The sequence below is a fragment of the Cornus florida genome, unplaced genomic scaffold (assembly GCF_030987335.1).
Source record: "Cornus florida cultivar Cherokee Brave unplaced genomic scaffold, ASM3098733v1 CherokeeBrave_3.0.0_Hap2_Chr04, whole genome shotgun sequence".
Taxonomy (NCBI): domain Eukaryota; kingdom Viridiplantae; phylum Streptophyta; class Magnoliopsida; order Cornales; family Cornaceae; genus Cornus; species Cornus florida.
In genome coordinates this window covers 36,050,746-36,122,834 of record NW_026775574.1, presented here as the reverse complement: position 1 = coordinate 36,122,834, position 72,089 = coordinate 36,050,746, and the positions used below count along the sequence as shown (strand labels likewise).

The following is a 72,089-nucleotide window of genomic DNA, read 5'->3' as shown; positions in this document are numbered from 1 at the left end:
CGACAAACCGATTCTAACAGAGAGTTTTGGATCAAAGGATGAAGGTATTTTGGACGACCAAAACAAAAGGGTAAATCATTTCGGTCTACTGAAATAAAGAGTGATAGCCAACCTTAAACTATTTCAGACGACCGAAACACAATGGTGTTTCATTTCGGTCAATTGAACCTGCGCAAATTCAAATCTGAATGGCTATTTTGCCTTGAACCGTGTACACAACAGCTCTATTTTTGAATTAGCTGCAGAAACTCTATAAATAGAGTAAGGGAACTTCGGGATTTAATGTTGCTATACTTGAGAGACATTTTCTAGCATCATAAGAGCTTTTGTTTTTCATTCATATCATACTCTCTCATCCCATATCATTCATAGAGTATTGAGCTTCAATTTATTCATCTATACTCTAGTTGTGAGCTAATATTTGCATATCAATCTTTGAGAGATATATTTGTATGCAACAAATCTGATCTTCAATTTTTAAGGGCTGGTGTGGCCCAAGGAAGAAGAAGCAAGCTAGCTTCATATTTGTAAGGGTTAGTGTAACCCAAAGGAAGACTAAGAGAGGTTATCTCTTAGTAAGGAGAAGCAAGGAGTTGATTCTAATCAAGGTTTGCTCTCCACCCGTAAGGAGAGGCCATAGTGGATTAGGAAGTCTCAAGAGGGGTCTTGAGCCGAAGAATAAGAGTTTCCAAACCTCGCTAAAATCGTCGTATGAATGTTTGTAAATCTCTCTTCCTTTATCTCCTTTACATTTATGCCATTGATTGTTTATGCCTATATATTAATTATTACGTAATTGTTAGAAGGTTTTAGTAAAATCTATAAAATTGAAAATTGGTCATTGTTTGCCATAGACTCTATTCACCCTCCCCCCCCCCCCCCCTCTCTCTCTAGAGTCAATACTTGGACAACAAAAAGGACTATGCCTATCAAAACAAAAACCAACATCGATTTAGTCCGAACTGCACTTGTAGCTAGCCAGTATGGTAGCATGACAGTGCTATGCACCCGCCCCATGAAAAGTGCAATCCCAAAGGAATCATCCCGAACAACCAAGGAACCTAAGAGGTCCATAACCCCATCATGGCCCAAAACTAACAAATCCAGTACTACGGTAGCACCTAATGACTCACCTCATGAGAGCCTAAAAAAAAGGTGTTTCTCCACCTACCTCAAAACCAATGCTAGGTCGACAACAACCTATACTACCACAAAATTATGACTACAATCATCATCGACCTCAACCCGTGCCTTAATGACTAATCCCGCGTCATGTCAAATATGCAATACAGTTATGCATAAACAAATCCAATCTAGCATACATCATATATCATGCTTTTTACATTAGAATAAAATCATATTAATCCAACAGCATACCACATATAGCACATAAGTACATAAACATGTTATCAAACTAAAACATGTTATCATGAAGCATATAAACACATAGAGCATGGCAACACAAGCATGATATGCACCCAAAACCCGTCGTCCATGGTTTCAAACCTAAGCGCTCTAATACCACTTGTGATGGCCTAAGTTTTGCAACCCGGTGCGTCAGTGATGACCCAAAAGTTGACCAGAAAATGGATCTGAAATGCAGAAGTGAAAGATAAAACCAAAGTCTTTAGAGATATAAATCATCCCCAAGACACCAATGCGACCTTCCATGAAGTCACGGAACTCAAGGAAATAACTGGAAGCAAAAACTAAAATGAAAAGGTCAAATGGCACCCTATGGCACCAATGACAACCAAACGAATAAGATCTAGTTCAAGCTAGACCACATATACCATTAAATGGCTCAAACAAGATTCATGAAGTCGAGTGGAAACATACCAATTGGTATAAGCCTGAAAAAATAACAACCAAACAAAACCTACAAGGCAACTCCATTTCGGTCGGCCGAAATGGAGCTTCGTTCGGCCAAAGTGAGCCAGGAAAAGAAAAGAAATGTAACGACCCGGTCATTTTTCTTCCTTTCCTTTTTCTCAAATTTTCACGGAAATTTTTTTTTCGTTGATCTTTCTTTTCTGAGTTCGGTTTCTCATCACTTAGTGTCGTCTTGAGTGCTCAGAAATGGTTTCCGAGACTCTTTTCCTTGGATTGATGACTTCCTTTGAGGACCAACTCATTTTCACATTTTCACTTTTGTTACACTATTCACTTTTCGTCTTTTTCCCATTTGTCATTTTGTTGGTACAACCCCACTTTTCGTGTTCGGATTTGATTCCGGTTTGCATGCATCCACGATGTTTGGCATTTATATGGGGACACTTTGATGCCTTGGATGATGACATGTGGAGGGTGGAGATTAAACCACTTGTTGACCTAGGATAGGTGCACTTGTTGGCTTGGATGGTTGATAAGTGTAGGCATAGGATTGAGCCTACAATGGATGCTTGGATGAGTGAAAAGTGTATACTCCAAATTAAGTCTTGCAATTATTTTTGTGCTCCTTTGGAATTATGTTTTTAAAGAAGGGTTTTTGTGCAATTGACCTTAGATATGTGTGTTGACCATGGTGTAGGATCACATAGTGAGTGGAGCATTTCTATTTCCTCCACTCACACTTTTTCACATTGTGTCATTATCTTCCTCACCACAAACCCTAGCCTCCATGGATGGAGCGTGAAGCCTTAGGCCCTGACCTTGATTTTTAAAGGCCTTCCATTGATTTCAAGCTTGACCTTGGGAATACTTTTTGTTCCCCTCATCCTCCTCTTCATAACCCTAAAAGGGTTTACCATTTTGAGCTTGTTTACCTTGGATTCTAAAGAGACACTTCTCTAGTGAGGTACGGGGTGTTATAATTTATTTTCTAAGTGGCTTTACTTGTTTTTGTATAAAATATAAGTTGTATACATGTCTTTTATTAATTTGAGAAATTAATGATATATCATAACTTGCATATAACTCATTTTAGACTTCATATATGGCACGGCCATGACTTGATCTTTGATATATATTAAATTCGGATGATTTAAATGAGTTTTCAAATCTAGAGATTTAGTGAATTTAATTTGATTTAAATTCTAGTTAATTGTGTTTTGCTTGTATTCCATTTTAGACTTGATATATGGTATGAACATGACTTAGTGCTTGTTATATATTAATTTGGGGTCATTTGAAAAACTTTTGAAATCTAGAGATTTAATTAATTTAAATTAATTAAATTCTATTTGATGATATCTTGCTCATCTTGCACTTTTTACTTGATATATGTAATGACCATGCTATGTTGCTTAACATATATTAATTTGAGATTATTTGGAATTGATTTAAAATCTAGAGAATTTAGTTATTTTGTTTAATTAAATTCTATCTAATGGCTCCATGGATTTATTGGTGTTTTAGAAGTTGTTTCTATATTCAAATCGTGGACTTAGACTTGTTGTGTATTCACTTTGTTGTGTTTTGAGCATTGGATAACATTGTTGTTATATTTATATTCATGAAAACATGTTTTCTTTATGGAATACATTGTTGCCTTGTCTAGTGAATTGCACACTTTATAATTGACATTATATATGCCATTTTAGAATTTAAACTCCAAGGCATGGATTGTATAGTTTCAACCTACTTGCGCATGGAAGGTGATTTCATGCATTATATAAATTATGTATAAGTTGTGAACTTATTTGGTTTATTTTGGAGTCTTGGGACATTGTTACAAGTAACATGGCTAGAGTTTGGCTCTAGTGCGGGAGGTATGAGTTCTCCCCAATTCAATAGTGCGCACTAGGGTGTTCTTCCCAGCGGGTTAATACCCGGAATAACCATTGAGGTCCCGGCAGAATTCCAAGCTTAGATGTTCAAGTCTTCCACTATTTGATTTCACATTCAATTCCAAGTTAACAATCATGTTGTACTTGTGGTTTTGGCTATTGGCAAATTGATGTTGTTAAGTACATCTATGCTAAATTGTTATATTTAGTTGTTTTTTCACTTTAGATTTCAAGTTAATAACTTTGAAAATCTATATCTTGTTACTTTGTATAGCATGTTCTTATGTTGTTTGGAACTGCATGAAGGATGTGATTTATACTCTAAGGTAGCTTAGGATGCTCCCTGAGTCTCACATTTGACATAGACATTAGGTGGCATGATCCTTTTGAATTGTTTCACCTTAAGGTGATAATCTTGTAAAACGTTAGGTCTATGCATGCTCATCTCCTACGAGTAGCCTTATGTTGCTCACCCCAAAGTTACCGGGGATTTGTTCAGGTACAAAGACTTAGTTTGTGATGTTCATCATTGCTTGGATGATTGTGGACTTGAAGGCTTTAGTTCTTGTAAAGGTTGGCTTGAAATGCCATTTGTAGCCTTATTTGTCAAAATGTGTATTTTTGATTCCATATATGTAATGTGTACATGAGTACACTCTTTACAATGTATTTAACATGTATGAGATAAGGCCAGAGGCCAATGACATGTATTTTGTATCCTATTTAATTCTTGACTTCATGAAATTTTATGAAAGTATTGTAAAATGCCAAGTCATTGCTTCACCATGTTTGCATCGGGTGTGGGAATTCCATTTTGATTCTTTCATACATTAATCATGCATGAAGTGTGGCTAAGGGCCAAACAGTAATTTGAAACCATTTTATGATTTTAAGTTTCAAAATTTCCTTTTCATGATCATTTTTGCCTTTTTGGCCGTTGGGGGGTCGGATTCTGTATCGGCGGCATTTTTAAGCCATGGATCATTGTAGCGCATCTTAATAGGTAGGTTACGTATGTGTGCATGGTTGTTTCCGGGAAAAACTCTTTCGTCAGTGAAATGAGCCTCCCATGAACTCATTTCACATTTTTATTGAAAAATCTTGCTTAAGGGCATTTTAGGGATTTCCTTTAGGAAAAAATTCCATTCTTGACTCCGCCACATAGAAAACACGATTCTGGGGGAAGTTTCTTCACGACATTTTTCCGAAAAATGTCATCTTGATCTCGAAAACCGCGTTACAAACTCACTTTTCTGTTATTTCACTGTTTCTGCTGCATTTTTTGTGTTCTGGTGCAGTTGAACCTGTTTAAGAAGGTTGAACCGGTTCCAGATGTCAAAATTGGTCCAGTATGGACGTTCTGTCCATGTTGAACCGGTTCAAGTCCTCCAGAGATTTTAGTTTTGGACTTCCAACTTCAATCTGACGTAACTTCTTCGTTTCAACTCCGAATTGGTCTATTCTTTAGTCTAAATTGACCGCATTGAAATAAGATTTCCAATGGTACCAATTTTAGCTTCATATTCTTCTCCTATCTCAAGATATCCTCATTTTATTGACAGGGTATCGGATTTGGTTTGAACCAGGATAGGGTTCATCTGGGATTTCTCTTCCTTTGGCCTTGGGACTTCATGTGAAGTTACCAAAGGATGTTTTTGGATGTTTTTTATCTTATTTGACTTGTTGGAAGTCAAATTCCTTCCCCTTCAGGTAAAATGACCATTTTACCCTTGGTCCTTCTTTTGGTAGGGTTTTGATATTCTTGTTTTTGTTTTGCTTCCGCTGAGTCTTGAAATTCCTCAAAGGGTCATTCTTGTGTCTTAGGGATGATGTATATCACTAAGGTCTTGTTTTTGTTTTGCTTCCGCATTTTGAATCCACTTCGGGTCATCACGGGACACACTGGGTTGAAAAATCCAGGTTGCCACAGGTGGTATCAGAGCTCCTAGGTTTGATTGCCTTGGACGACGGGTTTTGGGTGCATATTATGCTTATGTTACCATGCTCTATGTGCTTATATGCTTCATGATAACATGTTTTGGTTTTATAACATGTTTATATGCCTATGTGTTATATGTGGCATGTCGTTGCTTAACATGATTTTATTCTAATGTAAAGAGCATGACATATGATGCATGCTAGATTAAATTTGTATATGCATAACTGTGTTGCATATTTGGCATGACACGGGATTGGTTATTAAGGCATGAGTTGAGGTTGGTGGTGATTATAGTCACAGTTTCGTGGTAGTGTAGGTTATTATCGACCTAGCATTGGTTTTGAGGTAGGTGGTGAGTCACCATTTGTTTAGGCTCTCGTAAGGTGAGTCATTTGGCGTTGCCATAGTGCTGGATTTGTTGGTTTTGGGCCATGATGTGGTTATGGACCTCTTAGGATCCTTAGTTGTTCGGGATGATTCCTCTGGGATTGCAATTTTTGTGGGTGGGTGCATGACACTGTCATGTTACCGTACTGGCTAGCTACAAGTGCAATTCAAATGGAATCATTGTTAGTTTTGTTTTGATAGGTGTTGTCCTTTTGATTGATGACGATGATGGTTATTTTGGGGATCAGTCGTAGTGATTAATTTGGTTGTTGTTGGTGTGGCTGTAGTTGTCATTTTCTTTGAGTTCTCTTTGCATGATGATGCTTTTGGGATCAAGTCGATTGATTGATGTTTTGGGTAGTGAGAGCATTGCATTGTTAGTGTCACTTATAGTGTCACCTCCAGATTTGAAGATGGATTGTTAGAGTCTTACCATTATGGTAAGGGCTCACGTTTGTTTTAAGACAGGTTGTTGTCGCCTTGGTTTTTGGAATCAGTTTATGGCTAAGACTAGTCTTTTCTTTTACCTAGACACTCTAGGACATGATGTTCATAGGGTTTATTGTTGCATCATTTTTATCTTCTGCAGTTTTGTTTACTACCATGTTAGTAGTATGATTCATGATATTGTGATGCATGAGTAGGTGGAAGTGTGTCCACATTACTTTCTTATTGTGTAACATTAGCATGCCTTCTTTATATGCTTAGAGATGCCATGTTGTTACTGTACTTTAGTGACATAATTTTGTGCTTACGTGGAGACGTGCTGCATGTACCCTTGATTTTATCTATGTGAGTAGATTTACCTTTTTGGTAGTTGCATTTCCTTGTTATTTGCATTACTTTCATGTTTAGTTTTCCCTTTTTGCTCCCTTTTCGTATCTGTCGTGTTGACATTTGTGGGAGAATAAGGTTTCTCTTCTTTTCTTGGTTCGAGTAAGGGACTTCACAAGGAGTGAGTCTCTTCTCTTCATTACATTGTGCACAGTTTTGGGGTTAGCTGGTTCGTGAGTATCACCATTGTTGTTTTAAGTCCTTGGTGAGGATTTGGTTGATTTTGGTCGACTTACTTCCATGTAGGGGGTGAAGTCTTTGACCTTGTCGTCTTTTGTTTTAGAGACAGAGCCGTGGTGTTGTCCTTCTTATGACTGATGGTTCCCTTTCTTTCGTGTCTTCCCTTGGGGAGTTTTGTCGTGGTTGTTGACGGGTTACAGTGCTTAGTGTGAGATCATTTTATGAGGACTTGTGTCCATTTGATTGAGGACTTGGTTGACTCGTTGTGTGAGTTTGGCGCTGTTTAAGGATGTCTTTTAGAGACTTGCTTTGGTTTTGGAGACCTAGATGTGGTTGACTCTTAGGAGGAGTTTTGAAGGATCGTCGTTGGATCTAGCTTGTTTGTGGAGTTTTCTCATCCTAGTTATGACTAGGCATAGTTTTGAGGAATCGTAGTTCCAGTGGTTGTTTATGGATGAAAATTGAGGAATTTTGATTTAGCTTGGTGATGCTAAGCACAGTTTTGGGAGATTCGTTTTGTGACCTTAGTTGTCAAGATTTTGATGTGTATGCCACTTGGTGGACTTATATTTTGAGGATTTAATTATCCATGATAGGAATGTGGATCTGATGTTTGATTATAGTGTGATCTTGTAGTTGATCTGTTTCAGGGAGATATGAAGGACTTTCGATGAAATGTCTTGTAGTGAGGTTCGTTTTGATTTCTGGAGGTTTCGATTTGCTTTTCAGGCTTTGGATTCTTAATTAATGTTGTTGGTAGTGGTACTTTGAGACGTTGCAGATGTTGGTTTTATGTTGGTGGTAGTGGTACTTTGAGACATTGCAGATGTTGGTTTTGTTATATTGAGGACTTAGGGCCTTAAGCATAATGGTGCCTATGACATTGTTGTCAGAGTTTAGGATTGGTCTGGATGGTCTGGAACGTCTTTGGACCATATTTCAACTCTCACAGATGCCTGGTTTCCACATAGCTTTTGGCCATGATCGTTTTGTAACATTGATGTCATTTGTATCGAGAGGTTTCATGGGTAGACCTAGTAGGGGGCAGGTTATGAACTAGTGCCTTATACTATCATGCTACCGTACAAAGTTGTGTGTTGTGGGCGAGTGCTAGTTGCCGTCGATGCTACCTTACTGACGAGAATGTGTGGGCGGGCACTAGACACTGTCATTGATACCACACATTTAAGTACGTCTTGGGCGGGTTCTGGTCGCTATTGGTACTGCCATGTCATCCTTGTTCGGTACCTTGATTTGATACGTGGATATTTTGGAGTTCTTTTGGTGGTTGTTTTTGGTTCCTTATGATGGTTAGTCATGAGGGACGCTTTCAATTGTTGTTTTCCGTTCCCTTGTTTGACCTTAGATTCTGTGTGTAAGTTCTGACTTGTTGTGTGGCCGCGTGGTCACTTTCCTTTTGAGAGGTTGTCCTGTCGTGAGCACGTGGGTGCGAATGACATTAGTTTGTACATTGTCCTTTAGTTTTAGGATTGCTTTTGTAGCATGTTGTGTGGGATACCCGGAGATGTACTCCGTAGTTACCCTGGTTTCGCCTTTTGTTTTGTTGGGGCTGGATTTCGGGGACGAAATCCTTTTAAGGTGGGAAGGTTGTAATGAGCCGATCATTTTTCTTCCTTTCCTTTTTCTCAGATTTTCTTGGATATTTTTTTTCCGTTGATCTTTCTTTTCTGAGTTCGGTTTCTCATCACTTAGTGTCATCTTGAGTGCTCGGGAATGGTTTCCGAGACTCTTTTCTTTGGATTGACGACTTCCTTTGAGGACCGAGTCATTTTCACATTTTCACTTTTGTGACACTATTCACTTTTCGTCTTTTTCCCGTTTGTCACTTTGTTGGCACAACCCCACTTTTTGTGTTCGGATTTGATTCCAGTTTTGCATGCATCCATGATATTTAAATTCCATGCTATGTGTATTTTTACTTTTGTAGAAAAGTATACTAGTTACGTACTTTCTTCCTTAGGGGTGTGGATACACACTTCTTTGGAATTTTTCTTTCTTTTGGGGTCATTAGTGTAATTATGTAAAATAATCATTTTTCGTCTTAGGGACCATTTTACAATTTAATTTGGAAGATATTTTCAAAAAGGACCTTTTTGCAATTTTCAAAAGTGTGACAAGTGTCACACTCTCATTGGTCCACATGTTGGCATTTGTGTGGGGACACTTTAATGCCTTGGATGATGACATGTGGAGGGTGGAGATTCAACCACTTATTGACCTAGGATAGGTGCACTTGTTGGCTTGGATGGTTGACAAGTGTAGGCTTAGGATTGAGCCTACAATGGATGCTTGGATGAGTGACAAGTGTATGCTCCAAATTAAGTCTTGCAATTATTTTTGGGCTACTTTGGAATTATGTTGTTAAAGAAGGGTTTTTGTACAATTGACCGTAGATGTGTATGTTGACCATGGTGTAGGATCATATAGTGAATGGAGGATTTCTATTTCCTCCACTCACACTTTTTCACATTGTGTCATTATCTTCCTCACCAAAAATCCTAACCTCCATGGATGGAGCTTGAAGCCTTAGGCCTTGACCTTGATTTTTGAGGGTCTTCCATTGATTTCCATGCTTGACCTTGGTAATACTTTTTGTTCCCCTCATCCTCCTCTTCATAACCCTAGAAGGGTTTACCATTTTGAGCTTGTTTACCTTGGATTCTAGAGAGACACTTCTCTAGTGAGGTAGGGGGTGTTATAATTTATTTTCTAAGTGACTTTACTTACTTTTGTATGAAATATAAGTTGTATGCATATCTTTTGTTAATTTGAGAAATTAATGATGTATCATAACTTGCATATAACTCATTTTAGACTTCATATATGGCATGGTCATGACTTGATCTTTGATATATATTAAATTGGGATGATTTAAATGAGTTTTCAAATCTAGCGATTTAATGAATTTAATTTTATTTAAATTCTAATTAATTGTGTTTTGGTTGCATTCCATTTTAGACTTGATATATGGTATGACCATGACTTAGTGCTTGTTATATATTAATTTGGGGTCATTTGGATAACTTTTGAAATCTAGTGATTTAATTAATTTAAATTAATTAAATTCTATTTGATGATATCTTGTTCATCTTGCACTTTTGACTTGATATATGTAATGACCATGCTATGTTGCTTAATATAGATTAATTTGAGATTATTTGGAATTGATTTAAAATCAAGAGAATTTAATTATTTTGTTTAATTAAATTCTATCTAATAGCTCTATGGATCTATTGGTGTTTTAGAAGTTGTTTCTATATTCAAATCATGGACTTGGACTTGTGTGGCTTTAATCTGCTTGCGCATGGAAGGGGATTTCGTGCATTATATAAATTATGTATAAGTTGTGAACTTATTTGGTTTATTTTGGAGTCTTGGGACATTGTTACAAGTGACATGGCTAGAGTTTGGCTCTAATACGGGAAGTATAAGTTCTCCTCAATTAAGATAGTGCGCACTAAGGTGGTCTTCCCAGTGGGTTAATGCTCGGAATAACCGTTGAGGTCTCGACAAAATTCCGAGCTTAGATGTCCAAGTCTTCTAGTACTTGATTTCACATTCAATTCCAAGTTGACAATCATGTTTAATTGTGACTTGTGGTTTTGGCTATTGGCGAATTGATGTTGTTAAGTACATCTATGCTAAATTGTTATATTTAGTTGTTTTTGCACTTTAGATTTCAAGTTGATAACTTTGAGAATCTATATCTTGTTGCTTTGTATAGCATGCTCTTATGTTATTTGGAACTGCATAAAGGATGTGATTTATACTCTAAGTTAGCTTAGGATGCTCCCTGAGTCTCACCTTTGACATAGACATTAGGTGGCATGATCCTTTTGAATTGTTTCACCTTAAGGTGATAATCTTGTAAAATGTTAGGTCTATGCACGCTCATCTCCTATGAGTAGCCTTATATTGCTCACCCCAAAGTTACCAGGGATTTGTTCAGGTACGAAGACTTGGTTCATGATGTTCATCATTGCTTGGATGATTGTGGACTTGAAGGCTTTAGTTCTTGTAAAGGTTGGCTTGAAATGCCATTTGTAGCCTTATTTGTCAAAATATGTATTTTTTATTCCATATATGTAATGTGTACATGAGTACACTCTTTACAATATATTTAACATGTATGAGATAAGAGCAGAGACCAATGACATGTATTTTGTATCCTATGTAATTCTTAACTTCCTGAAATATGACGGCCCAAGTTTTATAAACCCGGTGCGTCGGTGATGACCGAAAGGTGACCCGATGACGGATCCAAAATGCGGAAGCAAAATGTATAAACTGACCTTTAGAGATGTATGTCATCCCTAAGGCACCAAAATGGCTCCCCATGAAGCCATGGAACCCATATGAGCCAAGCAATGAAGTAAGAATGTTAAACCCGATAAGAAATGAACCAAGGGTAAAATGGTCATTTCAAACTGAAATGGATGCCATTGTGCATAGCATTGGAAAGACAACAAAAAATTAACAAAGATGGACTCAAGAATCACTTGATTCAAAGTCCAGACGGCAAAGATATCAAGTCTTGAAGTCGAAGGAAGCTATCCCGGTTCGAGCCAAAAACTGACACCTCTCCATTAAAATTTAAATATCTTGAGCTACAAAAGGAATTTGAAACTCTAATTGGTACCATTGGAAATCTTATTTCGATGCGGTCAATTTAGACTCAAGAATGAACCAATTCGGAGTTAAAATGAAGAAGATATGATGATTTGAAGTCAGAGGTGTAGTGCTGAACCAAGACACACACACACCCATGAACAGTACCATGAGCGCTCGTGCAAGGGATTCGAGTGCTCGTATAGCACACACCCAAGGGCCAAAACTCTCTGCCCCATCTACGAGTGATCGTGTGACATCTTCGAGCACTCATTCTGCTGAAGGCTTAATAGAAAACTGAGTTTAAAATGTGATTTTGAGGACTTTCTGGGCCTTTTTTGGAAAAAAGTTATGAAGTAACCTCCCTTAAAATCATGTTTTCTGGTCAACCATGTCAAGACCAACATTTATTTTCAAGTGAAATACCAAAAATACCCCTGAGGTCTGATTTAGCAAAAATGTGAAAATGAATGCTACTCTAACTGTTCATTTCATCAAAAATGGTGTTGTGTGCCAAAGTGAACATGCACGCTTATGTAAAATGAATAAATACATGTGTGCCAATAGCCCATGGCCACATAGCATGTCATATACAAAATACAACCTATCAAACCTCGAATTCTCATAATTTCATAAGACAAACTATGGGATTAAACTAGCATACATGTAATATAAATGTACATGGCACTTGGCCTCATGTTATGCATATAAAATAGACATCGTCAAGTGTTCTTAGATATACATTACACATCAAGGAAGCCATCTTAGCTTCTACAATACAATACATCCATGGTATACAAAATTTAACATCCAAAAGGAAGGCATGCTAAACAAGTGCATGTCAATATACAAAAATACTTTAAATAGCTCAAAAGCTTCTAAGGATGATGAGCATCCAAGAATATGGTCTCTTTACCTGAAAAACAACCCAAACCACTAGGGCGAGTAATCAAGTTACTCGTAGAAAGAAGCATATGCGTATACCCTAAAGTTTCAATATCATTGCAAGATCAATATAGACGAATACAAGGGAGCATTCCACTTAATGTCTATGTTCAAGGTATTCTAAGGGATCATCTTAAGCTAACTTAAATGATTCTTTAGCAATACATATCAATATCAATGTACTTAACAACATCAATTCACTAATAACAAGAATTTCAAGCTACAATTAAGCATTGGTTGTCAACTTGAAATTTAATGCGAAAACAATTAGTGGAATACTTGGACATCACGTCTCGGACTAAACCAAGAACAAAATGGTTATTTCGGGCATTAACCCGCTGGGAAGACCACCCTAGTCCGAACTATCTCAATTTGGGAGAACTTATACCTCCCGCACTAAAGCCTAACTTTAGCCATGTCACTTAAACAATGTCCGAAGATAATCCAAAATATATCAAGTTCAAAACTCATATATATAGATAATAAAGCATATCAACCACCTTACAAGCACAAGTACTTTGAAACCACACAAACCATGTCTTAGGGTTCCAAGTCTAGAATGACATGCTAAATGACGAGTACTCTTCATGATATTATGCACAATACAATACCACTAACTTATCAATTCAAGTCATGACTTAACAATAAGCTCTATATACTAATTATCAACATTTTAGCAATAAGCTTCTAAATTAATCACAATTTGTAATTCACAAGAATATAGAATTATTATCACAACAAATATAGCAATTCAAGTCAATAGAAATTGCATATGACATTAATAATTCTACTAGAGTTCTATATTACTACCACATGTGAATTTACTAGAATTTAGCATATCACTAAATTACATAATCCTTCTACACATGGTTACACATATCATACATGCTTAAATCAATAAACCCTAAGTCAAGATGTGAGGGTTTCCTATAATATGCAAGACTGTCATATTAAAAGCATGTATATAATATATATTAAACTCCAAGGATTATAAAACACTTAGAATATAAACATACTACCACCCCTACCTCAATAGAGAATCGAATCTCTATAATCCAAGCAACCAAGCTCAAAATGTAAAACAAGTTTAGGGTTATTGAAGAGAAGAGTGAAAGGAATCTTTTCTCTCCCAAGGTTTTTACTCTAAGGTGAATGGAAGTGAGCCAAATTGAAGGGATAAGCTATGAACTAAGTTTTCCTCCAATGGTGGATTGGCTAAGGTTCATGACAGACAATGAAATGAAAAAGATAAAGTGTAAAATGGTGAGTGGAAGGGCTAGAAATCCTCCACTCACTATGTGCTCTTGTACTACCTCTCCCACACACACAATGCAAGACTAAATCTTGATCCTACACCTGTGCACTAATCTAGGGCCAACAAGTGGGTGAATCTCCACCCTCCAAATGTTAAGAAGTCGTGGTGCCAAGTCTCTTCACCTAAATGCCAACAAATGGCTCCATGAGAGTGTGACACTTGTCACACTTTCCAAAAATTACAAAATGGTCCTTTTTCAAAATGTCTTCCAAAATAAATTGCAAAAAGGTCCCCAAAACGAAAAATAATTATTTTACATAATTATACTAAAACCCCAAAAGTTATGAATAATTATACTAAAGTATGCATTCATGCCCTTTATGAATAAAGTAAGCAACTAGCATGCTTTTCAACAAAAGTAAAAATACCAATGTCATGGAAATCAAATATCATGAATGCATGCAAAATCGGAATCAAATCCGAACACTAGAAGTGAGGTTACGCAAGGAAAAATAATAAATGGGAAAAAGACGAAAAAAGGAAAAGACAAAAAAAAAAAAAAATATCGCCAAAAATGGGAAAGGGGGAAAAAGACCAGGTCATTACATGAAATTTTATGAAAGTATTGAAAAATGCCAAGTCATTGCTTCACCATGTTTGCATCGGGTGTGAGAATTTCATTTTGATTCTTTCATATAGTCTCATTAATCATACATGAAGTGTGGCCAAGGGCCAAAAAGTAATTTGAAACCATATTATGATTTTAAGTTTCAAATTTTTCTTTTCATGATCATTTTTGCCTTTTTGCCCGTTGGGGGGGCGGATTCTGCATCGGTGGTATTTTTAAGCCGTAGATCATTGTAGCGCGTCCTAATAGATAAGTTATTTATGTGTGCATGGTCTTTTTTGGGAAAAACTGTTTCATTGGTGAAATAAGCCTCCCATGGACTCATTTCACATTTTTGTTGAAAAATCTTGCTTAAGGGCATTTTAGGAATTTCTTTTAGAAAATAAATTCCGTTCTTGACTCTGTCACATAGAAAACATGATTTTGGGGGGAGTTTCTTAACGACATTTTTCTGAAAAATGTCATCTTAATCTCAAAAACTGCGTTGCAAACTCACTTTTCTGCTATTTCACTGTTTCTGCTGCATTTTTTGTGTTCTGGTGCCGTTGAACCGGTTCAAGATGTCAAAATTGGTCCAGTATGGAAGTTTTGTCCATGTTGAACCGGTTCAAGTCCGCCAAAGCTTTCAGTTTTGGACTTCCAACTTCAATCTGACGTAACTTCTTCATTTTAACTTCGAATTGATCCGTTCTTGAGTCTAAATTGACCGGGTCGAAATAAATATTCCAATGGTACCAATTTCAGCTTTAGATTCTTCTCCTAGCTCAAGATATTCTCATTTTAGTGAGAGGCTATCGGATTTAGTTCGAACTAGATAGGGTTCATCTGGGATTTCTCTTCCTTTGGCCTTGGGACTTCATGTGAAGTTACCAAATGATGTTTTTGGATATTTTTTTTATCTCATTTGACTTGTTGGAAATCAAATTCCTTCCTCTTCGGGTAAAATGACCATTTTACCCTTAGTCCTTCTTTTGGTAAGGTTTTGATATTCTTGTTTTTGTTTTGCTTCCGCTGAGTCTTAAAATTCCTCGATAGGACATTCTTGTGTCTTAGGGATGACGTACATCTCTAAGATCTTTTTTTTATTTTGCTTCCGCATTTTGGATCCGTTTCGGGTCATCACAGGACACACTGGGTAGAAAAATCCAGGGTCGCCACAAGAAATGAGCCTTCATTTCAGTTGGCCGAAATGACAAATCGGTCAACCGGTTTGTGGCTCAGAGTTGAAATTGGCTACTAAAATTGGGTCTTTACTGTACAATTAAATCAAAAAAGCCATCGGTCGATCGAAATGGCATTTCGGTCGGCCGAAATGACTCGAGAAAGTGCATATGAACCTGCTATGCACCAAAAATGGAGAGAAGTTCCTAAGTCTCATATTAATCCCCCATAGTATAATCAATTTAAATTATAAGTTATTGTGTGATGACGTGAACATACATGCAAGTGTAATATGGCATTTTAAACATGCTACAATGGCCAATGGCCTTATAACAATTCATTTACAAATTTAGACATGTCAACCCTCAAGGTTCACAAAATTACATTATAAGGCCAAAAAAAGGCATATTGGACCTAACTAAGTATTACAACTTTATAAGCAAAACTTAAATGTGGTAACACTTGCATGTGAACAAGAATACATTAAAAGTACTTCAAATCAACAAATCACCCAAGGCAAATGCAAATCCCCAATTCTGAATCATGTACCTGAAAAATGTCCCCGGTAACTTTGGGATGAGTACATAAAGCTACTCGTAGGAGATGAGCATGCAAAGACCTAACGTTTTACAAGTTTGTAAAATTTAATCATTGTGCTTCATTCCACCTAACGTCTATGTCAAAAGTAAGACCCAAGGAGCATCCTAAGCTACCATAAAACATTACAAGCATAAACCACATTTTTATGCAATTAAAAGGTATAAGAGCATACGATACAACACAACAATATATAGATTATCAAAATTATCAACTTGAAATCTAAAATGCGAAAACAACTAAAGTGGGTCATGCCACCTAACGTCTATGTTCCAAATGAATCTATAGGATCATTCTTAAGTTACATTTGAACAATATAGCATAAATGTACCTAACAACATTAAAACTGCGATGATTCATTAAAAATCAATAATGCATAAATGTACTTAACAACATTAAATTGCCAATAACCAAAACCACAAGTCACAATTAAACATTGGTTGTCAACTTTGAATTGAATGCGAAATCAAATAGTGGAAGACTTGGACATCAAATCTCTGAGTAAAACCAAGACCTAAACAGTTATTCTGGGTACTAACCCGCTGGGAATACCACTCTAGTGCGCACTATAAAATGGGGAGAATTCGTACCTCCCGCATTAGAGCCAAACTTTAGCCATGTATTTGTAACAATATCCCAAGTGACACCTCCAAAATCAATAAATTAGTTCACAACTTATACGCAATTGAGTAATACACGAAACCACCTTCTATGCACAAGTAGGTTGAAACCACACAATCCATGCCTTGGAGTTTCAATTCTAAAATGGCATATATAATGTCAAATACGAAGTGTGCAATTCATTACATAAGACGATAATATATTCAATATTATAAACATGTTCTCATTAATATAAATTTAACAACAATGTTATTCAATGCTTAAAGCACCACCAAGTGAATACATAACAAGTCTAAATCCATGATTTATACATAGAAACAACTTCTAAAGCATAATTAGATCCATGGAACAATTAGATAGAATTTAATTAAATAAAAATAATTAAATTAATGTATGTTAAAGAACATAGCATGATCACCAACAATATCAAGTTAAAAATCCAATTAAGTGAATAAAACACTTAAAATAAAATTAATTAAACTAATTAATTAATTTCCTCTAGATTTTAAAACAACTTCAAATGTCCTCAAGTGAACATAGGTTAAAGAACATACCAAGGCCTATTTTAATATCACATTACAAGTTAATTTCATGCTAGTTACAACCATGTGAATTAAACTATCACAAAAGAAAATTATTAAATAAAAGTCTCAATATTTATTCAAATGTTCTCAATTTAATATATGTTAATAAACATATCAAGGCCTAATTTAATAGCATGCCACAATTTAATTCCATCACATATACAACCATGTGAATTAAATCTTACACAAAGAAAATAATTAAATTAAATTCTAGATTATGAACAAAAGCATGCATACAAGTTGTATAAGCATCAATAGCATGCAAGACAACAAAAATATAAACCTATAACATCCCTTACCTCAAATCCCACCGAAAGAAAAGTGCTCCGAATCCAACGATACTCCTAGGTTATGTCGGGGACAACGAGGGAAGCAACTTTAACCTTTGAGGCACCATGAAAATCCAATTCCGTACTCAAGACCCGAACTCAAAAATGGTCAAAAATGCATTCTAATAAGGGGGAAAGGAAGATCTCACCAAGACCTACAATAAACGTTAAGGCACTACGACATTTACCACGAGGGAAGAGCCCAAAAAAAAAAAAAAAAAGAAGGGTGGCAGCCCAAGGCTGCCATGGATGGCCGGCCAAGAGAAGGAGGAAGAAGAGGAAAAACCTGATTTTTCTTATTTCACCCCCTATTTATAGAAAAACCCTAAAAGTGTCCCAACGGGTCCAGTCGGGTCCGGAAAAGTGGAATTTGCGCAGACGCGCTCAAACAGTAAAACACTGTAAACAAAAAAGAACCAAAATGAGAAAAAATGAATAACGGAAGAAATGACGTCAAAAACTGGGTCCCGTGCAACAAGATATGCCCTTAACAAGTTCAGCGGCAACTAGGGTCAGAAACCCTAAAACTAGGGAAAATGACCAGAAGACAATTCTAAGAGTACAAGACTCGACGAAAAGTGAAAATGAATCCCGTACGAGGACCCAGGCTCAAAAACGAGGCATTTTGCAATAACTTTCATTAATTGCACAATGGCCCATACAAAAAGTGATAACTGCAAAACTGGCCCAAAATGAAAATATCTTCCAAAAGAAATTTTTTTAAAAGCCCCTAAAATAAATATCTTCAAAAGATATTTATGAAAAACACCCCAAGAAACAAGAATGCATCTTAAGAATCCTTTCATCCACGCCCCTACGGGAAAATGAGACAACCGACGAGCTTTCCTCCAAAAGTAAAGCTACGTGTTTCAAGGAAATCAACTGGAATGAAAACTCATGAAGTCAAAACTCAACTCCGAACATGAAAAGTGAGGTTATGCCAACAAAGTGACAAACGGGGAAAAAGATGAAAAGTGAATAGTGTCCAAAAAGTGAAAATATGCAAATGACTCGATCCTTAAAGGAAGTTGTCAATCCAAAGAAAAGAGTCTTGGAAACCATCCCCGAGCACTCAAGATGACACTAAGTGACGAGAAACCGAACTCAGAAAAGAAAAGATCAACGGAAAAAAAAAATATATCCGTAAAAAATCTGAGAAAAAAGAAAAGAAAATGACAGGGTCATTACAATAATGCCGGGTGGAGGAACCATCCAAACTTCTCTTGGAAAAGCCAAGGGGAAGGCTCAAACCCTCCCCAAGGTGGTTTTCAAGGGAAGTATGTTCCCCCCCCCCCCCCCCCCCCAATGCAAAGTCAAGGTTCCCAAGGCTATAGATCATCTTACCAAGCACCACATGGAAACCAATTTTCAAACACTCACTTTCCAAATCAACCTTCATATTCTCAAGGAAATTCTAAAAGTCCTGCTTTTGAGGAAAAATTGTTGACTACTTTGGGTACTTCGGAGGCAAATACCCAATTACTTCATTCTCATTCATAATCCATTGCAAAGCTAGAAACCTAAGTCGGGCAAATAGCAAGTACAATGAATGATAGGAAAAAAGGGAAAATGCCTTTAAATCCTCCACCAAAGCAACAATTTGTTGTGCAGACCAATTCCTCCTTGGAAGGTCACACAATTAAACATGTCAATACGGTGACAACCTTGAGAAGTGGAAGAATTGTTAATAATCAAGTTGGTATTCAAAATGAAGAGAGTGAACTGGTGCAACTAAAAGTTAACACCCATCCCGTCTCACATCATATTCCTCCTTCATTGCATGTGAAAGACCCCTTTGTTAAGAAAGATTTAAAAAATGATTTGAAAAATTCTTGTGTTGAAAATGTTCTGAAAAAGGATTTTAAAAAAGTTTTTGAACCAATGGCTCCATTTTCGGATGCCTTAAAAGGATCCAAATCTCTTGAAAAACAACAAAGCAAAGCAAATGAGATAATTGAAGTGTTTAGGCAAGCAAAGATTAATCTTCCTCTCTTGGATGCAATAAGACAAATTCTGGCTTATGCCAAATTTTTAAAAGATATTTGCACTCTTAAGAGGAAGAACAAGAGCCAAGCACCAAAAAGAGTTGTTTTGACTGAGCAAGTAAGCTCTATTTTGCAACATAACACACTCCCAAAATTCAAAGACCCCGGTTCACCTACCACTTTTTGCATCATTGGTGATCATGTCATTAACCAGGCTCTTCTTGATTTAAGAGTAAGTATGAACCTTCTTTCATATTCAGTGTATGTTCAATTGGGCATAGGAGACTTAAAACCGACGTCGGTAATTTTGCAACTAGCCGACCGATCCATCAAAAAGCCCCGGGGTATTATTGAGGATGTCTTGATTAAAATTGATAAGTTCTTCTTCCCGGTTGATTTCGTTGTCATCGACACGGAACCGGTCCCAAATCCCAAGAGCCAAATTCCCGTTATCCTAGTCCGTCCCTTCTTAGCAACCGCTAATGCCAACAGAAATTATAGGCCGGGGATAATGAAATTTTCATTTAGGCATATAAAGGTGAAGTTGAACATTTTCAATCCAACCCCCAATTCCATGGACAAGCATGAAGAAGTGTGTGTTGTTGAAAAATGTCTTGAAAGTGAATTTGAAAAAATTGAGTCTTTGCTTAGTGTTGAAACTTCAAATGTTTTACTTTCCAAAAAGGTTTTAAAAGGAAATATTTTCAAACCAAGTGTTGAAAGGACATTGAAGCCCAAGAATTGCATTAACAAAGGACCATCAATCTCATTTGAATCAAATCCAACAAGTTCTTTAGGGAACAATTTCTTGGGTGGGATTCAAAATTCCATTCACCCCGCCCAAGGAGGGGATGCATTTTAAGATTTTTGATCCGGGCTAAAAGAGCCCAACGTCTTGCTAGAGACGTTAAAGACTAGTGTGTTTCGTAGGGTTCACAACCCTATTCCTCCCTCATTTCTTGTTTTTATATTTTCTACGTCGTCTAGATATGAGTTGAATTAAAAAATCCAGTGTTCGGAAAATTTCCTGCATTTTGTGCACTTCCAGTGAGGTCTCGATCGATCGAACTCAAGTTCGATTGATCGAAATTCCACTTCGAACGATCGAATCCACTGAATTGATGCCTTTTCACCTTCCAATTCGATCGATTGAAATCCATCTCAATTGATCGAAGTCCATTCCAATCGATCGAATTCCATTTTGGATCGATCGAAGTTAAGTGTTCAATCGATCGATCGAAAATGCGTTATTTGAATTTCCAGAAAATGCTTTGGTCGTTCACCTTCCAACCCCTAACCTTAATTTCTTTTTATTTTTATTTTTCTTTTTCTATTTTTCTCTCTTCTTTTTTCTTTTTCTTTTTCTTTTTCTTTCTCTCTTTTATTTCTCTCTCTTCCTCCCTCTCATTCTCTTCGTTTTCTCTCGACCGAACCTCCATCTCTCTCTCTCTCTCTCTCCCGATTTTCCACCTTCCCTCTTCCTCTCAATCTCTCCCTCAACCTCACTCTCTATCACCAACCCTCCACCCTCCTTCTTTTCCATTGCCGGTGGGAAAACCAAGCGGCCGAAGCTTCACGCCACCGTGTCATCGATTTTTCTCGGTGAGTTTTAGGCCCAAAAGTGGCCAAAACCAGCTCCAAGTTTCTTATTACTTTCGGTTACCTTCAAATACATAGTCTCCAGCCGATTTAGGCTAAGGAGACCTCGAAATTTTTTTCCCGGCGAGCTCTGCAATTTTTGGCAAGTCTCCAGTCACCTCCTCTAACTCCAGCGGGGCTTAAAAACCTCCATTTTCGCCCAAATCTCTTCATTTCATCCTCCTCTTCACTTCTTTGGGTCGAGTATTTGCTAAACATTTTTTTTTTTTTTACTTTATTTTATTGTTGTTATTTTGTTTATATATATATATATTGCATTTTATTTGTCATTTTTACATGATCTTGTATAAGAAAAAAAAAAAAATTGAAAATAAATAAAAATTGAAAAGAATCAAAAACAAATAAAAAAATTAAAAATACAAAAACTTGTTTAAAAAAAAAAAAAATAGAGCACTTACCTTTGGATTGTGAATATTAATTTTGGTTGAATGGTGATGGGCACACTTTGACATCTTGGAGATTGGTTTGTGGAGTTTGTTGTAGTTTAGAAGAAGAATGGGCACACTTTAATTGGGTTTGTGAATTGTTGTGGGCGGTGTCCCTATTTGATTGTTGAATACATTTGATTTAAATGCCATATGTTCTTGATTGATGATTGTGAATGATAAATGTATGATCTTTGATGTGTTTCGAAATTTTGGGATGTCTATTTTTAAGAAGAAACCGTACCGGATTTTTGAGAAATTGAAATTGAACTTTGTTTTAAATTTTCAAAAGGCATATGGTTTGTTTTTTAGATGGAAATTGAGAAGGATTTTGAAGTCAAGATGTTGAATTTTGATTGAAAAGAAAGAAATATTTTGAATGAAAGGAAAATTTCTTTAGACTTGAACTATTTTTGTACTTGAATGGCGTTGAAAATTTTGAATTGTTGTGATCATAATCCAACTTGTTTCATTTGATTGTCTTGAATATGAAATGCATGGATGTGTTAAGTTGTTTTAAATGCATAAAAATGTTTCAAATGGACTTCTTTGAAAAGTTTTGATCCTCAATTGTCTTTTGCTCAAGAGTCAAGTGCATTGTTTTGGTAAAATGAACCTTGAATGTTAAAATGCTTTGTAATCACACTTGTTGGGTTTCAAATTATTAAAAAGGAAATTTTTAAACTTTGTTTGAAAAATGAAAAGTCGAGTTGCATGATTCTTTCTTTTGATGTTCATTCATTGCATGATTCTTGTCATAAAGTTTTTATACAATGCAATTGAATGTCTTGACCCCAAAGTTTTTAGAAATTCAAATTTTGCCCCAAAAGTGCAGAGTAATCTCAGAGTTGACCAAAAATGCCCTTGTTTGAGATGAAACTTGTTCCATTTGATTCCTTTCCATCCATTTGCATTTTCTAAGTGCCTTTGAACTTGTTTCTCTTGCAAATTGAGTTAAATTGCCATTCCAACCAAATTGTTTGAAGTCAAATGATTCCGTTGTTGCTTAATGACTTTGAAACTTGTTAAATGTAATTTTTTTTGAATAATTGTGTGCACTATGGAATAATTGCGACTAGTTGCTTGTTTATACACCATTTTGCACACACTTATGTCACATTGATAATTTTTAAGAGTTTGTGTGCATCCTTTGAGCCTATCTTCTTGGAATTGGCTTCTGACGAAGTTTGGGGGAGTGTTATGGATTCTTGGAGTTTAAAATGCATGATTTGGAAGATGTTTCTATTCTTTGGCCTTAGTATCAATTCTTGAACTTAACTTGAATTTTGAAATGCAATTTGAACCAAGTTTGGGAATATGTTTGCTTGATCTTGATATTTGTCTGTTGAATGCCATTTGCTTAATCTTATACACTTGCGATCCATTCTTGATGACCGAGGTTCTTTCCGGTCTAGATTTTAATTCCATACTGGCAAACTTCTTGTATTCTTAGTATTTGACCATTCTCTGCTTCATTTAAGCTATAGAGGGGGTCACGAGCCATGAGTGATCATAGGATGTTGATTTTATTGCATTGCAATACAGGATATTTCTTTGTCTGGAATTTTTGTTAATATATGTGCCTCATTCTGATATATGCCACCTAGTTGCATACCATATCTAGGATTCTTTCTTGAACATGTCTGTCATAACATGCTTTGGATTGTAGTGTTTTGCAGCCGTGCATTTCACTTAGTCTTTATTACATAACATGCCTGTTTCTTGAGTCCTAAGTTGACATTTGCCATGAGTATATGCCCATGTTATCCTACTTGCTCTATTTCATCTTCACTGTTGGACTTATAGACATTCTTGCTTAAGAATTGATACGATGTCATCCTAGGGTCTACTTGTCACGTCATTGCAGCATCTACTTGAGTTTTAGGTTTGTGAATGCACGTTGCATCATTTATGCACATCACGACCTATGTTTGCCCTGTTGATCATATTTCTACTCAAAATGTTCCACATGTGACTTTTCTACCCTCTATGCCATCATTGCTTATCTAATCTATTTTGTTTAGCTGAGGCATGTAGAATGATGATCTTGAAGCTTTCTTAATCACTTCTTGCACAAGCATGATCCTTCTTGTCTATTCTTTGTTTCTATCTGACTCAGGCATGCTTTGTGTTTTCTTATCAGTTGCTTACCTTATCCTATACCTATGCACTGACTTATTCTTCTTGCTTTTGCAGATGCAGTGCAGGCGAAAAACTCTTGCTAGTAAAAGAGTACACAAAGTACCACAGCCTCCTCCATCTCCTGTTGCAGAGTTTTTTTCATCATCTTCATCCTTTGCATCAGTCCATTCTGAGACATCTTCTATGGATGTTATTATTCGAGAGGTTCCTAATGAGTCTTACTCAAGTAAGAAGCGGGAGACTGAGTACAGATTTGATCGTGATCTTTTCTCTGCGCCTATGATGAGCTCGTGAGGAGGGGCATTGATGCTATTATAACACCGGCAGACACAGGTGTTTATCCCCGGTTGGTTACACTGTTCTACCAGCACCTCCGGATAGATGAGGTTGACAAACTTCTTTTACATACTACCATTGACGGTCAGGAGATCGATATTTCTCCCCCGGCCATAGCTGCTGCTAGCCGATGCCCCCACTCATCCCCGTTGGCTACCAATTCTCAGGATCCATTATATCATATTGCTCCACCTTTTCCACCTGAGACGACCATGGTAGCTACACTATCTCCAAATGCTACTTTTGAGGGCCATATCTTTGTAGACCAGGTAGATATTGACCCCCGGTATTGGTTCTTTGATTCTATGTTGCACCTCAATGCCTTTCTATCAAACCATGGTACTCAAAGGCAAGAGGGGATTTTTCAGGATCTTTACTGTTTAAGCCAGGGTTATTGGATTTCTATTCCTTCACTTATTTGGGAGCTTATCCACAAGTTTTGGAAGAATCTGCATTATACACAGAATTCTAGAGCTGCGACTTGGCCTTTACCTTATGGCCATCTGATTACACAACTGCTCCTAGATCAGGGTTACTAGTTTGACTCAAATGAGATTCCTAAGTCTAATACAGAGAGAGAGGTGAGCTTATAATCTGCTAGGTGGACAAAGACTTACAATTCCTGTCTTAAGAACCGGAAGAACGGAGACATGAAGAGACAGCTTGAGAGAGACAGAGCAGCAGCATATGATGCTACAAAGGATACAGCAGATAAATCTCCCCCCAAACAGATGTATCACATCACCACTTCAGGTTCTACTTCACAGCCAGATGTACCTACTGCATCAGCAAGCTGACCTTTCACATGCCCCTTCCGCCGAGCCGATAGCACAGACTGACACTCGATCCCGTTTTACCAGTACTGATTCTAATTACAGATCTGAGGTCACTCAGCTGCACACAGACTTCACTTCCTTCAGAGCTGATATGACCAGCCGACATGAGGATGTCACGAGGCGGCATGATAACCTGGTAAGGCTACATGATGACTTGGTGGGGAGACACAATGATTTTTAGTCAGGCAATCTGATGAGCTAAGAGCTAATGTAGCTGAGGTAAGGCGTGAGCTTGGAGTGTTGCGGACAGACCTTACCACTTCTCTCACTCGCCACAACAACTAGATGTCCAATATGCTACAGCACATTGCTGACATGATGACTCCAGATCGCACCACCTAATTCTACCATTCTCTCTCTTCTACTTTTTATCTGTCATTGATACTTGCACTGTTATAACTAAGATATTTTTTCACCATATTGACACTTGCACTAGTTTTGGATATTTTGGATATTATTTCTTGCACTGCACTTTCTACACATTGCTGTTTAGATATTTGGTTTTGGATTTATTTACTATATATGGATTTTTGGGATTTTGTTATCAGTCTTGGATATACTGCACTTTACATTGCTATATGCCATGATTTTTGCCCAGTTCTCAATTTCACCTCTTATTTATATTATTGATGCATATGCTTTGACAATTGTTAGTGTGACCATTTTCAAACAGGTTTTCAAAATCTAAGTTTAGGGGTGCACCTTCCAATGCTAAGCTTCCGTTGCTAGGTCCATTTTGTTTCACCCATTTAGTATACTTTTTCCATTATCTGTTGCTTTTTTGCACATTGAGGACAATGCACAGATTAAGTTTAGAGGTGTGATAGCAAATTTTACAAGTCGCACTTACTTTCTATGCATGTGGTATGATTTGAGAGTCTTGGGCTACAATTTTGATCTTTTGAGGATCATGATACTTAAAATTTAAAAATTACTTGACTTGAGAGTTCAATACTCCTTGTATGCTTTGTGGATGCCATTTAGGAGTAAATTTTTTTAAAAATTAATATCTTGCTTGCATTTGTGGTCCACATCATCCTGATCTTGTGATTATTTTGAGATTCACTCTAGGATTCTACACTAGCACAAGCGCACACTAGCATTCATTAGTGGGGTACATGATTTTTTGACTATTGATTTGGTTATATCCCAATTGAACTAGTAGTGCATTGAAAGCTTTCATTCTTGATAAAGGTAGATAACAAACCCTTTTCATTCAGTAGCCGGGATTCTAGCCTCATCAAGCACTGAATTTCTGGCGCCGAAAGGTGGAGGGCCCAAACTTTAGGTTAATAATTGAAAAAAAAAAAAAATGCAAAAGCAAATAAAACAGTGAGGACTTCTCCCAAAAGTTAAGAAATGGGAAATGATTAGATGGAGGTTGTTTTGATTTGTAGCCTAGTTGATCTAAGCTTATAAGTCCTTAAAGTTGTTTAAACACCTAATGCCCTAAAGTTGTCCGGTTTGGAAGTCATTGACCTAACGCTCGACCTCATGGATCGCTAGAAAGCTTAATAGATCAACACATTGCACCATGATTCCATCTTTGATCCTTAGGGATTAAAAAAGAAAAAAAAATTGAGTGAAAATAATAAGCGCAACTAGATGAATAAAGCTTTAATAAAAGGTCCACTCTTTGTCTTGATGATCGGTACTAGATTTGTGTGTTTGTTTGAGGCCGGATGTGATTATTTCTTTGGTTGGCTTAGATAACAATATATTTGATGTCGGTTCACTTAAAAATGATTATAGAGTTGTTTTGATTTGCATGATCATTATCTTGATGTATGGAGGACCATATTTGTTTGCTTGGTGTTGAGATTTTGGGAGATTGCTTGGAAAGGGTTGAAAAATTGCATACTTGAGGTAGTTCTCTCCCAATGCATGCTTTGCATACTGGTGCCTCTCTTGTGAGAAAGAGCTCAATGTTTGTGGGTATCATTTCTGGAAACCCTCATGAGACTTCACTCATCCACTAGGGGTAACCTATGGGTTCAAAAGACTTGTTGCATATGCTAAATGCAATCATGTTCCCTACAAAAGTGGCGTTATCCTTTTATTGCTTTCTAGTTCATAGTTGTATAGTTGTTTATTTCTTTATTTCCTTTGCAGTTTATTGCTAGGGACTAGCAACATCTAAGTTTGGGGGTGTGATAAGTGCTCAAATGTGACGCATTTTAGCACCTAAGCTAGGGTATTTTAGTCTATTCATCTATCTTACTTTCATGTCTTAGATACTTATTTGTGTTTTTGCCTATTTCAGGTCAATAAAAGTCAAATAGGCTAATAAAAGCCATTTAGCTCAATTTTGGAGCTAAGGAGCAAAGTTGGAAAGAAGCAAAGAAAATGCACCAGATGATGAGCTTCGATCGATCGAAGGGAATCCTGATCGATCGAAGAAGTCTGCAATCAATCGAAATGAAGCGGTGCCAACTTAACAAAGTGGATAAGGCCCAGAAGATATTTTAATGCCACATTAGTTTCAATCTATAGAAGCTAAGTGTTGGATCGATCAAGAATCTTTGATCAATCGAGAATGCTGTTGGCAGTAAGCTGTCTCATTCCTGAGTACGCCAATTTCTACCTAACTTGTGCAACTGCGAATTTCCTCCAATCATAGGCTATTTTTCTGACTTGGTGCCTACTCAAAGTGGAATGGAATTGATTCATTGAACCATATTGTAAAATATCATCATAGAGTTTATTACTAATTATAGAAATACTTCTCTCTCTAGAACTAGGGTTTTGGCAAGAAAACAATGATGAAAATGATGATGTCAACCTCCAAGCTATTCCTTGAGGGTTCCATGACTATTACAATGAGTGACTAAATCCTTCTCTTGGGACTAGAGATAGCCCCTAGGCTCGCTTCGTAAACCTAGCTTTTGTGTATTTTTAAGGATTTTAGTTGTAATAGATGTTTTGATCATGAATAAATATAAATCTTGTAATTCCTACTTGATTTGTATAGATTAATGCTTTCAATTGATCATTTAGTTCTATCCATATGTCTATGTATGCTAAAATTGATGTTCATGTGTTTGTCTCTAGATTTAATGAAATTAATGCATGTCTATGTGTGTTGATGTTGTTAATCTAGTGATGATCAAGACATGATGCTTAATTGAACACTCTTGTGGTTTATTTGATGGTTCATACTTATTTCTTGATGGATTGTGCCACACCTTTAGTTTAATTTTTATGTCTCTAGCTTAGTTGTAGTGTAATTGCTTTAATTTCTTAGGTAGGTGGACAATTCATTCTTGTTGTTTGATGTTCCATACTTATGAATGCAAAGAGTGCATGTCTCTAGATATTTTTGTGTGCACTAATTGTGGTTTAATTGAATGGTTAGTGGTCTCATTTGATAGTTTGTGTTACTCCTTAGATTGATTAGACAATCTATGCTTATTTGCCATCTATGCTTAGTTTTTAATTAGTGGCACACACACAAAAATTATAACTTAAATTTCCCCATTAATTCACAATTGCTAGTGTTTAGTGAAGTGAATCTTAGTGGTAAACTCTAAGCCCCAAGACATCTCTCTCTCATAAATATTTTCCTAATTTCTAGATTGTTACTTACTTGCATTATTTTAATTGAATCTTAGTTTAATTAATCAATCAACCCATCTTTTGATCATTCGACCTACTAATCCAACATTGATTTCCAACCAAAAATACATTCCATTCCCTTGGGACGATCCCTACTTACTCTAACTACATTAATAGTTAGTAGTGGTAGTGGCATTCTATAAATTCAAACTTGGCCACACTACACACTTTTTGTGCTTCGGTGCTCGACACACACCAAGTTTTGGCGCCGTTGCCAGGGATTGGCACCGTCATATTTTGGAAATCAATTAGGAATTAGAACTCTTTTGATCTTGTCTTTATTTTTATTTTTATTTTATTTTGGTTACTTATTGTGTTTGTTTTTTATTGGCTAGGTGCATTGAGCCAAGAGAGTGAAGCAAAGGGAAATTCTAAAGCAAAAGGAGCAAGCAAGCTAAGCTAAGCAAACCAAAAGCATAAAAAGCTATAAATAAAAAAATAAAAAAATAAAAAAATAAAAAATAAAAAAAAATTGCAAAGCAAGGCAAGGTAAAGAAAAAAATTGAAAAATAACTTGAAGTTACTTAAGGACCCTTTGTGAGCTTCTAAACAAAGCAAGGCATGGTGCTTAATTGATTACTCTTGTGGTTTATTTGATGGTTCATACTTATTTCTTGATGGATTGTGTCATTTCCTTAGTTTAATTAGTTTAATCTTCATGTCATTAGCACAGTTGTAGTGTAATTGCTTTAATTTTATGGATAATCCATTCTTGTTGTTTGATGTTCCATACTTATGAATGCAAGTAATATATTTCTCTAATTTTTTTAGTGTGCATTAATTATGAGCTTATGGAATGATTAATGGCTTAATTTGATATGTTATGTTATTCACTAAATTGATTAGACAATATATGCTTACTTAGCTATCCATGTTTAATATTTCAATTAATGGCACACACTTCCTTTACAACACATAATCCCCTTAATCTATCAAATATTGAATGTCTAAGAAGGCAATGTTTAGTGGTGAACTTTATGTCCCAAAAATCCTCTCTCATTCTCTATACCTCATTTGTTTAGTTGTTTTACATTGCATTATTTTAGCTTAAATTGTAGTATAATTCAACCGACAAACTCCTCTTTTGATCATTCGACCTACTAATCCAACATTGATTCTGAAATACCGTGTCTTTCCCTTGGGATGATCCCTACTCACTCTTGCTACGTTAGTAGTAGTTTGTAGTGGTAGTGGCATTTTACAAATTCAAACTTAGCCACATTTTATCACATTTTGAGCTTTGGTCGACCAAACCACCACTTAGGAAGAAATCAAATAAACGAACTCAACTAAAGTCAAAAACGTGACGGTTTAAACATCCCTACCTCAAAAGTAGCCAAAATGCATCCCCGGCAGGAAAGTCAACTCCAGTCAACGCAGTCAATGCCGGTAAACGCCGGTCAATGGCAGTAGAACAAAAAATTATTTGATGGGAGCGTAGCCGACGACGAGGAGAATATACTGTTCCAAAGGCTCAGCTCCGGAATCTGACTTGAAGTGGCCTAAAACCCTCTTCGAAGTCTTAGATCCAAAAACTTCAAAAATCTGTAAAATAATCACTGTTCCTCCGAAAATTAAATCCTCTGACTATGTGATAGAGAACGACGAGAGGAACATTTTCCGTCAAGGAACCAAGACTTGACCGAAAAATGGAGGAGAAGAATTGATGCTTAAAAAAAATGCAAGGAGAGAATGAGAGAGTGACGTTAGGAGAGAGAGAGGCACTGATCAACCAAATGCCCTTATGGCCATTATAATAAATAACAATGGTGGGTCCCACAATTTTAATATATACTAATCAAATCACAACCACATAAATAAACATGTAACCACATAATTTTATATCAAATAATAATGCATAATATGCAACAAACCTGAAACACAGTCCCCGTGTCAACAACCCTGGTAACGGGCTTCACTTGGGACCTCCTGGCCCGAAAAACAAAAAAATGCCGAAATGACAAGCAATGCATTTTCAAGCGTTCTGAACTCAAGGAAATGCCCCAATCAACTCTCGGACCCATCTGGCACACCTCACGGTGCCCGGCATGGAAAATGAGACAAATCCAAAATAACCCCGAAAAATCGAAAAAATCCTAAAAATTTGAAAAATTGGGAAAATTAGGATCATTACAATCTACCCTCCTTAAAGAGATTTTGTCCTCGAAATCTACACTCTTAAAGAAGAAAGAGACCCACAAACACAGACCTTTCCAAGAGGCACCTCTCAAAACTGTAAGACTAAGAACTCACCAACCTTATTGCCTTCGACACTGTAAGTCCACAGGCAATCCTACACCACTGCCACAAAAACACAATGCTCACTACCCTATGAGGGTACTCATTAATCACCACATCATAACACAAAACCAGTTGGATTCATACCTGACTCAAACAGACATCAGTCCACTCTACACTGTAACGCAAGGCTTCGGAGCCCGAAAGAAGAACGGTCACAAAACCACTGAACATGACAACATCCAATCTCAACTCATCCTTCAATGGACACACTAACTCCAGACAAGGAACCCTGTCCATCTCACAATTAAGCTCAACTCAGATCTACACATCACTATCAAACCAAGTACTCGCTATCTAACAAATAGCTACACCATCACATATCGGTACAAGCGATCACCAACCACACATTACACTTAACAACCTCAAGATGACTAAACCGTGAATCTTCCAATGACTACATAATCATGAGTCACCAGAACAATAAATTATTATTCTTATTATTTCATAAATTTAATTTAATAAAAACGTTTCATTGTGGTGACAGGGTCAAAAGTTCCACTTAAATTCTTCTTTCATTGTGATAAAAGAGTTGAGTTCCACTAAAAATTCTTTCTGTAGTCATAATGTAACTTTGTTTCTCTAAAGGATGAGTTTCTGTAGTGGACTTATACTTCTAGTTTCATTTTTCTTTCCAGAAACTTCGTCGAAGTATGACTCTGTAGTGGACCTTTATTTACTGGTTTAATTTTTCTGTCACTGTGGCAACAGATGAAATCAATGAATAAACATTTCAACAATAGGTCTTTTAATTGGCCAACATAATGACTGTAAAATAGCAACAGTCACCAACATATTTTACTAGACACTCCACTATCCCACTATTTGTTTGTGTTATAATAGACATATATATATATATATATATTATTTCATAAATTTAATTTAATAAAAACGTTTCATTGTGTTGATAGAGTTAAAAGTCCACTCAAATTCTTCTTTCATTGTGATAAAAAAAGTCGAGTTCCACTCAAAATTCTTTCTATGGTCATAATGCAACTTTGTTTCTTTAAAGGATGAGTTTCTTTTGAGACATAATTTCTTCATGGAAATTTCATCAAAGTATGACTTTGTAGTGGACCTTTACACCTGGTTTCATTTTTCTTTCATTGCGGCAACAGATGAAACTATGAATTAATAGTAACATATTATTGCATGATAAAAGCATATGATTTGAAGGAGTAAATCAGAAGCATATTGGCATACTGTAGCACATTATCAGATAGTCTAGGTTTGTCCTCGTAAATACTTAAAATTTCAACCTTATACTTCACAAAGGTGAGGAAGTACATAAATAAACTGAAAAAAAATAAAAAATAAAAAATCAATCTCAAAGGCTCACACTAATTTTGGATTTTAGGGCACAATTAATTAAAAATTAAGAATTTAACATTCCAGAAGTGGTCCTTCAGTTGGTCGCCAAACATCTTCCACTATACCGTCCTCTTGTGATTAGACATAGCAGGAATGTGTCTTTCAGTGGATGAATATATTGTTGACTTTTCCAAGGAATAAATTTTGTCTTTTGGATGAGCTATTGAAATATGTTGTGCGAAAAAAAGAAAAAAATTCGGTAAGTAGTATAAATAGGGGTTGTCACATGGCTGGAGATGAAAAAGAAAACTAAGTTTATCGGCCTATTCTGAAAATGATGAGCGGAGAAATGTTGTTTAAACATTTCAAAGTGTTGGTTGTTGTGGTTTTTTTAGTAATATTGTGCTTGAAAATGAAACAAGCTCTTGGATTATTCAATAATTCACGAGTTGGTAAAGTAGTGAGGTGCATAGAGAGGGAGAGACAAGCTCTCCTTCAGTTTAAAGAAGGGATCTTTGATGATTATGGCATTCTCTCTTCTTGGGGGAACTCAATTGAAGACTGTTGCAAATGGAGAGGAGTTCAATGTAGCAACCGCACTGGTCATGTGATGGTGCTCGATCTTCACGTTCCCTCATACATTAATTATTAGCATCCTTGGGAAAATGATTAGCAGCCATTGGGAGGTACAATTAGTCCTTCTTTGCTTGAATTGCAGCATTTGAAGTATTTGGACCTCAGTTCCAATAATGTTGCAGAGAGCCCCGTCCCAGAATTCATTGGTTCCTCTAGCAGTTTACAATACCTCGATCTTTCACATAATCATTTTGGCAGTACGATTCCTAATCAGTTTGGGAATCTTTCCGAATTGCGTTCTCTTGATTTGGGCTCTAATGATGATCTGAGTGTAAAAAGTTTAGAGTGGGTTTCCCATCTTTCTTTATTAAGATACCTTAATCTGAGCTATGTTAATCTTAGGAATGCAATAGATTGGATGGAAGCACCCAATATGTGAGCCAGTGCGTCCTGTGATTAACCGAAGTTTGACCCGATAATGGATCCGAGTGTGGAAGCAAAAACCAAAACCAAGTCTCTAGATATGCAATGCATCTCTAAGACACCAAAGTGACCTTCCATGAGGCCACGGAACTCAACGAGAACAACACGGAAGAAAAAGATCAGAAAAAGGTCATATAAGCCCTCAAGGGCAAAATAGTCTTTTTACATAAAAACAATATCTCTAGAAATGTACATCATCCCTAAGACACAAGCGTGACTTCCCATGAAGTCACGGAACCCAAAAGAAAGCAAAGCGGAAACAATTTAAAAAGAGAAACTGGACAAGTTTAGCCCCAAGGGCAAAATGATAATTTTTAGCAAGATTTGGGTTCTACTGAGCACACCATTGGATCGATGACGAAAAATTAATCAAGCTAGCCTCAAAAATCACTTTATTTGGAGTCCGAATGAAGAAGATAGGCTAAAAACAAAATTAGAGTCGAGGCGGCCAAAAAAGGGGGTACCAAGGCACCCCATGCGCGCGCGGAGGCCAACCGCGCACACACAAGAATGCTTGACAGTAGGTGCCCCCTTTTTTTCAGATTTTGTTGAAACAGATAGCTTTTTGGACCCTTACATGAATTTTTTTTAGAAAAACATAAAGAAGAAACCCCTCTTAAAATTAAGTTTTCTACCCGACCATGTCGAAAGAAAATTTTTAAATACGATGTGAAATGCGCAGAATGCCTCTGGATCAATTTAAGTCAAAAACGATGAAAATGCAACTTTGCACCAATTGTTCATTTGACCCTAAATGGTATTGTGTGCTAAACCGATCATGCACACAAACATAAATAGTGATTTTAAGTGCATGGGAATAACCCGTGGGCCCCATACAAGCCCGATGCAAAATTTGACCTATCAAATCTCAAAAATGCCTAAAATGGACTTTTAAAAGAAAATTTTAAACTTAAAATTATAAAATGGTTACGAAAGACCGTTTGGTCCTTGACCACACTTCATGCATAAATAAAGGGACCCTATGGAAGTGCTAAAGCACACTTCCCACCACCCATGCAAATGCAATAAAGCTAAAGCATGTTATTTTTCTATTTTTCCACAATATAGCTTGAAAGTAAAAGTACTCAAAATACAAATAAAAAGTACTTGGCCTATGGCCTCATTACATACATGTCAAATACAAATCAAAAGGCGCACTTATGTGCACATTACATATATATAACCAAATATACAAGTTTTGACATTATAAACCAAAAATAGTATTTCATGCTAACAATTGCATAAATCAAATATTTCAAGTCTACAAAACATCCAAGCCATAATGTGAATCCCAAAACATGATTTCTTGTACCTGAAACTAAGTCGTATTCAGCGGGGTGAGTAACTTGTATTACTCGAAGGGAATGAGCATGCATAGACCTAATTTTTTACATAATTATCACATTAATGTGAAATAATTCATAAGGTTCATGCCACCTACCGTCTATGTCAAAAATGAGACTCAGGGATCATCCTAAGCTATTTTAAAGCATTTCTAGCATAAACTACAATATTTATGCAAGTAAACAACGTAGGAGCATACGGTATGACGCAACAAGATATAGGTTATCAAAGTTATCAACTTGTAACCTAAAATACGAAAGCAACTAAAGCGGTCCATGCCACCTAACATCTATGTCCCAAATGAGTCTAAGGAATCATCTTAGGTTATATTAGAACAATAAAACACAAATCACAATATCAATGCAATTTAACTAACATTGGAACTTCCAAAACAATGCGACAAAATATAGATTATCAAAGTTATCCATTTGAAACCTAAAATGCGTAAACAACTAAATATTACAATTTAGCATAATTAGAACTTCTAATACATCGCAACGAGACATAGATTCTCAAAGTTATCAACTTAAAATCTAAAATGCGAAAACATCAAGTTATAACAATTTAGTGCTATTAACTTGAAACGAAAAAGCAAAATCAACAAAGGCGGATATACTTGGACATCAATCGGATCAGACTGACACGGGGTTACTTTTGGACTACTAACCCATGGGCGACCTACCCTACATGCGCACTAGACCATAGGGGGAGCTCTCATCCCTCTTACTAGAACCATCTCCTAGCCGTAGTTATACTTTCAACATCCCAAGTTTCCAAATCAACAAGTTGTGTAACAACATATATATCAACATGTATATACAAGATAAAAGTTATATACCATGCACAATTCAATTTTGAAAACACACAACACATGCTCTAAGTCCACAACTACTATGGCATGAAAAATGTCGAATCTTCAGTGTCGAATCTTCACACACTATAACAATATTATTCAATATTGAAAATATAATCTCATGAATATAATACCAGTCTGAAATCATAATTTAAACATTCAATCAACATCAAATACATGATTAAGTCTTTAATGCAATAGAATCGGAAATTAATTAAATAAACTAATTAATTTCTCTACATTTCAAATCTCATCCAATTAATCCCTAATTAACATATATGTCAAGATCATAACATGGTCATTACATATATCAAATCAAAAACTTAATTAGGTCTTTGAAACAACAAAATAAAATTTAATTAAAACAAAATAATTAAATCTCTAGATTCTAAAGCAACTCCAAATGGCCCCAAATTAATACATGCTAGTAAACAAGTCCTAGTCATTATAAATGTCAAGTTAAAAACTTAATCAAATTAATGGAACCATTAAACAGATTTTAATTAATTCGTTTAATTAAAATCTCTAAATTTTAAAACTCATCCAAATGCTCTCAAATTAAAATATGTTAAAGAACATGTCAAGGCTTAATTTAATAGCATATCACAAGTTAATTCTACACTATTTACAATTAGATATATTAAACTCAATGCCAAGAAAATAATTAAATAAAGTTCTCCAAACTTATCCAAATATTCTCAATTTAATATATGTGATAGAACATACTTAAAATAAAATTAATTAATTATTTTTTTCTAGATTTTAAAACAACTCCAAATATTCTCAAAGTAACATATGTTAAAGATAATGCAAAGGCTTATTTTAATACCACATTGCAAGTTGATTCCATGTTAGATACAACCATGTGAATTTAATTTTCATACAAGAAAATAATTAAATAAAAGTCTCAAAACTTATTCAAATATTTTCAATTTAATATATGTTAATGAACATATCAAGGCCTAATTTAATAGCATGCCACAATTTAATTCCACATTATATACAACTATGTGAATTAAATGTTATACAAAGAAAATAATTAAATTAAATTCTAGATTATGAACAAAAGTATGCATACAAGTTGTATAAGTATCAATAGCATGTAATACATCAAGAATTAGATCCTATAACATCCCCTACCTCAATTTGAGATGAAAATCTCAAAAGCCACCTAAAGGAAACCACTCCGAATCCGACGATACTTCGGGGTTATGTCGGGGACAACGAGGGAAGCAACTATCCCCCTTGAGGCATCACCAAAATCCAAACCCGAACTCAAAAATGGTCAAAACCAGATTCTAATAGAGGGGAAACGAAAATCTCGCCAATCCCGACAATAAAGTATTAATCATCGAGGCAAAAATCAAGGAGGAAGAGGGTTGATTTGGGAAAAGAAGGGTGGCAGTCATGGAAGAGTTGAAGAACTGGGTCTGCAGCAGTGGAGAAGAAGAGAAAATGAAATGATTTATTTTCCAAACCCCTTATTTATAGAAAATCTCAAAAAGTGCTCTGAACAGGTCCCGCCGGGTCCCGAAAAGTGAAATATGCACAGACGCGCCCAAACAACGAAACACCATGATCAAAAAAGAACCAAAATGAGAAAAAATGAATAATGGAATAAACAGCGTCGATAACTGAATCCCGGGCAGAAAGATATGCCCCGAACAAGGCCGGCGGCAATCGAGGTTAGAAACCCTAAAACTGGGGAAAATAACTATAAGACAATTCTAAGAGTACGCGGCTTGACAAAAAGTGAAAATAAATCATGTACGAGGATCCAGGCTCAAAACGAGGCATTTTGCAATAACTTTCATTAATTGTATAATGGCCCCTACAAAAAGGGATACCTACAAAACTACCCAGAATGAAAATATCTTCCAAAAGTTATTTTCTTAAAACTCCTAATCAAAATATCTCCAAAGGATATTTATGAAAAACACCCCAAGAAACCAAAATGTTTCTGAAGAATCCCTTCATCCATACCCTGCGAGAAAAAGAAACAACCGGCGAGCTTTTCTCCAAAATTAAAGCTACGTGTTTCGAGGAAATCAACTACAATGAAAACTCGTGAATTCAAAAATCAATTTCGAACACGAAAAGTGAAGTTATGTCAAAAAAGTGACAAATGGGGAAAAGGACGAAAAGTGAATAGTGTCAAAAAAAAGAAAATGTGAAAATGACGCGGTCCTCACAAGGAAATTATCAATCCAAAGGAAGGAGTCTCGGAAACCATTCCCAAGCACTCGATATGACACCAAGTGACGAAAAACCAAACTCGAAAAAGATAAATCAACGGAAAAAAAATATCCGTAAAATTTGAGGAAAATGAAATGAATGAAAATGACCGGGTCATTACACAATAAGCTCCCTCTCCTAACGGAATTGCACTTGAGTCATTGTGTTCTCCCCGATATCGCTTTTTTGATTTTCTACACTTTCACTCCAATTTTGTTTTTTTGTATTAGCTAGATTTTCAATACTTGAATGACAATCTTTATAACAATTCTAATTGTTTCTATGTGACAACAACGGCGAATATGGACAGAGTGTGGAGGCAGCTTCATAGCTAATAGGTAAATATATTTAATTCCTCTCGTTGTAAACTAATGTTAACAATTTTAATTCCTCTCGTTGTAAACTAATGTTAGTTGTTCAATTTCACATTTTGATTAAACAGATTACTTACGTTGTTTATATTGTTCAATTTTTTTTGCATTTTCGGTGTATGCCACTCAAGTTCTTGCTTGGACGACTTCGAGTTTTGCATACCATCCAGTACTGCAACTATCTCCTAGGCCTCTCTATTTCTTGAAGAATATATTGTATAACTATTCTCTACATTATTGGTACTAGATTTAGTTAGTGTTGATTGAAGCACAACCATATGGTGTTGGACTATTTGTATGAGGAATGGTTGTGGCCTGCAGGGCAATCCAAATTAAATATATTACATAGTTTGTTGTTTAATATTTGCTTTCAAATGTACCATTTAAAATAGGGTTTCTTGAATATTATTATTGATAGTGATAAGGCCTCTTTTCTAGATGTAAGTCATGCTTAATTAATAATCCCTTAAGAGTTTTTTTTTTTTTTTTTCTCATAATCTCGTTTTCTAATTCGATACTTAATGTCATCCTCCTCTATCAAGTTTAACCCTGAAACAAAGTAAAGCATGTGATTTTACCACTAGGCCAATCCCTTGTGCGCGCGCGTGTCGCTACCTTGTAGTAACAATTAGACATGACAAAAGCAAAATATTCAAAACATTTCTCTATATTTGAGAGAAGTAACAAATTACTAAATCCACTGAGACATTGAGCACATTTGTGTACATTGCCACTAGATCATATAGTCCCTGATTAAAACATAGAAACTATCTTGATGTATGCACAAGCATCAGTCGAAAACTAGATAGAATGGTCAATACTATGTCAAACAATGTATTACCCGTGCATTGCGCGCATACAATACTATGTCAAACAATGATCAATATATTTATAATATTATGTTCATTGAATTAAACCAAAATAAATAAAAAGATGACAAAGGAGATTAAAGAAAACAAGTAATGACTTCTTCTATTGAATCATTGCTTGGAGCAAACTACAATCTCCAACCAACAAAACATAAATGAATTGTTAGAAGGCAAAAACCTTCGTGATATCGATGTGATCATAACTAAGTGATTGGCTGACCCAGTCAATAAAATGGCCAAAACATTACTATATTATAACACAATGGTCATCAACAAAAACATAATTGGCCTATAAAGAACACAACAGAAAACTCTATTGAATCATTACTTGGGGCAACTCCATCCGATGATCTCCAACTCTCCAACCAATCAAAACTAAATGAAAAATTAGACAGAAACCTTCATAATATGGATGTGACCCGAACTGAATGATCTGTTGACCCAGTCAAGAAAATGGGCAAGGTAGGGTGCCAATCTACCGTCGTAATAGCTGCACTATGAGGAAGAGTTCTCATTCCATTTGTATGACCTCGAACCTAGTAACATGGAAACTTGCATCAGAGCAAAAGCATTACATATCTTGAACGCATGGCAAAGGCCCATTGTATGATATATTATTAGCTGTAAGTTTACAACCAACCCATGGCTAAGAATGGTAAGGATCAATGAGTTAGCAAAAAACAATATTAGATACAGCAGCACAAAACCAGATCACACACTTCATGTTATGTTAACTTTTCGGGGAAAAAAAAAAAAAAAAAAAAAAAAAAAAGGATTAAACGCGCTGCACGTGTGTGAGAAATGTATCAATACAAATATATAAACATATATATATATATACACAAAGAAAGAAAGACAGAGAGAGAGAATGGAGAATTACTTGATATATGGGAGCTCTTACTGAACCAGATGTTACCAAGAGTCTTTTCCCATTAGCATCTAAAGTCATTTCATGTCTAAAGTAAACTGAATCATCACGGTTGCAAAACCTACATAATGGAACACAATGATGTCACCACAGTTCCTTCTGCATAAATTAATGTACAATGATTTTGAAGATACCATTAAAAAAAGTTATAACTATGCATAGGACAACTAGGGAAAACCCAGTGCACGAGACTCACACCATTGCGGGGTCTAATGAGGGTCAAATATACACAACCTTACCTCCACATGCAAAGAGGTTGTTTCTATGTTTCGAACCCGTGACCTCTAGGTCACAATGGAAAACCTTACTGTTGCGCCAAGGCTAATCCTCTATGCATGGTCAAATAACTCACACGCAATATTAAGTACACCATACCATTAAAGAAACAAGATCATATCAATTATATAAAATTAAAAGAGACATTGGAAGTTGAACATACTATCATGGTATCAATCTAAAGAGTCAAACTACAAAACTTAGGATGGTACCCTATTTAAGGACTAAGACATTTGATAGCTCAATTAATATAATAAGTGATTCTCCAATTAAGTATGCAATCTGAATATCACTTAAATGAATAAGTTCAATTAAAATATAATGAAATCAAATTTTAAGTGAAGACAACTTCATATACCACTAAAGACGACTTCATATCACATTATCGTTTCTTTTACTTATCAAAAATAAAAAATAATTAAATAAATAGAAAAAGAACACTTGAATTAAAACAATCATTGAAGAAGTCCTCAATTTATAAACTTAAAATTCTCGTCTTAGAATCATTGGTGCTTAATTTTAAGTGTTACGGGTTAAATGGAGGAGTGCTGTTGGTATATTATGTGATCGAGGTATAGCTTTAAAATTTAAAAGGCAAATTTATAAACTATTAAAAGATCAAGCACTATTCAAATTTCTTTGTGTTTACCTAATGTAGTTTTTGTCATTTTGATAGACCAAGGGGGCTTAAACACAGCCGTTCACACCAATTATGTGGCTACTAATGGAAACCATACCAAATATCAAAATCTTCCCCAAAAGAAAAGCCAGTATGTACAAATAGTTCAAGTTCAAAAACTTGATGCGAGTCTGATAGAATTTTTATTACTTTATTTTAGCAACTTCCATATTTCCAAAATATTAATTTAAGAAAAAAAAAAAAATTCGGTAGGTAAAAAACGTCACTCCATGAAACCTTATAACCACACAAGAAATTGATTCACTATCTTTAACAAAATCAAGTGTGTTGCGTACTAAGCATAAAAAGGATCACATAGAAGTGGTGATAAAGATCTTGCAAAAGAAAATAAAATTGTTATTACACGATATTCCAAAATAATATTGTGTGATTCACTATTTTCATTTCCCAAATTCACAAGACAGTTAAATTACGACATCACTGTCCAAAAGATAGTAAAACACCAATTAGGTAATAGGCTTCACTAAGAATTAGAAAGCCACCTTTCCAGAATAATGACTTACAACTATAATTCAATTTGAATCCACCACTCAACTAAATGTTTTTAATAAAACAAATTAATTTACTTTGAAACTAAAGGGCCAAGCAAGTCAAGTACCTGCTGCAATTTCTTGACCAAAGAACTTTACCTTGGTTTTGCAAGCTCCATTCAAATATCTGATAGACAGAAAATTATCTAGTGAGATTCTCCAGAATCAGAATAACATAAATCTACAGCAAAATGGCTGCTGGAAAACATATGATTTATGAAGTTCAGGATGAGTAACAATTACTCCAATGCACGAGCAAATGTCAATCCAAAAATATGATATAGGTAAAGGGTTACTTGCCTTTCCATCGATATCCAAACTAAAAATGCTGGTTTCATCAGGCCCAAAAAGAACAGAACTAATAGCAGAATCATGAGCTGGCCACCCAGTAATTTGCAGTCCGGCAGACATATCTTTGGCTAAGTTAAGGTGTATAATTCATCTGTTTGTGTATGCAAGGCGCTCAACTATCTAGAGATAAAGTTTTTGTTTAAAAAACAATTCTATAAACCTCAGTCTGTAACACCTTCCCAAAAGAAGAAGAAATAAAGGATACGAATTTATTGCCTAAAACAGCGGAACCATGGGACTTCAACACTTGAAGAAAAACAATATTGACCTAGGCGCCTAGTATAAATTTAACATTCTATAAGGATACCAAATATGTGAATCATTCCATCAGTGGCAGCAGCTGCTAAAATCTTGCCATTGTGATTGAAACATAAGGAAGTAATTGCAGGTGGATCTTTACCAAGAGGAAGGACTGCCTTCAATGAAATCGAGAAAACAATAAGGCTTAATTATTCTCATTGAAAATTGATTCCTACATTGACATACAAATTTCTGGGACAAACAACATACCATAGCCTTCCATGTCTTCATGTTCCAGACAGTTAATGATGCAAAACCCAACTTATCAATATAACTTGTCCCATGCCTACAAAGACAATGAGGTTGTAATAAGTTTTTGTGCAACCATATTTAAGGAACAAATAAACAAGTGTAATGATAACACAATTGAACTTCTTAGAACAATGTCTAAAGCAGGGATAATATCCACAAGTATTAAACAAGTCTCCAATTAGCAATTCATGGAAACAGAACATGGTTCTACCATTAAAATAAATAAACCATGTTAAAATACCATATAATAAAATAATACGAGCTAGTAGAAAAATATGAAGCTTTAGTTCGTCAAATTTAGTCAAAAGAAAAAGAGAATTTAAAGTTTGACAGAGACGTGTTTTACCATAAATTAATTTTGACACAAAACTTTGACCGTGTGACTAATTTCTCTTTCAAACAGTCAGGTCCACATCTTGAAATTGACATAATCATGTTTAAATAGTAGACAGCCCAATGGTGTAATGAGGTGCACCTCATTCTAGCTTTTCTCTTTCAATAATACTTGTTTCCTTACTCATCTTCAAAGTTCAAACATCACTCTCACCGTTAGAATTACCTTACCACATTCCAATTACATCATCTATATAAATCTACATAAATCGTGCCACATTAATAAAGAATACTACACTCTTGTTTCCATTCCATGTTCCATAATAATTGTCATTCAAAGTAACCTTTGGATCGGGTACACATTTGTCCACCATTCAGTACATCTCTTCCCTTAATTAAATTACAAACAACCATTTTCTCACATTATTATATTGAACCTTGTCCTAGGATTCTTATCTCTGTTATTCTTTCGAGATGAATCCAACCACTATTCTATACATAAAGGCTTCCATTGTACACAACGAACCATCTTAAATGATTGTTCTACATGTCTTTTTTTCAACAGTGAACCTCTAACTTCTCATGAATGCATTCATTTGTTACATTAACGTTTCTTGTATTACCAGTTATCAACACAAAATCCTCATTTCAGCCACAATCATTTCATGAGCATGCTTCTTGATTGCTCAAAATCCCCATTTCATTTGATAACTAGTTTATAATCACAACTCTGCCATAGCATTTCTTAATTTATGCATTCCACTGCTTCTCTATGGGCAACATCTGTCAATCATCTAGTGGCACTAATAGTCTCTGCTCTATAATAATAAATAAGTTCTTCAACAATCCCATGGTTCAAAGCAGTAGACACTAATGACTCAAATACCTAAAAGCCTACGATATTTTTTTTCCATCAGGAAAAATCCAACTATAATAGTAGTTAATGTGAGTTGTACGCGGCGGAATATTTAGAAAGTTTTGTATTTTTAGAAACAGATCTGTGTATTTCTAACTTTACTTATTTTAGCAATTAAATAACTAATCACATTCAAGATAATTAAAGCAAAGTAAAAAGTTAGAGATGACACCAGGATTTTTAGCGAGGAAACCCCAGTTGATAAAATACGTCAACTGTTTGCGTGAGAAAAACCTCATGGATTGTGCAGTCCAAAGTAAAACGATCCACTATGCTTGAAACAACGTACACTGAACTTTGACTCTAGCTCACACCCTATCGTTCTACCAAACACCAATAGCTGACAATCCTCTAGCTTTGCGACGTCCCGTCCAACAGCAACTTGACTTCAGGCTTATGCTTGATCTTGGTAGAAGAGTAGCAGGTAGATCAGACAACACTCCTCGAATGCTCTGACCCTTTCAAAGTGTGATCGCTTTTACTTCTGTTCTTCAACTGTTTTTCAATATCTGAATTTGATGTAGAAGTAGATCTGTTTTTCTCTAATCAATGTAGATGCAACTGTATGATCACGATCAGGATTTGAACAACACAACTCTAAACTCACTATGTGTTTATGTGTATATTCTAGAAAGATAACAGAGAAATCAACTTTGATTTTCTGCAAAACTAATATTTCTAAGGCTTTTATAAATTATGAATTGATAGTGCAAAAGCCATGAATAAACCTAGACGACTAACAAGGTTTGTATAGAGTTTAGAATGTCCTAATCCCTCTGAAAATATGGAAAACTTCGTGCATAGGACTTGGTACAATTCTAAACCAACTAGGACAGAAATCTGAAACAAGATTGCAAGGTTTCCATAAGCTGTAAGGAGTCTTGAACCAGTTCAGGAATATGGGAACCGGTTCAAGTATAGCAGGAATTAATTCGAAGGCAAAACTGAAGAGCTTGAACCGGTTCCAAGAATCTTGAACCAGTTCAAGTGTGGCAGTGAAAAATAGAAGCAACTTTGAAGATGCTTGAACCAGTTCCAAAAAGCTAGAACCAGTTCCAAGAAGCTAGAACCGGTTCAAGTCTGCCAGACTTGAATCCTAAGGCTGAAACTTAATTTTCGTAAAATATACCAAGTATGGAACGTGTCCTAACCTTTTTAGATTTCTTCCTAAAGTGTTATTCTTTCCTTTCTGTGATGATCTCAATTATGGCATCTTTGAACAACCTTCCAATTCCGCAGTCGTTGTCAATCTTGATATGGTAACTTGAAATTACAACCCGACTAAGACTTGTTTTGTCAAACGATAATTGCCGATTACAAAAATACATCTCACAGTTAAAGACCACATAAATTTAGAACTTCGGTTTGGATTATTTAAGCTGATTTTGATCACAAGGGTGGGCTAAAGCTTTTAGTTTGAAAATTGTATTTTAGTTAATTAAATAAAAGGGTAAGTATCCAGTGTGGTCACATGCAAGGATGACCACTAAGTGCGCCAGTTAGGAAAAGTGGCATGGTCAATATCGAGGGTCACACTGCAAGAAGGGGAAGACCAAGGAAGGATATCATAATAATATGCAGTTTAACTAAAGCTATGGCCTTGGATAGAATGGAATGGAAAAAAATTAAAACATATTTAGGTCTCTAGATGATAATTTATACAAAAGAGTCATGCTTAAAACGAAAAATTACAAAATTAAAAACAAACTGCTTTCTATATGTATTAACAAAACAAAATTATCAGCTTAAAACACAACCTTCAGTTTTTTAAGAGAGAGAGAGAGAACCTACTCACTTATGCTTCACCACATAATTTCACAGGGCAAATAAAAAGGTCAACATGTGATGTGACATCAACACTCCATTAGATTCCATGGGGTTAATGAGATTCATTACATAGTTACTCAGATTTAGTGGAAGGTCACCGACCAACTCAACCCATAGGATTAAATCTAACCTAGAAAACTGACCTATAAACCAGACGGGATGTACTTGAGAATCTCTTAGGAAACAGACCACAAGCGACTGCTCCTGTCCCAAACAACCATGAACTTCAGTAATTATGACTGAAACCTAAGCAAAACATTATGCAAAAGATGTTCGATGAAGAAGACATAAATTCCTATAGTTAGCCCAAACTATGCAGTAACAATGCCAGCATAGAATTGCAGAAAAAAATAAAATAAAATAAAAAACTAAAAAACAACTTAAGTGGTATAACTGAAGTTTCTCATATCATGTGCTATATGTTGGTAACAAGTCTATCAGTCCAGACCATGATTTCCAGTTAGAAACTGGGATTATAGGCGTCCTCTCCACAATTTATTCATCTACTTTTTGGCCTCTTTTTTCTCATATATAGACAAACATGGTAACATTCCATGTCATAACTATATTGATGCAATGCTATCCCCATATCCCGGCAACCTCCGGCCAATATCTCTATGAGATAAAGAAAGAACCATTTTTCACATCATGGATGCTAATGTGGAGTTGATCTTGCACCACAAGAGTTGTGTTAACCTAGAAGCATAGACAAACCTATTGAAGAGTAAACTTTTTTCAGAAAGTCTATGGGATGAATTAAGAAGAATCCTTCGTGCAGTCAGTACTTGTATAAAATGAAGAAAAGACCATTTTCGCATCATATATACTTTGTGGAATTGATATTGTACAAGAGTTATGTTAACCAGGAAGTATTGATGAACCTATTTTGAAAGGAATCAATTTTCAAAAAATACAGTTTAAAAGAAGCTGCCCATGACAGATGTCAAACTTTGCAGTAACAGATTAGATAGAATGCACATTTGCAATAATTTTCCATTTCTATTCACGGGATCATCAATGTGAGCTTGGTAAATACTCCATGTAAAAATCCAGCAATATCATGCTCTGCTACAAAAAATGTCAAATTATTTGTGTCAGCCTTAACTCAGAGGGTTATATATAACATGATTGACTTCTTAGTTTAACCTATCAAACAGAGAATGCAAAAATATGGAGGAATATTCATTCTATTGGTTTTCATGATAGAAGATTTTAGACATTTTCTATCTTTTTGCTATCTGTTTATTGGAAGCGGAGGGTCTCCATTTCCTTCTCTGTTCCGTGAAGATTTTTGTTCACATTTATGATGTACTTTACTGTTATCATTAACAAAAATTTAACCACCATTCAGGGGGGAAAAAAAGGTTCACAAACACCAGCCAGGACTTCTTACTACCTTTGACCCAAGTAAATTAGGATGCCCTGCCTCTGGAGAATGCTAGCAACATGAGCTGGAAGCCTATCAATTGACTTTTCAGTGCAGCAAGCAGCATAATTCAATTTGGTAAAATAATTCAATTTGGTAAAATAATCATCAAGTTATATACTCATTCACTCAAGCCCAGGGTTCAGATTATAAACACTTTCAGGAAAAAATTAAGTCTAAGAAGACAGTACCCTCTGGATGATGCTGCAGAAACAAAAATTGGTTCCACGGGGCTGCATTTTAGATCCAAGACACTGCAGTAAAATATTGTGTGATGACTTATAAGCAAGAAGACGTGAGAGTTCAAAGGCTAAATTTTCTTTCTTGGTTTGTTAGCAGTTTGAAGTTCGCAAATAAACACCTGGGAAATGCTTCTGATGTGTTGAGATCACAGACAACTCTTTTTGCATCAACATTCCATGCTTTAATGCCTCCATCAGCAGTGCCTATGAGAAGCTTTTGTGAAAAAAAAACAATAAAATTTGCAATCATTAATATCTAGTTCCCAACAATCAAAACATCGTTCCAAGATGGAAACAGTAAATAAAAATCTTACAATATTAACTCACATACCAAACGATCAGATTTACAATCCCACTCAAGCGACATGATCTCTGCCCCAGAATAGATGGTCGCATTTCTTGATGAAGGGATTGACGAGTCATATGTCCATATCCTTCAACAACACAACAGATCATTACCCAGTGTTGGTCAAGCATATACAGGGTCCTTCAACATGACATTCATAATTAAATTAAGATTGTGATTAAACGTAAGGAAGGAGCTGAACGACTACTTTAGCCTAAGTATCCTCTAAAATGCTTATAAAGGTAGGCGCTCTAATCAGTGCACCACCTCAAGGGACTGAAATCATTGAAATGTCAACCAAATTTTGCACTCCAGCCACTTAAATATGAATGGTTGAAGTGCCTAACTGATTTTGAACCCATAAAAGAGCATTGATCAAAAGATTAAATTATGAGATCCATGGTAGCTGCACATAACCACAAATACCAGCCTTTTAACAAGTTAATAATTCCCACATTATTTCTCCAGTAATTTGAACATTATACCAGCTTTCACAGAAAATACCTGACCGTGCCATCCACAGAAGCACTTGCAATATTGTTCCCAGAGGCAGAAAAGCGGCAGCAACTGATTGGACTTGTGTGACCTAAAAATGTCTCCTAAATTATGGTTTGCAGCAAGATAAGTAGCTTCAGTAACCAATTTTACCAGAAAAATCTGTGGTAATGCACAACATGGAAGGCACAAAATACAGAGGTAGTACACTTTTATTTGCAAAGAAACATCAAAACTCGTATTCGATTGTGTAACCAATTTTACCTGAAACTCTACTTTCACTTCTGGGAGTTCTTCTTCCCCCTGCATTTCACTGCCAGCTCCTGTCACAACAGAATCAGTAATTACCTTACCATATATTTGCATGAATCTAAGATATGTATGGAGGTTTAATACCAAATAAAAGGTTCCTTATTACAGCTACTCGTGGTCAACAAAAAGAATCTTAATAGCCCATCTCAGCCCACAAAAATCATGGTTGTAGTGATTGTTGCACCCCACATTCTGATAATCGGATCACACAATCCTAAATCTTACTATGGATTTCTATTCAAGTTCCACGGCAAATGACCGGTACATATCAATCATATAGTGCTACAAAAACATCAACCAAACAATGAACAGAAGAACCTTAAGTGAAAAAAAAAAAATTGAAATTACACCCTAGGTTTCTACAGAACATCTACATCTTGCAAATATTGCAAGCCTTGCAAAATCTTCCCTCTATAAATCCAAAAACAAAAAACACTACATTTCATATCATAAACCAAAACCAAAAAATTCATTAGGGACCACGGCCGCTAACATAGCCCAAGCTTTACCCGATCCGTGTGGGGGGGCACCTTGCACGGGTCCCATGGATTAGTCAGGCCAATGCCCCGGACACCCCGGTTATCGAAAAATAAATAAATAAAATAAAATAAAATTCTAAATCTCCAGTAATTTCATAATAAAGCAACTTTTTGCTAGTAAACCCTCATCTTGACATATTATATCACTAGTGGAACGAGGTGTAATGGAAAAGTCTTATCAAAGATTGAACTAAAGAACCCCGGCTAAGGCTTAGCTCTCAGCAACAAAGCAGAGCAAGCTCTCTCTCTCTCTCTCTCACACACACACACATCCAAACACACATATTGTTTGTACACAAGATTTCCATACAGTTAATCTGTTTAAAGTTTTAAGTTCAACGCATATGTAGCAAAAAACTTGCAGAAAATTACCATTATAGATGACACGACTTCATCTAACCCAGTTGTATGCCAAAATAAACGTGTCCCTCTTCTGAACATTCTCTACGGAAAAAGTTGATTTTACGTGGAAACGCTTTTTGGCACCCATCTAAGCTTCTATCAAAAATCAAGAAACACAGTAATGGGAGGCAAGAGTAACCCTTAAATTTTGTTGCAATCGAAGTGAAAGAAAGGTAAGCGATCTGATGTTACCAAATGTTGGATATCCACTACCTTTTGCTTGACCGGGGAAAGAATAAAGATATTGACCTCTATAACGCCTTACGGCTACTTTTAACTCATCACTTGCCCCAAAACCTGATGCATCCTCCTAAGTTAGCATACTCACCTCAACAAAATATAATCCCAACTAGGTGGGGTTGTTTGCATGAACCATGTTTTTCCATTTTGCACATTAGATCTCACACTGCTATATCATTCCTTACTATCTCAAACCAAGGTAATTTTGGTCTTTCCCCTTCCCGTAACATGACCTCAATGTGGACTTTATCACTCTTTCACCCCACTCAACATCTCATATTCAGGCAAAAAAAAATTCTCATATTCAAATAGACTGAGGCAGCAGAACCTAATTGCAATGTGTAGCCCAATTTCCTGTACAGCATTAGAACTGAAGATGTTGCTGAATCAAAATTCACTAAAAAATCAAACCTAACTTGAGCATATTGAAGCGCAGTTTATGGAGGGGCAAAACCAATGGTGCACCATTGTTTTTTACTAAAACTAGTTTTTCAAAGCTCCCATTGGATAGGATGTGGGAGTCGGAATGAGCACAAGAAAGAAACCACTCCATTGAATTCGGGAGAACTGTTTAACATATTGGCTCATTTTATCAACTTGATAGGTGTGAAAAGAACATCCATGCCTGAAAATGGTTGACTATAAATAATACTATAAATGGCTCGAGAACTGACTTCTTGGGTTCAAAAATATTCTTGGATTTTCTGCGTGAGGATTATATTTCAAGGTTTCTAAAATAACTACTTGAACTTCATCGTATATAAGCAGATGAGAGAGGGACCAGTTACTTTGCTAATTTTTTTATTAAAAAGACCATGGCTTATGGAATATGGCAAGTAATTTTAGCAAAATAGTCAGAAATTACAAGTAAGTTGGTTTCTTTTGTCATGAGACTAACCCTACATTTTTCTTTTTACTAAAGTAAAAACCACACAAGCCCATACCCACAACAAACCCCAAGTGGGGCTCGAACTCTCTACCTCGCCTTTTTGGAGGAGAGATCGTACAATCCAGGCTAGAGGCCCGGTGGTGACTAACCCTACAATTTGATTTTAAAGACCCTAAAACCAATCCATTAAGAAATATCTAATCCCAAAAGCTTACTTGTGCTTATGTCCCTTCAGTCTCCCTCTCCAGTAGACCGCAATAAACATCTTAACTCTAACCAACTAGCATCTTTCCACTCATCATTTGTCTTCTCTTAATAAGACAATCATAAAACTATTTTTAACTAGTGTATACATTTAACTACTACGTTTTCCCAAATGCAATGATCTCTAAAATCACTTTCACGCGGATTTTTTTTTATAAGTAAAATAAAAAAATAGACCTGATCTTCCATTCATTCTTCAGTTTGTATTCTCTTCTAAGGCTCCCGAACTCATTGGAGATCAAACCAACATGAAGTCCAATAACAAGTAGAACATTTTTCAAGGTGACATAACATTTTTGCCAGAAACAATTGTAGTATTTAAATGTAACAAACTGAAATTAGTACGTAATTATAATTGACTTTTAGTGTTTCCTATGTTTAAAAAACATGACACTGATAGCTATGGAGAAATGAATTCAACTATATTGAATCTGTATATATTTTACAAGAGCCTCCGTTGGGCTATATATAAGAAATTACAGAGAGAAAAATCAGCAACAAACTAAATTTGGAAACCCTATAATCAGGAATTCTTGATTCTCTATCAATCAAATCCCTAAACTCTAGGAAACAAATATTTACACAATTCTAGTGCTAACCTACCACTAATTAAGGAGACTAACTCGTATTTTTCCACACTCCCCCTCAAGCTGGTGAATAGGTGTCAACCATTCTCAGCTTGGAAATAATTTCTTGGAAGATAACACGGTTGAGCCCCTTTGTAAGAACATCTCCCATTTAACCTCCCGTTGGAACGTATGGTGTGCAAATTGACTGTCTATCTCGATGTGCTTAGTTCAGTCGTGTTGCACTAGATTATGTGCAATATTGATTGCTGATTTATTGTCGCAGTAGAGTCTCACTGGCCCACTCCATTTAATCTTCAAGTCTTCCAGTATAATCTTCAGCCATAACAACTCGCAGACATCTTGTGCCATTGCTCTAAACTCGGCTTCTGTACTTGACCGGGCTACAACATTTTGCTTCGCCAAGTTACCAAATTGCGTCCAAGGAATGTACAATAACCTGAAGTAGACCTCCGATCCATGGGGATCCTACATAATCTGCATCTGTATAGGCTTCGAGGACAAGCTCAGAGTTTCTCTTGAACATCATCCCCTTCTCAAGATTAGCTTTCAAGTAATGAAGCACACGGTAGGCAACTTGAAGATGAATCTCCTTTGGGGTCATGCATGAATTGGCTGATGACATTAACAGAATATACTATCTCCAGCGGGGTGTGGGCAAGATAGATGAGTTTTCCAGCTAATCTCTGGTACATCTCTCTATCTACTGCTTGATCTCCAATAGCCTCTCCAAGTCTATGGTTCGGCTCTATAGGTGTTGCAGCTGGTTTGCTTGCGAGCATTCCTGTTTCCTTAAGAAGATCGGTGACATACTTTTGTTGCGAGATGAAGATACCTTGTCTAGAATGAGCCACTTCAATCCCTAGAAAATACTTCAATCTCCCCAAATCTTTTATCTCGAATTCTTTTATCCTATGTTACCCGGACTCGGGTATGGGTGTCGAACACAGGTACGTGTCTAGGGGTCGGATTCGTCAATCTATCAATTTTCAGGATACGGGGACACGGATTAAAAGTGTCCAAATATTGGACACGGGTACTTGGACACTTTGAAAAGAGAGAAAAATTTGTAAGTTTTTTTTTTATGTTTGAGACATTAATCATAAAACTAAAAAATATATATATCAATCGTACTTTTTTATAAAAATTTTATAATTATTACTGCATTTGTTTGCCTCATTTGATTTGTGGCATGTCATGGCTATGCATTCCCCTGTTACTGCTATTTTATGGAACCTGTAAATAAGAAATTCTAAACTGTAGGGCTTCTTTGTATACCCAAGGGCGGGTTTGGGCTTGGGCTAATATGCCTCTGTATGTGCATCTTGGCATTTGGGCCTGTACAAGTCAAAGCACGATTAAAAAGAATGACTAATTCAATATGGGCTAATATGTCTTTTTGTGCATTTTAGTCAGTGATTGATGCTTGGGTTTTGGGCCTGCACAAGTCCAAAGCACAATTAAAAAGGAGGCCCATTCAATGTACATGGTATTTATAAGAGTACTGTAAAAAGCAAAGTTACAGGCTTACAACTGTAACCCACCACAGTAATGCTTTATAGCTGTGTCCCATCCCTTATCTTTTCAGATCCAAATAAACAGGTGTTAAGTTATTAACAATTGCATGAAACCACGCTCAAGATGGCACAAAAAATTGAACAAAAGCCAGCGCGTGCTAGTTCACAAACAGCAAGTGTCTTCAACCTCCAGACCACCGATCCGAACCAGAACGCCATTGTTGAAATAGAAAGCTTCGTATGGCTACAGATTTAACAAAAAAAACACGAAAAAATTTCCTGATCCTTCACAAGCATCAAACTACACATCATTTTATGCATTTTCTTGGTCAGCCGTGTCCGATTGAAGAATGGAGGGTCGGACGCATATCCGGTGTCCGTGTCCGTGTCCGTGTCCGTGTCGTGTCGTGTCGACACGGGCACTCTGGCCTTCACTGACGAGTCCAGGTAACACAGCTTTTATCAAACATTATCTCAAGGCTTGCTTCTCCTTCTCATCATTTCCGGTTATAATTATGTCGTCCACATAGACTATCAAGGCCGTGACTTTCCCTGAAACCGAGTGTTTGATGAAAAGAGTGTGATCTCCTTGACTTTGCTTGTATCCTGTAGCTAACATCACCTTAGTAAATCTCCCAAACCAAGCACGGGGAGATTGTTTTAAACCGTATAAGGCCTTCCTTAACTTGCATACCTTGTTCCCTTCAACTCCTCCAAATCCTGGCAGGATGCTCATATAGATTTCTTCCAGATCACCATGTAGAAAGGCGTTCTTTACATCGTACTGCTGTAATTCCCAATTAAAATTGGCTGCTAATGGTAACAAGATCCTCACAGTGTTCATTTTTGCAACTGGAGCGAAGGTCTCTTGGTAATCAACTCCATGCGTCTGAGTGTACCCCTTAGCAACTAGTCTTGCTTTGTAGCGCTCTAACAATCCGTCAGCCTTATACTTCAAGGTAAAAACCCACTCACACCCTACTGCCTTCTTTCCTTTTGGTAGATCAACTACCTCCCACATCCCAATTTTTTTCCAATGCGTCCATCTCAACTCTTATTGCTTTCCTCCATTCTTCATTGGATAATGCCTCAGATAAAGTGTTTGGAATAGAGATTTTATTTAGACTCGTGAGAAAACTCCTATGGGCTGGTGAGAATTTTTTGAAGGATACATAATGAGATAGAGGGTATAATGGTCGTTTGGTACACTCTCGAGTTCCTTTCCTCACGGCTATGGGCAAATCTTGATCAGTTATTTGAGGTCCAGCGAGCTGGTGTTCTATAAGTGAAGTAGGTTTAGATACCGTTACCTCATTCTCAGGAGTCAGGTTGGAGATTTGGGCGTGCACCGGATCAAGAGCTGACCTTGCTTCCTCGAGTGCACCTTCCCTTTCCCATACCATCGTGATCAAGAGTCATATTATCCTTCACAGGAGACACAGGTGACAAAACAGGAGATTCAGGCTCAGGTATTGAGTTAGATTGAGTGTTTGATACAGGTAATGAGAGATGGTGAACGAGACAAAGACGATAAAGCGAGCTGGAAAAATCCTTATCTTCCATAATAGACAACTCCCCCTAAAGATAAGGTTCAGTAAAATACGGTTTCCCTTCCGCAAATGTGACATCTGCTGAGATATAGAGTTTCCTTGTAGGAGGATGAAAACATTTGTAACGCTTTTGTGTGGACGAGTATGCTACAAACACACACTTAATGGCTCTAGGATCTAATTTGCCCCAGTTGTTGCTATGGACATGAACGAATGAAGTGCACCCAAATATCCTAGGGGTAAGGTTGTTTGTGGCACTATGGTTGGGGTAGAATTTAGAAAGGGCTTCCATTGGACTTCTTGACCCTAAAACCCGTGAAGGAAGTCTGTTTATGATGTAGGCAGATGTAAGTACTGCTTCCCCCCAATAGTGTTTTGGTACATTTTGATGAAACAAGAGTGCTCTAGTGGTGTTTAGGAGATGACTGTTTTTCCTTTCGGCTACTCCGTTTTGTTGTGGAGTATTAATGCAAGATGACTCGTGAATAATTCATTCCTTTTGAAAGAAAGGTGACAATACTTGATTGAAGTAATCTCTCGCATTATCAGACCTAAACCACTTTATTTTGGTACCAAATTGATTACAGATCATTGTATGGAAATTGAGAAAAATATTACTCACATCTGATTTGTTTTTGAGTAAAAATATCCAAGAGACTCTAGTGCAATCATCAATAAAGGACATAAACCACTGTGAACCAAAAACATTTGGGACTGTGAAGGGTCCCCAAATATCACTGTGAATTAAATAGAAAGGGGAGGAACTCTTTTATTGCTAATGGAAAAGCTACATGAGTGTGTTTTGCATACTCACAAATATCACAATGAAATGTTTCGATATTTAATCCCTTAAACAAAAAAGGAAACATGATTTTTAGAATTGCAAAAGAAGGATGTCCGAGACAAAAATGATGCAACCATATGACATCTTTATTGGAAGAAGAGAGAAACGAAGAGGATAAATTTGTCCTGATCATACTCGGAAGGCTCGGTGTCTCAGGGTAGTAGAGTCCTTCCTTTTTCCTTAGCACGTCTAATCCTCCTCCCCGAACCCTGGTCTTGAAATTCACAGTAACAGGGATAAAACGCAACATGACAATGTAAGTCTCTAGTAAGCTTTTGAATGGACACAAGGTTAGCGGACAATTTAGGAAAATGTAGAACATTTTTTAGAAGAAGACTAGGGGTGATATGGATATCTCCTACGCCAACAACCGTGGTTGTGGTTCCATCAACAACAGTGATTTTCCTGTTGCTAGGACATGGGGTATAAGTGTTGAACTGGTTTGAGGCATGTGTCATGTGGTCTGTGGCTCCCGAGTCTATGATCCATGAATCCACAAACAATTTATCAGAAACATTTAATCCAAGGGAGAATAAAGACTCACCTGAGCGGGCTAAAGAACAAGCACCAGAAGATGGTTTCTCAAGGGTTCCAGCAGGTTTCTTAACTTCTTTATTTCTTCACCGTTGAATCCTCCATATTCTTTTGTCTGGTCCTGACCCACCTGTGAGGCCATATGGGCTTGTCCTTGTTGTCACTGCTACTGTCCTCCTTTGTTTCCCCATTCTCGACTGGATGTGGGTGGTTTCCCATGTAATTTCCAGCAACGATCCCTAGTATGTCGCGACTTTTTACAATATGTACACCAGAGATTGTCTCGGTTTGCCCCCTTTGATAATTCCGCCTTTCCATGTTCAGCATTTTGTGGTTGTTCTAGAGTGAGACCTCGCTTGTTGTCACCAGAGGCTACGAGTGCTGAGCTGTCAATCGACTGAGGTTCAAGCATGATTCCTCTCCGACTCTCTTCAGCCCGAATCAATGAAATCGCCTCATTAAGCGATGGTAGCTCCTCCTTGCCCAAAATTTGAATTTTGACTTGATCAAATTCAGAGTTTAGGCCATTAAGAAAATCATAAACTCGATCTTTTTCAATGAAATTTTTGATAATTACAGCGCATTTGCTGCACTTTAAATCAATCACCCGGTAGTAATCCAGTTCTTGCCACAGGTTTTGTAGAAAATTGGCATACTCAGTCACGAACATATTCCCCTGTTTTGTAGACGTTGTCTTTGTCTTGATCTCGTATACTTGCGCCGCATCACAAACCTTGGAGTAAGTCTGGTTGAGAGCGTCCCAGATGGCCTTCGCAATTGGTAGGAACATGCATGCATCGCTGATTTCGAGTGTCATGGAATTCCACAACCAGGACATGACCATTGAGTCCTCCTCGTCCCACGCTTCAAAACCTGCATCACCTTTCTTTGGTCCTGTTCCCAGCAAGTGACTTAATTTCCCTTTTCCTTTCAGAAAAGTTCAAACCAATTTAGACATTTCAAGTACTTTCTTCCATTAAGTCGGTACGCCGGTTGAATATTCTGCAGCTCACTTGTGGAGCACTGAACCTGCTCTTCCTCGGGTGATTGGGATGATTGAACAGTAATTTCTGACATTCTTCAACAATCGGCTATGAAGGGCGGACAGAAAGGTTATGCGAAAATTGGCAAAAGAAATCGCCATAGAATGACTATGATGAAGGCAAGTCATAGAGAATATTGACTATGAAGGCTTGAAAAAAAAAAAAAACCACTGAAATTTTTTTTTTTTAAGGAAATCCAAGCCTAACGGCTCTGATACTGTTAGCATATATGATACCACAATTTATGGTATGACTTACCATAATAGCAGATATTTGACTATGCTATAGAATATGCCATAGAATATGCTTTAGAATAAGTTGTGATTTGATTTAGTTTCTTTTCTTGTAATATGAGTATGTGCTCATTCTATCTATAAATACTAGAGTTGTGAATGAGTAATTTATATCATTCAAGTCTTTACGCAATTCTCTCATTTTTCTTCTTTTTATATGTTAGCATATATGATAGCCACTATTTATGGAATGACTTACCATAATAGCAGAAATTTGACTATGCTATAGAATATGCCATAGAATATGCTTTAGAATAAGTTGTGATTTGATTTAGATTTGATTTAGTTTCCTTTCTTGTAATATGAGTATGTGCTCATTCTATCTATAAATACTAGAGCTGTGAATGAGTAATTTATATCATTCAAGCCTTTACGCAATTCTCTCCTTTTTTTTCTTTTTATATTTCTACTTGGTATCAGAGCCAACACCTTTCCACACCTTTCAGCAACCTTGCTACTTGTGCGACAGCTACCTTAGGCTGTTTGTGACATCGTGTGACGTTGCCTACACATGTTTTTCTGTGTTGCTGTTTTGTGATCGAAAACAAGTATTTTTAAGTTTAACAATTTCTTTTTTACTCTTCTAAGGTTGGGTAAATTGGGATAGTTGGTTTCCAACACCTAGAAGGGCTTGGTTAAAAAGAAAATTAGTCTACAAAGAGATTCCAGATATTAAAAAGGAGGTTGTCTGGCTATATATAAGCCGGCAGCGCTCCTTAAAAAAGGTATGTATTTGGATTTTTCGGGAATGGTCTGAGGAGACATTGTTATTGTTTATGGTCTGAGGAGACCCTTTGATTTATTAACATAATTTGTGGTATTTTTGGAGTTTTTTATTGTCGTGTGACATATTATGGCAGATTCAGGGTCCTCGGCTGTTAATTCTCTTGGCTCAAGTTCTGTGGGTGGTGGTGCTATTTTTCCCACCAACTCATCAGAAAATCTAGGACTTCAAATCACCACAGTGAAGTTAGATGGTTCCAACTATTTGATATGGGCACAGTCTGCCAAGATGTTCATTGGTGGCAAAGGCAAGATTGGCTATATTACTGGTTCTAAGAAAGAGCCAACTAAGCCAGAGAAGGCATATCCACAGTGGTTTGCAGATAACGCTATGGTTATGTCTTGGCTAGTCAATTCGATGCAACCAAACATAGTTGTTGGCTATATGTTTATGAAGACTACTAAACAGATTTGGGATTCAGTTCAACGCACTTATTCTCAGAGGTAGAATAATGCACAAATTTTCCAGCTGGGGCGAGATATCACCAGGATTTCTCAGGGTGACTTGACAGTTTCAGGTTACATCGCCAAGCTTTGTGCTATTTGGGAGGAGATGTCATATTATGATTCCTTCCACTCCTGGAAGGATCCAGATGATGCAATTTTATATGTAGGAATTGTGGAGAAGAATCGAGTGTTTTAGTTTCTTGCCGGGTTGAACAACGAGTTTGAGTATGCTCGTGTTCATTTATCGGGCTTATCTTCATTCCATACTCTTGAGGATGCATACTCCTATGTGTTGTCAGATGAGAGCCGCCAGACTCATCCATTAGGTGTTGCTTCTGTTGATCGTTCTGCTATGGCAGTTCGGGTTCCCAACCTTCAGGAACTTCACCATCCCAATCAGTTCAGGGCACTACCACCGGTCCTCCTCTGGGATGACGTGGACGGTGCGACCATTGCGGAAAAATTGGTCACATCAAATCTCGTTGTTATGCTCTACATGGACGCCCACCGCAACAAAAACAACAGCCTCGATCCTCTGCACATTCTGTTACACAACCAGTCTCGTTGTCAACTCCTGACAACCCTGCCTCTACATCTTCTGCCACAGTTACCTTGACTCAAGCTGATTTGAACAAGTTCAAGCAATTCTTCAACCAAATGGAGGCATCATCTCAGCCAACCTCCACTCATGCCCACTCAGGTACTATTGCATCTGCACATAGCTTATCTACATCTTCGACACCATAGATCATTGATTCTGGTGTCCTCACTCTTCCAATCTTATAGTATCTGCTCTAGCCAACGCAAGGTCCGCCTTACAGATGGCTCTCCATCTTCCATTGCTGGGAAGGGTCACATATCAGTTACTCCTTCATTAACTTTGTCAGATACACTTCATGTTCCAAAGTTGACTACAAATCTTATTTCTGTTAGTAACGTTACCAAACAATTAAATTGTAGTCTAACGTTCTTTCCCTCTCATTGTATTTTTCAGGATCTGGTGTCGAAACGGACGATGGGTGTGAAGTGAATGGTTTATACTTGTTAAATGCTCCTTTGTCACCTTAAGCACATTCAGCTTCATTTTGTAATATTGTTTCATCTAATAAAGCCCAGCTTATGCGTTGGCACATGCGTTTAGGACATATTTCTTTTAGTTATTTGAAACATTTATTTCTTTCGTTATTTTGTAACGTGGCTAGGTCAGATTTATCCTGTGAGACATGTCATATGGCAAAACATGTTCGTTCCAATTATCCTGCTAGTAGTAATAAATCTGCTTTAACACCTTTTGATCTTCTTCATTCAGATGTGTGGGGTCCTTGCCCAGTTACTTCTAGTCTTGGATTTCAATATTTCTTGTTGTTCATTGATGATCATAGTCGTGCTATTTGGGTTTATCTTATAAAACCAAAAATGAGGTATACACTATTTTTAAAAAATTTATGACAATGGTTCAAACTCAATATGGTCGTACATTAAAAAATTCAAATCTGACCAGGGTACAGAGTACACTTATGGGGAGGTCCAACGGTTATGTACAGAATTTGGAATTGAGCATTAGATGGCAAATGTTAAAACTCCTCAACAGAATGGTCGTTCTGAGAGAAAGAATCGCCACATCCTTGGCTTAGCCAGAGCAATCTGCATTGGCATGAATGTTCCCCAGTCATTTTGGGGAGATGCAGTTCTTACCGCAATTTACATCATCAATCGGACTCCTTCTAGGATTCTTAACTTTGAAGCCCCACTCTCAATCTTACATCCCAATTCATCTTTTTTTTTTATTCCTCTGCGAGTCTTCGGGTGTGTGTGCTTTGTTTAGCAGTTAGGGCAGACTCGTACAAAGCTTGACCCCAAGGCTTTGAAGTGTGTGTTTTTGGGCTATTCTCACTCTCAAAAAGGTTATAGGTGTTGCCATCCTCCTAGTCGTCGACTATTTATATACATGGATGTTTCTTTCTTTGAGCATACATCATATTATAGTGGTTCAGTTGGTTCTCAAAGTGAATGGTTCCCATTGAATATAATGGATGATCACCTTCTTCCGTCTTCAACTCCTCTACCATTACCTGTTTTGTCTTATATGATTCCTCATGATACCCCTCGGGCAGGGGGAATTGTTCCTTTTTCACAGGTTTACAGTCGAAGACAATAAGTGCAAGCTTCTACTCCCACGATCGACTGCCCTGTTCCTTCGGCACCAGCTCCGCCTTCTCAAGCTATTGTTCCGCTTGATGATCGTCCCATTGCTCTTCGAAAGGGTAAACATTCTTGTACATACCCTATTTCTAATTTTGTTTCTGATTATGCTCTCTCACCCTCCTATCGGAGTTTTCTTGTTTTTGTTGCCTCGGTTCCTGTTCCTTCTAATGTTGCAGATGCACTAGCACAACCTCAATGGCGTGATGCTATGACAGAAGAACTACAAGCACTTGAGAAAAATCAGACTTGGGACATGATTCCACTTCCTATTGGACGAAAAGCTGTGGGTTGTCGTTGGGTGTTTACAGTTAAGCATAATTCAAATGGGTCAGTTGCTCGTTACAAGGCCCAATTGGTTGCCAAGGGTAATGCTCAAACTTATGGCATAGATTATCAGGAGACTTTTGCCCCTGTTGCCAAGATGAATACCATCTGTATATTATTTTCCGTTGCTGCAATTCGATCTTGGCCTCTATTTCAGTTAGATGTCAAGAATGCCTTTCTCAATGGTGATTTGCAGGAGGAGGTGTACATGGTCCTGGTACATGGTTCCTCCTCCTGGCTTTCGTTCTCCTGCTCATTCTGGTATGGTTTGTCGTCTTCGTCGTTCTCTGTATGGCCTCGAGCAGTCTCCTCGAGCTTGGTCTGATCGCTTTGGCACTGCTATGCTCAAGTTTGGTTTCCATCAAAGTGCAACTGATAATACCTTGTGTTTACGTCATTCAAGCGGTAAGACAATTGCTCTCATTGTGTATGTCGATGATATTATTCTTCCCGGCGATGATACTACCGGAATTGATGAGGTTAAGAGCTATCTTGGCCGTCAGTTTGAGATTAAGGATCTTGATCCCCTACGGTACTTCTTGGGCATTAAGGTGGCTCGCTTCAAGACTGGAATTTTCATCTCTCAACGCAAGTATGTTCTTGACTTGCTTTCTAATTCTGGTCAGCTTGGCGCTCGTCCTGCTGATACTCTGATTGAGCAAAATCATCGGTTGGCTGATTCTGAGGGGGAGTTGTTGTCAGATGTTGGTCAGTATCAATGACTTGTGGGGAAGCTCATCTATTTATCCATGACTCAACCTTACATTACTTATGTCATGAGTGTCGTGAGTCAATTCATCCAATCTCCTCGTGCCCCCACCTTGATGCAGCTATTCGGATCCTACGCTACTTAAAAGGGTGTCCAGGCCATGGTATTTTGTTTGCCAATCATGGTCACTTACGTGTTAAGGCTTGGACAGATGCTGATTATGCAGGATCAATTTCAGATAGGAGGTCAATTTCGGGTTATTGTGCCACTATTGGTGGTAACTTGGTTACTTGGCACTGTAAAAAGCAAGATGTTGTCTCTCGATCTAGTGCGGAGGCAGAGTATAGGGCTATGGCTCTTGGGTAGGTGAGTTGCTATGGCTGAAAACCTTGATGACAAACTTGTGCCTTCCAGTGTCGCTTCCATTCTCACTTTACTGCGACAACAAGTCTGCCATTAACATAGCAGCAAATCCCGTTCAACGTGACAGGACTAAGCATATAGAGGTGGACCGTCACTTCATTTGAGAGAAGATCATCTCTAGTCAAATTTGCACTCCATTTGTCACAAGCTCTCAGCAGCTTGCAGACATTCTTACAAAAGGCGTCAATAAGATTGTGTTTGAGAATGCATTGTTCAAGTTGGGCGTTTCAAATATCCACGCACCAACTTGAGGGGGAGTGTTAGCATATATGACACTATGATTTATAGTATGACTTACCATAATAGCAGAGATTTGACTATGCATATGCTAGCATACTATTTATGGAATGACTTACCATAATAGTAGAGATTTGACTATACTATAGAATATGCAATAGAATATGCTTTAGAATAAGTTGTGATTTGATTTTGATTTGATTTAGTTTTCTTTCTTGTAATATGAGCATGTGCTCATTCTATCTATAAATACTAGAGCTGTGAATGAGTAATTTATATCATTCAAACCCTTACGCAATTCTCTCATTTCTCTTCTATTTATATTTCTATTGATACCATGTGGAGAAATGAATTCAATTATATTGAATCTATATATATTTACAAAAGTCTCTGTTGGGCTATATATAAGAAATTACAGAGAGAAAAATCAGCAACTAACTAAATTTGGAAACCCTATAATCGGGAATCCCTAATTCTCTATCAATCAAATCCCTAAACTCTAGGAAACAAATATTTACACGATTCTAGTGCTAACCAACCACTAATCAAGGAGACTAACTCGTATTTTTCCACATTAGCCATTCCTATTATGCCCTTCATGATGATTCCGACACTGTTACAGAATGACTGTGACCGTAGCTTTACCCGATACTGCAATCTAACCATAGAAGTGCCACACTTGAAAATAGTTCCATGAAGCAATTGGTCTTATTTTTACACACAAGCAGTAGAAAAATTCCCTAATTTAAAGACAACCAATCACAGGGCAATCACTCTGTTGTATCCATGGAAGGAGGAGAGAAAAAATTTACTAGTATTACTTACCAATATGAATACCATCGTAGAAATTTTGAGGGGCACTTGTTGCTCCACAATCTCCAATATGATGATTCATTTTAGAATTCGAACCATGAGCAGAATAAGGTGTGCCTGATTCTTGTGATACCTCAGCAGGTTCAGCAACATACCAATCCTTAGCCAACTCTGTTTCACCAATATGTCGGCTTGCAAAGGCAGAAGTTTCACGGGAAACATTTGGCGCAACATTTCTTTCTTCATGCACAGCACTTAACAAACTCCCGGTTGAAGTATGTCTTGTACTGTTTGCTTCACCAGTGCTTACTTCCATCACTAATGAAGCATTACTGATATCAAAAAATGCTGTAAGCAAACCATTAGAGTACAGAAAAGTTTCAGTTCAAAAAGTCATTACCTCCTTGACCAATGTAGCTGACCCTCTTTCTCCTCCAACAAAGCCTGAAGTTGTGCCAATTTAAGATTAAGTTGTTTAATGTCTCTTTTAAGACGGTTTACGGTATTTCTCTCTGAACTAATCTTCAACAGGGCAGGGATGCGTTAGTTAGCTAAGGAAAAGCTCCATGGAATTCAAAAGTTCCTTTTTTTTTTCATTTTTCTGTTAGTGAAGTTCAAACACAGTGATGTAATATTATTGCATATACAAAACATATATATAACATCCATCAATATGATGTCATGCAGTTAAAAGGTGGAGATGAACTTCGAAGACGGAAAGAGCCAGGTTAGGAATACCAGTACCACTTATATCAACCTGAAATCAAGTTCTTTATCTTAACTGCTCACACATCACGTATGTTAGCATATAACATAGTGCACACCTTTTATAAATGTGAAAGCCAGTTGATAATCACAACCAACTCAATTAATTTCACTCGACAAAACCTTATCCCAAGCATTTAGAGTCAGACATATAATAAATCCAGTTTTGCCATTATTCTCTAATTAAGACCATAACTTCAGATAAACCACGTGCAGGCATCTATCTCATTAATATCTCACCCCTATTTAATTTTGGTCATCCCCTACCCCTGTCACTTATGAATAACATTGTACTTCATTCCCTAGTCACCTTTTTTATAGGAAATTTTCTCTTCATCAGTCCAGCAGCTTCCATTTCTAATTTATTCTTTGTTATCTTACCACACACTTACCTCAACATTTGTGTTCCAATCACGCGCAATATATGAACATGTTTTTTCTTGGCCATCCAATATTTTATCCAATGAAGTGTGATTAACTTACTTGTTTCATAAAAAAATTGTTTCAGATTTAGACGTATATCATACAACATGCAAATATATTCGGCTTTAAGTCCATAAGCAAAAAAAAAAAAAAAATCATCTTCAAACACACCATCCCTTTAAAAATTATTGGGCCCAGTAACGAAATTGTTCCTTCTTTTTTTTTTTTTTTGGTTTTGGTATCTCTTGATCCCTCAATCTTCACTAGATGCATACCTATATTCTTAGTTTTGCTAATACATACTCCATATATTTAATTGACCACTGCTAGTTTAAACCCTCTTGACTCTAGAACCTCTCCAAAGCTTTAATTTAGCCTACATCCCTGCTTAATTTTCACTTGTAAAAATTAACATGTGCCATAACCTAATCCCAAATTTATCTTATCAAGGCAAAAAGACAGGGATCTAATGTTGATCCCTGTTATAAGCATACAACAATTGATAATTTACTTATTTCTCCCATAATTTACTTAAAATAATCACATCTCAGCATGTCCTTTATCACGACAAAAATATATTTGTGACTTCTTTCACTAATAAGCTCATCATATTATATTCCTAAGAACTCCATCTGAAGAATTTTCAAAGTCTATAGAGCCATATTTAAAATATTTCTTCCTGCCTTTACATCTCTATGGGAGTCTTCTAAATAAGTAAATCATTTTGACCTCGTCATCAAAAATAATAAATAAATAAATCAATCAATCAATACTACTGTTTTAAGTTTTAGCCATTGCTCCATCACACTCTGCAATTTTTGTTTGTATGCTTCATTAATTGAATATCAAGGTAATTCACCTTTTTTATAGGAAATAAAAAAGGTGAATTACATTGTACTTCATTCCCTAGTCACCTTTTTTATAGGAAATTTTCTCTTCATCAGTCCAGCAGCTTCCATTTCTAATTTATTCTTTGTTATCTTACCACACACTTACCTCAACATTCGTGTTCCAATCACGCGCAATTTATGAACATGTTTTTTCTTGGCCATCCAATATTTTATCCAATGAAGTGTGATTAACTTACTTGTTTCATAAAAAAATTGTTTCAGATTTAGACGTATATCATACAACATGCAAATATATTCGACTTTAAGTCCATAAGCAAAAAAAAAAAAAATCATCTTCAAACACACCATCCCTTTAAAAATTATTGGGCCCAGTAACGAAATTGTTCCTTCTTTTTTTTTTTTTTTTTGGTTTTGGTATCTCTTGATCCCTCAATCTTCACTAGATGCATAACTATATTCTTAGTTTTGCTAATATATACTCCATATATTTAATTGACCACTGCTAGTTTAAACCCTCTTGACTCTAGAACTACATCCCTGCTTAATTTTCACTTGTAAAAATTAACATGCGCCATAACCTAATCCCGAATTTATCTTATCAAGGCAAAAAGACAGGGATCTACTGTTGATCCCTGTTATAAGCATACAAAAATTGATAATTTACTTATTTCTCCCATAATTTACTTAAAATGATCACATCTCAGCATGTCCTTTATCACGACAAAAATATATTTGTGACTTCTTTCACTAATAAGCTCATCATATTATATTCCTAAGAACTCCATCTGAAGAATTTTCAAAGTCTATAGAGCCATATTTAAAATATTTCTTCCTGCCTTTACATCTTTATAGGAGTCTTCTAAATAAGTAAATCATTTTGACCTCCTCATCAAAAATAATAAATAAATAAATCAATCAATCAATACTACTGTTTTAAGTTTTAGCCATTGCTCCATCACACTCTGCAATTTTTGTTTGTATGCTTCATTAATTGAATATCAAGGTAATTTATAAAACTTACCATCCCCTTATCTATATATATGCAGTAAAACACTATCTCGCCACACATCGAAAAATTACTTAATTGTTAAGTTTCAATTAAATAGATTTGTTACCTAAGATAAACCATTCTCCAAATAAAAGTTTCTTAGGCAAGACACGTCATCTCCAAAGCACTTTCAAGCCTTAATAGGAATGTCATTAGACCCTAACGCCTTCTTGTTTTCATCTTCCTTTATACATTTTTACATTGCACATTCTTATTCTACACACACACACACATATATATATATATAATTGTTTTCTCTTAACCTTCCTAAAGTTACCATATTTTTCTAAATCTAAAGATTCCAATATGACTTTCATTCAATAAATTTCCAAAGTTAAGGAGCCAATTCACCTTTTTCTAATGTTATCATCTTTCACTGAGCACTCAAATCCTCTCTCTCTCATACTTAAAATGATTAAATCTCTAAATTCATTAACGTAGCAAAGTTGTATCTATTCTTTTCCCTGTCCTTTGTACCTTACTTCGAATAAAAATCGTCATTGCTTGATACTACCTAACTTCGAATAAAAATCGCCATTGCTCCATACTAAGGGTGCCAATAATTGACACGATACGCTAACACGACTTGAACACGACGCAAGAAAAGTGGGTTTGGGTTTGACTTAATCGTGTTCGGGTCGTTATCGTGTCAACCAAATTAGGCCCATTTAACTAAGTGTGTCAAGTAAAGATGTTGCATTCGTGTTTAAAATGGCCCTAATAGTATGGAATTTTAATTAAACGTGTCTTACCGTGTTGTGTCAGGTCTTGACCCATTTATGAAACAGTTTACGGGGGTTGTGTCGTGTTCCTATTGTGCTCGTATCACGGTTCCTTGATACGAATTATAATCACCCATATAGTAGGATACCCCTGTCATAACATGACACAAATACAACACAAAAATACAAATTGCCACCCCTACTCTATTTCTCAATAATTTGCATATTTAACCTTCCAAAACTTTCTCTATTTCAAGCCATTGTCAGCTTTTATAACACTTCCTTCTCGTTGTAATAATGGTTTGGACATCCTCATGCCACCACTAAATTTCATTCAATACTCACCAATTTCCTTTTGATTCTCCAATACCACAATTGAGGTTCTTTTTAAATATTTGTCATCCTATCCACATTATATCAATTTTATCTTTGAAAGTTCATATTACAGTTAGTTATGGTGTGGGGGGGGAGGAGGGGGACTCATTAGTACAGTTTTAATATATAGAATTGCTTACATCATGGTTGATGCCATCAAATGAATATGAGATTACTTCTCCACCCTTGTAACCCTGAAGAGCCTAATAACTCTTTTTCCACCCAAGATCAGTTTTCTCTCTCACTTGGAGATCTATCAAGCTGGCCTGTCTGACAGGCTCCTCGTCTACACCTCTGGCAGCAGCGTCATCGCCCTCAACTCTCGCTTCGTGCAACTCGTCTCCGTTCTCCTCTTCCAACTCCTTCCCCTTTCGCCACATGCGTCTAATGGTCCCCCCAATCCCTCCGAAACGATCCTCCCACAACCCCTCCAAACAACCATCATTGTGAATTCAACAATTCCAAGAAATCCAAAAGGATTAAATTAGACTTGAAAACCCAACTCAATAAAGCAGATATCATGATTTCATTGGGAGAAAACTGGAAATTACAATTTTCTTGCTCCAACCCCAAGCAAATCCCATGATTAAACTGTCTTGTTTCTTTGAGATTATGGACCATTTCTTCCCTTCAACTTAAACCAACATATTACATCCAAAACCATTAGCAAATGTGTTCATTCTATAGATTTGAATCAATCTTTGACCATTACTATCCCCAATCCATATCCAGCCATCCTCGATGTGTCCATTGATGGCTCTTGAACTCCAAAGACAATAATCCTCCTTGTGCAGTGGCCTGATGAGCCACGTGAGGTCAAATGTTGAAGATTTTGATGTAAATGTGGAGATGATGAGGTGGAAGAGGAATGCACTAACAATGGAGATTCAGAGAGTGGATTAGAATTGATTGGAGGCTAAAGCCTTTGGCTTCAGATATATTAATTATATTAAATATTATTTATTTAGATTAAAGAAATTTTATTAATTTTATTTTATATATGCACTTAATGGTCATTTGGTACAGTTGATAAGGACATTTAAGTCATTTTGTTTCATGTAAGGGAATTTTCGGTATTTAGAAATTATTCCTCTGACAGACTTAATCCCTAATTGATGTCAGGTGACTAAGAAAAACTTCAAGGAAGGTTGACCATACTTTTTCAATTAGTTTCACCCATAGGTTATTTAACCAAACCTCAAGGAAGGTCAGGGTAATTTAGCCTTATTCCTACTTGGGCAATTTTTTTTTTTTTTTTTTTTTTTTTGACAACTACCACAATAAAGTTGATATCATGTGTTTCAATTACCTCTTACCTCTTAGGCACTTGTAGGCAAGATTTCCTAATCTTCCTTCTAATCATATTTTCCACCAACTCCATCCCTTAATCTATCAATTTTCTTATATTCCAATTTTCTAATGTACACCCACTACCTTAGACTAGTCTATAAACCTGCTTGTTGACTTACAACATCAACTATTCTATTCTCATCAATAATAAAGAAAATCAACAGATCATAAGAGAAAAGGGAAATAACTCTATCAATTAAAGAAATAGATGACACAAAATTTACCACCATCCAGAAAAACTGCGATCAAGGATATTTTGGAGGTTACTTGCAAATTCGAAAATCTGGTTCCACTAAATTCGAACCCACTAAGAGTCGGTCAGTATAGAAACAAACTCAATTTTACATCTACAAGGGTCTTCTTTCTTTTTGACTTTTTGCATAAGACATCTATATGGGTCTTTCTTAGCGCAGAACTGAACCACTATACAGATCTCAGAGCCCCTCAAATAAGTGTTGGCTTTGTTGTAATCAAACTCATCCAGCTAACTGCAGATTTGGTGTCCCAAGACTCCCAGCTCCCCAAAGCCTCTCGACAACAAAATTTACCAGGATATATTTGAACTTAGAGTGCAAAACACATATATTTCTCACATAAAAATGGAAATTTAAGGAAACCCTAATTGAGTAAACAGAACAACATAATAAAAAGGAATAATATCAAATTCAACTGGTCATCAAGGAAAGTATGTATACTCACAGAAATGAACATAGTGAAAATTAAGGAGAAAAAAGAGCAGATAAAAGTTTGTTCTTAAGGATATGGGTACCATTAAACATCTGGCTCAAAAAATTCCTAACCGAAAGACGCAAGGCATCAAACCACTCCTGTGAAAAGTATACACGAAACTGCGGATCCAAGCTTGGGTTTTTCAGATACGGGACAGCTGCAGAGAAAATTTCAAGGTTCAGTTAGAGAGAAAATAAGTTCAAGAGAAAAAAGAAGCAGATGGAAGATATATATATATATATATAACCCACCAAACCACAAATTCCATTCCTGGTCTCTTTGCAGCAAGTCACCACCACTTATTCCAAAAAACTCGATAACTTTGTCTTTCCTTCCTAATCGTATGGCATGGACAATATAGTAGCGAATAATAGAAACCTCCAATTTTGATAATGTATCAAAAAATATTGTCTCGGAGGATGAAGAAAAGCACTGCTTGAAAAATCCCAGCAAGCCAATTAATTTTTCTGCCTGAAATTTGGGAACATATACTGAAAATATTAAGTCTAATATCTTATCCACTTGAAATCCTTTGCCAATATCACTGCCTAGCTCTGTCTCAAACGCTTGCAAAGTGTTTGTAAACCCTCTGAAGACAAGAAACTCCCTGATAAGCTCCTCAGCATAATTCATGTTCTCCATCTTGTTCCAATACCCTTAAAAAAGGTATACCTTCAGGCCTTAAAAAAGTTTAGTATCCCCATGCTCAAGCTATAACTTATGTGTTGTGCACACAACTCGACCATCAAATATCCGCAAAGATCACATTCACAAATCCGTAACTATAATATACTACCATTTAGTATGGAACTACTAAGACAATCTAATTATACAGGGAAATGATACACCAGATATCTTTCTGTCGCTACGAAATAAATTTTGGTGACAATGACTGCTCCTGTAGCAACAAAATGAACTCCGGTGAGTATGCTGCCCATTACAACACCATTGAGTGCCAAAAATTATGGAAAATTTTCAACAACTGAAAAACCCCAAAATAAGTTTTTGGAAAAATAATTGATAAAATAATGAATCATTTATTGCTCAAAATTCTTGCATCTAAATAGTTCACGTAATGGGATCCCGGCCACAAGTTCTAGATGGTTAAAGAAAATGACAAAACAAAACCAGAAAAAACACAAATTAATTTTTTGAAAAATCGGACATACCAAGTAGTTCACGTATGAGATATAACATCTGAATGACTATATTACTATTTGTAAGCATACACCAATTGATACATGAATCATTAGGGTTAGTAACCCATAATCTATTTACAAGTGCACATGTAGTTGTAGGTTAAAAGTGAAGTAGAGAACCATCATCGCAAAGTGACTACCCCTTTCTGAGGGGAGAAAGCTGAACCTTTTCCCTCCAGAAGTCTGTTATTTTGGATTATAAGTAAAAAAATTCTACAAAACATGCAAACAAGAATGCAAATCATTATCAGTTGCACCCAATTGTATGCAAAGTAAGGCAGAGATCTAGCGATTTTAGAATCGAATACTGTGTTCGGCTCATTGTCATCTCCACTAAATTTTCCATTCTTTGGCCAATTTAGTAAGAACATTACTTTTTTGTTTTCTTTTTTCTGGACAAGTTTAATATGACTTAAAAGTTTGACACTTCCGAAAAAAATAACTTCTCCAGAGGACATCCACACCTGCCTTGTCAACAGTAAATTTAACCCAACAACAATATTTCAGTCTATCAAACAAAAATATCACACCGCATACAGGATTCACAGTTCTTTGAATCATTCACTACATTTTCATCATGAAATTTCACTCCAAAATGAAAACATTCACTTGACACCAAATCCACAATTTAGCTTTTTTCTGATTCAGTGCATATTAAACCTACAATTTAGCTTTTGGGTTTTCTGATTCAGTGAATATAATACATTTACATGCCCTAGCACACTGTTAAATTGAACCGACCAGTCCCAACAAAAGTAACAGTACAAGAAACAAATCAGAATTCAGGCTCTCCTACTAAAAATCGAAAATGTAGGCAACCAAACATGAAAGTTCAACAATCCTAAAACCAAAATTCTTCGATTGTACACAACAACAAATAATACACCAATAATTTAATATACAAGCACGTATATACAAAATCAATAAATAAGAATAGTAAAAACAGAATTGAAACGAAAAATGAGTGCAATGAAACAACCTCATTCAAATGATTTGAGTTGTCTTTCGGTTCTCTCTCCGGATCTTGGTTTTTACTTCGCCCCGACGTTCACCTCTCTCTCTCTCTCACTCTCCCCCTCTCCCTCTCTCATACTATCTTTATTTTAGTAGTTCCAACCCGTGTTGGCGAAATTATTTTGGTACCCATGATTTGGCAACATTTGTTTGCTTTATTTTGTACTAGTCTGTGCGAAAATCCTTTCAAAAGAGATTAAGGCAAATATCGATTTTTACTTGAATATCTTAGGCTCGTTGGAAATAGTAAAAGGAGAAATAAAAAATGAAAAGAGATGAAAAATTAATGAAAAGAAAATTAATTTTTTTATATGTATTTGGTTAGGAAGAAAATTTATTCAAGAAAATTATAGAATAATATCATATTATAAAATAAATACTTAAAATGTCCTTATTTTATAAAAATAATAAAATAATAAAGAATTAATTAATAGTAATGTATAGAAGAATAATATCATATTATAATTTAGATACTTAAAATGACCTTATTTTATAAAAATAATAAAATAATAAAGAATTAATTAATAATAATGTATAGAAAAAAATTATGGAGTTTTCAATTAATGCAAACTACTATTTAT

The 72,089-nt window shown here is 36.3% G+C and overlaps 2 protein-coding genes across 2 annotated transcripts; one reads left to right on the top strand and one right to left on the bottom strand.

The window, feature by feature from the left end:
- The first annotated feature begins 32,836 nt into the window (after positions 1-32,836).
- LOC132304900 (receptor-like protein EIX2) lies at positions 32,837-33,439 on the top strand. The gene is made up of 2 exons (XM_059802600.1): positions 32,837-33,037; positions 33,143-33,439. The coding sequence occupies exons 1-2, from the start codon at positions 32,837-32,839 to the stop codon at positions 33,437-33,439; spliced, it is 498 nt and encodes a 165-aa protein (XP_059658583.1).
- Positions 33,440-39,232: 5,793 nt separating this feature from the next.
- LOC132303144 (uncharacterized) lies at positions 39,233-71,638 on the bottom strand. The gene is made up of 16 exons (XM_059800268.1): positions 71,474-71,638; positions 69,547-70,193; positions 69,331-69,452; positions 63,433-63,575; positions 63,045-63,364; positions 48,342-48,400; positions 48,087-48,181; positions 47,568-47,670; positions 47,356-47,450; positions 47,186-47,248; positions 42,451-42,526; positions 42,248-42,356; positions 41,890-42,002; positions 41,658-41,716; positions 40,036-40,144; positions 39,233-39,691 (listed from the first exon to the last, which is right to left on the bottom strand). Exons 2-16 carry the CDS (start codon positions 69,935-69,937, stop codon positions 39,557-39,559), a joined length of 1,992 nt encoding a protein of 663 aa, XP_059656251.1. The 5' UTR covers positions 69,938-70,193; positions 71,474-71,638; the 3' UTR covers positions 39,233-39,556.
- Positions 71,639-72,089: the final 451 nt, after the last annotated feature.

Coding starts and splice junctions, on each gene's coding strand:
- LOC132304900 (XM_059802600.1), top strand. CDS start 32,837: ATGAAACAAGCTCTTGGATTATTCAATAATTCACGAGTTGGTAAAGTA. Junction 33,038..33,142: donor ACCGCACTGGTCATGTGATG/GTGCTCGATCTT, acceptor CTTGAATTGCAG/CATTTGAAGTATTTGGACCT.
- LOC132303144 (XM_059800268.1), bottom strand. CDS start 69,937: ATGGAGAACATGAATTATGCTGAGGAGCTTATCAGGGAGTTTCTTGTC. Junction 47,671..48,086: donor TCTGTGGATGGCACGGTCAG/GTATTTTCTGTG, acceptor GTGTTGTTGAAG/GATATGGACATATGACTCGT. Junction 42,003..42,247: donor TGGAATGATTCACATATTTG/GTATCCTTATAG, acceptor ACTTAGCCAAAG/ATATGTCTGCCGGACTGCAA.